This window comes from Rhopalosiphum padi, chromosome 2, assembly GCF_020882245.1.
Source record: "Rhopalosiphum padi isolate XX-2018 chromosome 2, ASM2088224v1, whole genome shotgun sequence".
In the NCBI taxonomy this organism is placed as follows: domain Eukaryota; kingdom Metazoa; phylum Arthropoda; class Insecta; order Hemiptera; family Aphididae; genus Rhopalosiphum; species Rhopalosiphum padi.
This window is the reverse complement of record NC_083598.1, coordinates 90,721,058-90,793,146: the sequence shown is the minus strand read 5'-3', so window position 1 is coordinate 90,793,146 and position 72,089 is coordinate 90,721,058. Positions and strand designations below refer to the sequence as shown.

General features: G+C 25.8%; 5 protein-coding genes across 7 annotated transcripts in view; 4 read left to right on the top strand and 1 right to left on the bottom strand.

The window, feature by feature from the left end:
- The window catches only part of LOC132921199 (glucose dehydrogenase [FAD, quinone]-like), a 10,854-nt gene extending 9,445 nt beyond the window's left edge, over positions 1-1,409 (top strand). The window contains exons 7-8 of the mRNA XM_060984072.1: positions 53-451; positions 849-1,409. Of these exons, the coding sequence (XP_060840055.1) occupies positions 53-451; positions 849-1,208 (759 nt within the window). The 3' untranslated portion in view covers positions 1,209-1,409. The remainder of the gene's footprint in view (positions 1-52; positions 452-848) is intronic.
- A 22,468-nt stretch (positions 1,410-23,877) lies between these two features.
- On the top strand, positions 23,878-51,942 carry LOC132921200 (glucose dehydrogenase [FAD, quinone]-like). Of its 3 annotated transcripts, none has more exons than XM_060984073.1 (5): positions 23,878-24,109; positions 44,515-44,813; positions 46,398-46,539; positions 50,213-50,341; positions 50,410-51,942. In XM_060984073.1, the coding sequence occupies exons 2-5, from the start codon at positions 44,583-44,585 to the stop codon at positions 51,768-51,770; spliced, it is 1,863 nt and encodes a 620-aa protein (XP_060840056.1). In that variant the 5' UTR covers positions 23,878-24,109; positions 44,515-44,582; the 3' UTR covers positions 51,771-51,942. The 3 variants fall into 3 exon arrangements, with proteins under 3 accessions (XP_060840056.1, XP_060840057.1, XP_060840058.1); XM_060984074.1 differs by lacking the exon at positions 23,878-24,109 and adding an exon at positions 39,468-39,640; XM_060984075.1 differs by lacking the exon at positions 23,878-24,109 and adding an exon at positions 39,468-39,644.
- Positions 47,866-61,266, bottom strand: LOC132921203 (flotillin-2). Its single transcript, XM_060984077.1, has 4 exons — positions 60,857-61,266; positions 50,093-50,187; positions 49,254-50,023; positions 47,866-49,186 (listed from the first exon to the last, which is right to left on the bottom strand). The coding sequence occupies exons 1-4, from the start codon at positions 60,903-60,905 to the stop codon at positions 48,826-48,828; spliced, it is 1,275 nt and encodes a 424-aa protein (XP_060840060.1). The 5' UTR covers positions 60,906-61,266; the 3' UTR covers positions 47,866-48,825.
- LOC132921202 (glucose dehydrogenase [FAD, quinone]-like) lies at positions 55,757-60,984 on the top strand. Its single transcript, XM_060984076.1, has 3 exons — positions 55,757-56,571; positions 58,672-58,987; positions 60,070-60,984. The coding sequence occupies exons 1-3, from the start codon at positions 55,804-55,806 to the stop codon at positions 60,756-60,758; spliced, it is 1,773 nt and encodes a 590-aa protein (XP_060840059.1). The 5' UTR covers positions 55,757-55,803; the 3' UTR covers positions 60,759-60,984.
- Positions 61,267-66,322: 5,056 nt separating the features above from the next.
- LOC132919140 (glucose dehydrogenase [FAD, quinone]-like) lies at positions 66,323-71,552 on the top strand. Its single transcript, XM_060980485.1, has 5 exons — positions 66,323-66,330; positions 67,844-68,522; positions 69,058-69,373; positions 70,988-71,386; positions 71,467-71,552. The coding sequence occupies exons 1-5, from the start codon at positions 66,323-66,325 to the stop codon at positions 71,550-71,552; spliced, it is 1,488 nt and encodes a 495-aa protein (XP_060836468.1).
- Positions 71,553-72,089: the final 537 nt, after the last annotated feature.

Below are 72,089 nucleotides of genomic sequence, written 5' to 3'. Positions count from 1 at the left end.
AGTATTTATTTACTTAAACAAACAAAAAATTAACACTGAATACAATGTTTAGCCAGTTCCTGTTACTATGGAATATTTAACTCGAGAAAATGGGCCGATGACTACGCTCGGTGGTGTTGAAGGACTCGGATTCATTCCTACTATTTATGCCAACAACACAGAATACCCAGACATTCAATTCCACATGGCGCCAGCTAGTATAGCTTCAGACGACGGCATTAAAGTACGGAAAATCCTGGGCGTTCAAGATTCCATATACGACAAAGTTTTTCGTCCAATAGCCAAAAACGATGCGTGGACCATTATGCCCCTTTTGCTCAGACCAAGATCTCGAGGAAGTATTAGACTCAGATCTAGAGACCCGATGGCTTATCCGTACATAGACGCCAATTACTTCGACGACCCTCTAGACATAGCAACTCTGGTGGAGGGCGTCAAGTTGGCAGTAAAAGTGAGTGTTAGACCGATGTCAAAAATAATATACAGTAAGCGTCGATTATCCACACTAATTGGCACTGAAGGGGTATGAATAATCAAATAATTTTTATAAATGAAGTTAAAAACTAATATACTGTGTGAATAACGTACCTATAATATTATGATATACATTAAAGTTATCCGTAGTAGATAATAGAATAATCTCGTTTTTCATAATAATACGTACACGATAAAACGAACTAAACGAATGATAAAACTGAATTAAATTAAAAATAAATTTGTACCAACATTTTGTAGTGCGGATAATTGACATGTGGATAATCGACGCTCTACTGTATTATGTATCATCGAATCGTTACAAGGTGACCGATAATATTAATTTCCGATTTGATGATTTATTTCACGCACAGATTGGCCAGGGGAAAGCTTTCAGACAGTACCGTTCACGACTCCATCGGGTGCCCATACCAGGATGTGCGCGGTTCGAGTTCGGCTCCGATCAATACTGGGAATGTTCCATCCGCCACTTCAGCATGACCATTTACCATCCAGTGGGCACTTGTAAGATGGGACCGCCCAGTGACCCGACCGCCGTGGTGGACCCAAGACTTCGAGTGTATGGCGTGCAAGGTTTACGGGTGGTCGACGCGTCGATAATGCCTACGATCGTCAGCGGTAATACGAACGCGCCGACAATAATGATCGCCGAAAAAGCATCTGACATGATCAAACAGGATTGGCTCTCCAATAACATACGTTACCACGGTTGAAGAGACGCAGCTGATAAGGACTGAGTGTTTTACTTCGACAACACCATGCCACTACGTATTATTTTACTTGTGCCATTTCACATTTTTTTTTTTTGCTATACTTACCATGTACAAAATATTGCTACAATATTAAACTGTACTAAAATTTTGTTACCATTTTTACTGTACATAAATATTAAAATGTTAAGTTTTTGTATTGGACTATTATGTTATTTAATACTCATCAACATTCTACATTTATGTTTTATAAAAAATTTGATAAAATACTACCTAAATGTGAACAGTATATCAACATTTTCATAAAATATTCTTAAACGATTAATAGGGACTGAAATAGATCATATCATAGAACTTAGTTATAGTGCGTATAATATAAACAAGTAAATATTGCGTTATTAAAAATAAAATTCATCAACAATAGATTATAAAACAATATAAATGATCCAAGTCATCACCATTACACGTCTGTATATATTAAAATTCTCTATTTGTATTTGTTTGTTCGATTTCCAAATATTTTTTAACTCCCCATTGCTAAAATATCCAGTTGTATTATATTGTATATAGAAAAAAATCTAAGTCCAAAGAACAAACAAAAAATATATATATACTCAATGTGTCCTTTTTTGTTTTGATGGTCATACAACAAAATAAATAATAGTGAATTCGATTTATTATTAAAACATTTAGCAATTATAAATCAAATATATCAATAATCAATCAATTAAGTATATCTTATATAACTTACTGTTATTTGTTTCTTGCACAATAATACTAATACCGAAATTGCGGCATTATTTCAATTTAAAATTAATTACGATTTAGTGAAAGTTATTTTTACGAATACATAAACATTAATTTGGTAAATTTTAAATAATATTTACAAGCTATTTATGTTTTATTATTTCATTAATTACTATAATTAATATTATATTAATTTTTATTAAAAAAAATAATAATAAAAAAGTAATAATATAGGTAATAATAATTATGACTGAATATTAATTAATTGTAAATTTTAATTTAATTTAAATTTTTTTTTAACATGATCTCCTATAAATATTATTGTAATATTAAATCTATATTCTATATTATAATATTATGTATGTCTTACCTATTACTGGATACTCTATATATTTATTTCTATTGTTTTACTCTCTATACAAATATATTAATTGTATTGATCAAAAATATTTCTCATTAAGTACAACACAATTTGCATATATTTTATGGTATTATTGTTCATGCTATTTACAAATGAATAATACAGATGTTGATACTTTTTATTATTTGTTTAATTTTTTTTTAAAAGACAGTTCAAAAAAAAGTTTTACTTCAATGTATTATTAAATTAATAATGATAAAATTATATAGTTTAATTCAATTTATACAAAAAAAAAAATATATAAACGAACAATAATAGTTAATTCGTTTCTAATTACCTTTTAAAGCTAATAAATTTATTAGTAGTTTTTACCAGTATTAAATTTTTTAAATATTACAACGTTATTGAATGTTATATTACTTGATGTATTTATTATAATGCAGTCAACGACAATAACTTGAATTCAGAGTTAATTTAAAAGTTTAGTTACTTGTTAATTTTTACATAAATACCACGATGAAAATAGGTGTAAACCGACAATTACTATCAATGCTAAACATTTTAAAATATGTATTATATTAATCATAAATCGAAGAAACTAATCAAAATACATTATGCTACTTTTAAGAAAAAAATAATTTATTAGTTTCATAGTATAAATATTTTCAAAATGAAAAATATACTATGCGTTAAAAACTAGCTTACAGTACCGAAAACATTTATACCTAAACATTTTATTGTTGTGAAATTAACAATTTGTCAATTATCAAACTAAATAAAAAAAATAATTAATATACATCCATCATGTCAACGTTATATTCACCTACTTATACATTAGTTTATATATCATAAGTCTTTAAAGAAATTTATACTTATATCTTACAGTGTAAGACTTACACGATATGAGCATCATGCTCGATGACATTTAACTAGTATGCAGTACGTTATGATAAATTGTTTGGACAGTCAAACAGACATGATGTACTTAAAATAGTTCTTTATTATTATTAAAAAAAAAAAAATAATATTAATTATTAAAACCTTTATGGATGAAAATATTATCAGAAATTAATAACAATATGAATAACTGTAAAGCAGTCAATTAAGGTTTATTATAAAAAATTATATTTGTATAATTATAATTTATGTAATATTTATGTATGCATTAATGCATTATATAAGTAAGTTACAACCATAACAATAATAATATATGGTGTAACTTTGTTGTACTGTACCGACCAATATAAATAAAATATATATACAATTATATACTAAAAACGGAATTTTGAGTAACCATTAAGTTGATTTGTTTTTGACAGTATATAATATATTATTATACCTATTGTCCCATTCCTAGCAAGTAGTAGGAATAACTTAAATACAAAATTATCAACCATGTGACAACAATTAAATGTATTTACATTGTAATAATTTTTTTTTTATTTATTATGTATTTATGTATGTACCTACTTATTGTGCCTATACCAAAAAAGAATAAATTACACTTACCTTAAGTTATACCCTTCACCTGTACTCAACTATCCAATTTAAGGACATGAAATAATGAAATAACAAACACATTATAATAAATCATAATTTTTTTCATTTATCATCACTTTGTATGTTCGATAATCATAAATATTTATCCCGGAATATAAAATTATAACTATTTATTATACTTATTAGTTATTATAGTACATAATAGATACATTATTATATCAAATTTTATAGATAGTACTTACTAATTTTTATTACTATGACTTAGTATTTTTTAGTTAGATTTTACTTCATGATAATATCAAACATTTTAAGTAGTACCTAACTCAATGATTTAAAAGCTGTAATTTGTAATTTGATTACCTACCAAAGTAAGTTCATAAAGTAAAAAGGCATAAATAAATATGCACATGTGCAAAATAATGCACTAAAAAGTTCTAAAATTTGTATTTATACACATTAAACTTCTAAAACTATACACCAGTAATTTATAATAATAATAATAAAAAAAAAATATAGAAGTTATGAGAAGTACCCATTAAATTTTAAAGATGTTATTTAATTTCTTAAGATTTTAATCGATAACATTGTATAATAGTAATTTTTAAGATTACTTATATTATAATTTATAGTCAATAATAACTTTGATGTGTTTAAAGTATGGTAAGTAAAAATACTTAATGCAAAGTAATTTTCAAATACAATGACGAGTAAATAAAATAACAAATTATTTCCTGTTTAAACACCATACATGCTGACACGAAATAGTAAAATACTAAATCGTTATGTAGATAAGCACAACAAAAAAATATTACTTACTATTTATATGGTAACAGTGCATCCTGAAATTTAAAAACTAAAAAAGTACTTGATAATTGTTATTTATACAAAATAATAATAAAAATACAGACTTAATATTGTTTGTTATAATGTTTAATTACCTACTAGTTCAATATTTGATAATTATAATATACCAAAACAATGTTTTCCGTACCTATTTAAAACTATTCTTCATTTAATAATAATTGCTTAAAATTAATTTCACTTGTAATCTGTAAAGATTCTAAAATCGAAACAATATGAGTGTAGTTTGTATAATATGATATAAGACTAATAGTTATACAACAAAAATATTTAATATGTTCAATTATAACTTTAATTTAAGGTTTAATCATTCAAAGAAATAGTTAATTATTTTACATATTTAACGTCTAATGAACATAAATCTTAATGTTTCATATCAGTATGTTTCTATTATACATATATATTAGTCTTAAAAATAAATATACAAATTATGTGACGAATGGCATATTCATTTTTATGAACATGTTTAGAATAAAAAAACTAGTTTGAAAAAAAAAATAAAAAAAATCCATTATTTTAAAAAGAACAATAATACGAATAAGGTAAAAAACTGTGAGTCAAATAATTATTGACCAAAAAATACACTGTCGACGAGTGACCATATCGTCTTCATTATGAAATCAGCCTTACCAAAAGAATTAGTCATTTTGAACGAAGGAGACTCAGACTCACCTAGTCACCTAATGGTTAACTTTCTTCGACCAGTTTAAACTACAGCTAGTCATCGGTTATTCCTTTGGCGACCATAGTGACAATGTGTGCGAGGACGACGAAGGAACGTGCATCTGCACTCGTAGACTAGTTAACATAGTATTCCTATAGGGTCAAGGTTGTAGAATAAGATATCTTTATAATCAGTTATGAACTAAATTTCAACTTAATAATTAGCAAAACGTTATAAAAATAAAATCATTTCTTTTTTTTTTACTTGATAATTTTGGGTGCATTGTTTATATTATGATATTTTTTTAAAATTATTTTTGTTTCAACTTTTTTCGAGTAGTGAAAAACAATGGAAGTTATGATATTGTATTTATACATCGATTGAAAATTAACACTTGTTTGAAGTAATATTTTTCTAAATATCTATGTATGTAAGAAAAAACTAACAAATATTAAGTCTCAGTAATCACGATGTTAACCACATATTATATAGAATATCAAGATTGTTTTTTTATTGTAACTTTATTATTGTTTTCAAATATACAACAACCATAATAATAATATACTATTTTGAGCATCTAACGATTAAGTGAACAAAGTTTTCAACTCTTCCGATTTAATTTATAGTGTAAAATTGTACATAATTTTATGTAACAGGACTAAGAATCATCAATTGTTTAGAAGGTGAGACATAATTTATTTATCATATAGTAACTAGTGTACAATACAATTGAGATGTACGACTTAATTTGAAGTTTCAAGTGGTGTACTTGATCAACAAACAAAACACAACTAGCAAAATCATAGACATTACACGAATAATTGCTCATTACATAAATTCAATATGTTGAGTTGTTATATTCTTCTTACTTGAACTATACTTAGTAAAAACATTAAAAAAATAGTAACTAACCACACATAAAACGCATATTCATTGTACGTATTTGTAATGTCAGATTAGTTTTAACAGCCATCGTTATCGATGTTAGATTTGACATGACACACTTAGGTGGGTTTTTGATGTGAATAATAAAAATTGTATCAAGGTGTATATTTCAAAACCGAGCTGTGTATTCGTGGCCCAGTTACAATTGGTGTACGGTATGCGCAGGACATAATACCTGTGTACTCTCCGTAAATTTCAGAAAACATCACTCTTCTTGTTGTAAAAATTCCCATTAAATTGTCTTATTTGCTAAAGTACAACGTGCCACACGGTACAGTAGACGTGAAGAGAAAAATATTATAAAATATTTTTCAGTCTATCTCCCGATAACGGTATACAATACGTTTACATCATAATCGCATTTGACGACGCAACTGTATTATATTATAATAATATCTGATTCCGGTTCAGTATTAACTATATTATACGATTATCAAATAATAATAATAATTATCTATTAGTCGGATAATTATATAAATTGATTATACAACCATCATGATCCGTTTTCAGAATTAACTGAACAATGTAATTTATGTATACGAGTTTGCGACGACTGTATTGGCGGCTAAAATCAAAAATGTGTATAACATAATACATAATACAGAACGTGACGACGCTTATTAGTGAATAGAATACTTTATCAAAAGATTACTACATAATATTCCGTCGGTAGATTGTCATGTCGTCGACTCACCTCATTCTTTGCGGATAATTGCTTTGGTTATCAAACAGCAACCGCAAAGTAAAAAGTTTAAACAACGATACGGGGAACAAGAAAATGTACACGCATTTTTAGAGGAAATGGCCAAGGTTATAGCATAATATGGTTACCTACAATCGTATAGGCTTACGATGCTTTGAACCCATTAAACGACATGTATTTAAATAATAATTTTTATTGGATTAAATTAGGTAAATATTTACATCGCATTATTTTTACACAACTTAATTAGAAGGATATATGTATAATATAGGCATATAAAACACTGTCCTTAAAAATAAATAAATAAATTATAATTATACGTTTATTCATTTTTCAACACATTATACACCACATTATATTTTAATTGATTTCCGGAAACTATTTTTGAGGTGTGCATTACACTTTAGAATAAAAATATATATTATACATAATTGTATACGTTTTGTTTCATCAAAAAGTAAAGATTTAAATTTTAAAACCCTCATACGTAAATATTCTATTTAATTGATCCGATTATGAATTCATTGTATTATTTATGATTGAAAGGAAACTTGTGACAATTATAATATCCATCATTATGAAATATAAGTAACTATTTATGATTTATAAGCAACATAGTGGGTATGTGTGGAAACGTGGACCTTTTGAAACAACATGATATCACTTAACTTACAATTTATTTTAACTTTAATACAATGTACAACATAGTACCTACCTAGTCGCATTACACCATTAATTGTCATAATCCATTAATAGGTGTACCACTTAATACTGTCTTCTTTACATGTGGCCATTGTTGACCGTAAAATATAAAAAATGTACAACCTGTACGAATTGTTTCATAAATTGCACAATCGCTATTTATATGCGTAGGCGACTACCATCAAAAATATGTATCTAGGACACGTTGGTGAATAGAATACATCATCAAAAGGTTTCTATATTTTATAGAGCTAGCGATTAAGTACACTGTCGCTATAATACTATTACACCAAATTATTTATTTCATTATTAAAATACTCATATAATATAACAATATATTTAAAATACAAAAAAAAAAAATGTTCAGTAGAAAAAGTTTAAATTTATTTTTGTACGCATAATGTACCTTAATTGTTGATTGCCTTTTAACAGTGAATTATTTATTATGTAAAATATGAATTTTTGTTTTGTATAGTTTTCATATTTAATAGAAATATAATATATGTGTGCGTATATCACGTCATTAACATTTAAAATTCAAAAAATAATACATTTTTAAAGAAAAATCTTAATACGCTAAATTTAGAAAACCTATAGGAAAAATATAGATAAGTACTATAAATACAACAAAATAATATAAAGAAGGAATGTGAAAATCTAGTATCAATAAATAGAAAAAATAAATTATTTTAAAATCATCATTTAAATACATATTTTCAAGCAATATTTACATAGGTTATAAGTACGAGTTATATCTAATAGATTATAATATTATTAGGTAATAAATACACTACTACTAAATCTGAACTTAATTTCAAATAAAACATGATAGCTGCGTGTACCTATAGGTCAACTTAACTGACCTCGAACAACATTAGAGTAACAATACTATAATGGAGGATATGTAGAATAATGGGTGTCTCATTGAAATTCAAAAGTGTGCATCAATTCAGAATGTCATTGAGAAGACGTATAGTCAACCAGACCGTGCCAATTGGATATGATATACGTATGTTGAATTTCTTTAGAATTGTATGTAAAATACTTGAAATGGATTGTTTTGATTTTTAGACCCTAAGGAAATGGACATTATTATAATATATAATAACAATAATAATAATATTCAATAAAAAAATACTTCAAATAAATCAATAGAAAAATAGAGATATAGTTATTGAAATAGTGAAACATAAGTTCCGTGAAATTTGAATAATATGGTTAATTAATAAAGTATAGTTCTATATAGTGAACATATAAATCAATATATTATATGGTTTCTTGTAAATAGTATACATAATTAATAATCGCGTGTAACTACTCGTACAGTCGTAGTATTATAATACGCGTGAAAGTGTCATTAAAAAATCGTTTATGACAATTATCTAATATAAATGTCAATAAAATAAAAAATAAATTTGTTATGTTTATTTTAATATAATAAAGAAATATGTTTTAAAAAAAATTTAAATAAAATGTTAAATTATTATTCTGTTACGGGGAAAGTCGTAAATTATAATGCATACAATTTCGGATTTAAATAGTCAAGGTAGGATACAAATTAAAATAAGTGAAATAACATTTGTTTTAACATAAATTAATATTAATAAACAAAATAATTAAATTATTATTATAATAAGCAATACCTACATAATTATACTTTTCTAGGTTAATTAATTACTATTATGATTATTTTGTAATAAATGAACAATTAACTTAAAACATTAAATTTAATATAACATACTATTTTTTTTTTGCAAAATAAATAATTATTTTTTTATTTATTCTCACAGACTATTACTATCTATGACACTTATTTCAATGTTGTCCTTAACTTTTTTTGTTATAATTCAAAAATGAATAATAACCGCACATATTTAAAATTTATAGTTATCTTATAGTTTATACACATTGCATAATTTTCTAAATATTTTGATTCTTTTTGAACTATAAATGTTTTAATTTTTAAACTGTTTTCTATTGTTAATTAAGATAAACAAGTAACCGGCAGGCTAAAATCCTTAAAAAAATGTAAAGAAGATCTTATATATTTTGTTCTAATTTTTGTATAAAAATTCATAATCTCAAGACGTTTGACATATTACTGCATAATAGGATTGATAAATTTATATAGGTTCTGGTAAAATTACATATTAGTACCTATTTATTTCAATTAGTATTTATAACAATTGGTAATAATATATTGTATACAATGCCTGCTGTTGTTCATTGTTGTTTTCATCTTAAAAGTGCATATTATAATAGATAGATTATGATCAGCAGTCTACTATTAGTTAAGTTAGTATGATAGTAAATTAACATACCTATTATTTTAATCGTATTTAAATGTAATAACATTATTGTCTGAGTTTTATTGGAATATGGAAGACTTGCTTTTTCGATATTTTAACTCTCAAACTATTTGTGGACATTTTTAAATGAGAATACCCGAAGTATATTATGTAGCAGCCCATAGATTATTTGTGTAAATGAATGAGTAATACAAGCGTTTGAGATATATTAAATATTATAATATTTAATTATACTGTAATAATATGGTTTTCTTGCTATCACTACTATAATATTGTATACTTTTTAATTTCGTATTACATACAGTGTATCATATTATGAATAATTTTAGTCATAGCATGTAAACATATTCAATGAGATCGTGAGCTTTTGTATACACTGTTTTTTTATTAGATTACTATATAATTTTGGGTATAAAAATACAAATAATTATATTAAGCTACAAGTTTTATTTAATAAAATATCCTAAAATTACCATATTAATATTACATTTTGGAACGTAAAAATAAAACATGTGTTTCAACGGGACTGAAAATAATAATAATATAATAAGTAAATATAAATTAAAATATATAAAAGGAAATTTAAAAAAAAAATAATCAAACGTACTTTGTAATATAGGCTGACAGACCATCTCCACTCAGAATCGTATTTTGGATAGAATGATATATCGTCGAATACAAATTTAACACATCCATTACAATGACCCACTTGATGCCTACAATAATATACAGCAGAGCGGTACCCACTTGCCCACCTTTTTAGTTGTTAATTATTAAAATAACAAGGTGAAACAATTACCTATTTAGCATTAGCGAATAGCGGTTGGACAATAAATATTATGAGTTCGTAGTACCTAAATATTAAAATACATAATATGATTTATGTACGTAATTGTATAATTCTGCAAAGACTAATCGTTATTGTCAAACAAACTTCAGTGTCAAATAGTAATGTCAAATGCATTATAGGTATAAGATAAATTTCAAAAGTTTAATCAACAGGTAATTATTGTTTTCTTTAATCTCTAGCCATGTTAGTAGGACGTAGGTAAAATTTTGCTCTCAGCTGGTAGGTACGATGATGATAGCTGATAAGACTTAGTTGCATTTAATTGTTTTCTTTATTAATTATGTTTATAAATTTCTGTCAATAATAGTCAACTCCACTTGTATGCATAATTAACTTGACATTATATATTCATAAACATTACTTAAATTCCATATTCTATATAATCGTATTTGTGAGTTATTAATATAAATATTAAATTAATTAATCGTAAAAAAAAATAAATATTATTTACGTTTTCATTATATTAAAACTTCTCGTCACTAATTAAGAACCCTGACAAAATAATTTAAAACTAAATATGTGTTTAATATTCAAGTTAGGAATTAAATGAGTTTAGCTTTTACTTAAGTTTAGATAATATGGTACCTTTATAAAATGTGGCTGTAGTATTAATACACTCATCTTATGCAATACAGAAAGCTCAATTTAATAAGTGTGACTAACGTCAATCAATGTTATATCTTTGTAACAGTTACAAGACGTCTCCCCCCACAAAATAATAAAAATAAACAATAACAATACCTATTACAATAATATAGCGTTTATCCACCACATCATCAATTATGATATAAATATTATAATATAAAGATAGATGGTAAGCGAATAATGCTCTAAAGGCAGTTTTATGGATATTCTGTTAGAGGATTTAAGATTTCGGTGATCGTGTTTAAGATTTTTACTGTGAGCTTTTGAAACTTAATGTATAACCGTGATTAAGTGAAGGCCGACATATATAAACATAGTATCTAGTCGAATAGAATCATAGAGGATTGAGCATATTATAACGAAATGAACAACCTATAAAATATATGCATGAAATTAACCTACTATAGTATTTTAATGCATACCTAATGTATTTATATGTGTTCTTTAAATTTTTTACGTCCAACCTTAAAAAAAAAAAACCACAAGTAAAAATATAAACAATTGTTATTATTTAATGACTAGTTGCAACCTCTTACAAAATATTAATAACCTCTTGAAAAAATATTTTTAAACGATAGATTAAAAGAGAAAACAATAAAATATACAAAAAAAATTTTTTGAAGGTTTTTATGTACACAATATTTTAGCGTTTCCATTCATTTTTAATTCACTTTTGTTATCTCAACTAATTTTAAACTTTAAAATTAAAACTCCATTGTAATTTGGAATAATTAACTTATCAAAAAATAGTGCACAAAATATATTCGTAAAAATCCAATCAGTGAAATAAAAAATTCTAGTAGCTTTCTTTTAAATTATAAATTAAATTTGTATGATATTACAATAAATAATTTATATTATTTTATTTGAAAATATATAACTTAACCTATTACTTCTATTAACTATCTGAATTGTAATGTTTTTAATATTCATTATGATATATAAAGTAGCAATATATGTAATATATAGCATTGGTCTTCAACATTTTTGGACCCGCGACCCATTATTATATTATAAGTATTATATTAAATTATATACAATTTTAAAGCTCACGATTTAATATATAGGTAATAGGTATATATATTTTTTATCTTTATTTATTCTTCAAAAAGAAAAATTTGGAAACTAAATAATTTCTTAAATATAATAGTATATATATATTTTTTTTTAAAACAAAAAATTGAAGCTTATGATTATTTTTTTCTTAATTACTACAAAAAAATCATAATTCATTTTTACGAAAATTATTGTTTTGTAAATAACCCTGTTTTGTTGATTTTTTCATTTACCAGGAAAAAAACTAAATTTATTTTTATTCTTGACTATCCGAGGAATCAATAAGATCAACTTTTTTATCAGAAAACAACACCAAAATTTAGAATTTATTTAAATCTACCGCTCTAAAATGTGGCGACAGACATGATTAAAAAAATCAACATCATTGTAAAATTAATATCACTCCACTCAAAATCTGAAAATTCGATGAAAAAATGAACATAAAGTATACATTTTTTAAAAACTCACTCTTTTCGTTTTACTTTCCTAAGTCTTATATAGGTATTAGATAAAGATATATTATTATTAATATGACTTGTTTTGTAATTAAATATTGTATTATATATATTTATTTATTCACTAGTACATATTAATCACAATCTTAATGGATGATTATGGTAAATTTCCGTATTAAAATAAAATAATATGGTATTTTAATAAAATATTCTTAAATATTCTTGAACTAAAATTATTTTAGTTCAAATTTTAAAATTATATCACAAATTAAATGTTAGTTTGTTAATATTTCGAAGGCACTTTATTTTATACATATAACTTTCTTTTTGTGAGGAATAATTAGATCTAAAATATTAATACTGCGGGACCTAATTTTAAATTGGCCTTCAAATTTTAGATGGATTTAATATTATACTTGACAATGTTACATGTGATCGTGTCACGTACACAATATTATTATTTATTTTATGATTATAGATATTATAATTTATAATTTATTGATCTAGGTTTTTAATTTAAACTTATTACTAATAAGTTATAAGTAATTCATTATTTTGCTAATATTATTATTAGTTTTAAACTTTTCGTACAATGAATCAAAATATTTGTTAAAATGACCTCCATATTATGGCAATGTGCATTTCAGGGGCGGATTTAGGTATGTGGTAGCCTCTAGGCGGAATGTATTATGGGGGCCCCTTATACAAAACAAGGAAATATATTTTTTACTTATTAAATAACATTTATTATCATACTTAGAAGTAGACAGTAGTAACAATTAACTACTTATTAAATCTATACTAATATTATAAAGAGGAAAGATTTGATTGTTTGTATTGAATAGGCTCCGAAACTACTGAAACGATTTAAATTAAATTTGATACATAGATAGTTTAGACACAGAGAAAGAACATAGGCTACTTTTTAATACTAAAAAAGGGCTGTAAGGGGTTGAAATAGGGGATGGTATATATTATAACAAAATTAATTCAAACAAATTAAATATAAAAAATAGTAATTAGACATATTTTTAGTATCCTAGCAACCGCAACAACGTTTGCCGTGTCAGCTATCATTAAATATAATGTAAAAAAAATCGCGGTTTTCACCTGAGGTGATTTTTGCCCGAGCAAAGCCGGGTGGGACAGCTAGTAATAAATAATTTAAAAAAAACAATCAAATCGAGTATAACTAGTATAAGTAATATCATCATAACTTAAATATCATACAATTGTTGGGGCCTCAAATTTGTGGGGGTCTCTGGGCTGCAGCCCACTCAGCCCACCCCTAAATCTGGCCCTGATGCATTTATTAGTTTCAAGTTGTTTCAGATGTATTAAAAAAAATAAAATAACATGGATACGCCGTATTAGGAAAACGTTTATGACAAAGTGTAATATAATATTATATTGGTTAGCGATTATACTATAAACTTAATTATTATAATCATTAGTTATGCGTAAACAAGCATTTGACTTGCTAAATAAATTTAATTATAAAAACTTAAAATTGAATCATAATTGTAAATTTATCATTTATTTATTTCAAAAATAACCTAACGTTTTTAGTTTGAAATATTCAATAATATTTTAGATTCTTAGTGATAAAATAAAAATATTATAAAACTTGCTTAGTTAGTAATTACCTTGGCAAATGTTAGTTATTTAATAGACTTTAAGCTGGATTAAAAATGAAAAGCGAACGTTATAAAAAATATATATTAATATATTAATTTAAGTGGAAGTTCAGACATTCCTATCGTTTTGAAAATATAATATTTCTCAGTATAACTTAAATTCGATACAACCAATGATAAATCATAAGAATAAAGCTTTAAGAAAGTTGGATTATATGTTACGCTTAAAGAGACTATATGAAACTAAGCACGTGGTAAATAATTTGTTAAATTTTTATGACGGAAATGTTATAGGAAAATACATTTTTGACTATAAAATAATTTATAAATTTTTGTGATTTTAACTAATTTTGTCAAAATTTGAATTTTAAATGTTTATATGTGGTGGGGGAGGAGGTTTTGACCCTTTTTCTCGAACCTTCAGGAACCCGGTGAGATTTGATGGGTGAGGTGCTTGGGGGGGTCACTGACACGGTTGCCGAGTCTCTACGCGATCGGACCACTGGAAGGGATTATTGGTCTTCGCTTCGGGAAGGGACTTGCAGACGGCGAATATCTGAAACTTCTCGTGAAGAAACAGGGTCTCTATCACACTGAGCTGCAGAGATATATTTAACAAAAAAACGAAGCGGGGTCGGACTTTAAGTATGTAGCGTAGGTAGACTTACCCTACGTTGCCGTGGCGTCTGCTGTTTTATCGGATAAGTAATTACAAAGATATGGGTACTTAGCTAGCTAAGTGCCTGCACGCGCGGGCACGCTGTGCGTCAGCCGCCGCCAGTGATGAGGCAACACGTGTAGGGAATACAAGGTTGTTTGGGAGCGCACGTGGCTGCGGAGATGTAATTGTGTTACTCACCTGGTTCCGGTGGCCAGCAAAACTTTATGGCTGAACTTCACTGAGAGCCCCACAGGGGACTGTGTTTATTAGGTCGACTTGAAATCGACACCGACCTGAACGCGAACTTTTTAGCGAGTTATTCGGTGAAAAAGCACAACTTCGCGGCTTGAATAATATCACCTAATCTAGCTAGAGTAACTCGAGTAAAAATGATAAATTATTATTATTTCACTAAAACAATATCGTTATATTGATTATTGGTGTATCTTAATACTTAGTTGTAATACCTGAACTAAACTTATCAATACAATTTAACACCAACAATATTTTTTTCAGAGACTGTAAATTTAAAATGTTTATATCTACAAAAAATTTACATTAATACGAACATTAACATGTGAATATTTAACATTACACATCAAATAAATTACAGAAGTAATTTTAAAATGTCGGATTATCTAGCCATTGATTCTAATGATTCAGATATCAACTTCATACACATAACCGATTTATTTTTATTGTTTACTTACTCTCGTAAAAATAGTAAGATTATCAAGAACATCATGTATTAAACATTTATTGATCACACTGATGATTTATTATACCCACTATTGTTGTATACATAATTTACTGCGATCATTAATTTCATTTACAATGATGATATATTATAAAACTAACATTTTAATATCACACCCTTTTAAGTCTATATAACTGAACTGTTAATTCGCACGATTTTATTTTTAATCAATTGTCTTTGTTTTAAATATACTATGAAGCTCAAGGTTTTAGGCATAAAAGTTATTTTTAATTTCTATAGGTATTCATCTAACCTGACTCACCGACTCATCACAATGTGAATGGAATATTTTCAAGGTGATAAATTAATATTGGATTTCAATATATTTCCAATAATAGTAATCTATTTCAAACAATAATCGACAAAACCATATTATTCTTACTTAAGTTGAATTTTCCCTTAAGCTGTAGGCTGTTTTGAAGGTTGGAGTTCAAAATTGTTAATAAAGATTGGCATGTGATGTGACAAATCTCTTAGATAAAGATAAATCAACATATGTAATCGCAATATAACAGCTTATTATAATATATAATAAAATAACAATAATTTCAATTAATGATGAAAACATGTTGTTCAATGCGAATAATTTAAAACGACATACTCGTTTAACCTGTACACTAAAAGGTAATTATAGTTTAAAAGAGCTATTAAAAAAATTAGAAAAAATATAATAATTGTATGTAAAAAGATTTTTGTAAACAATTATTACGTAATTAATTATATGAAGATTTTATAAATGTAATGTTCAGATACTACAAAACACCTATCGTTTGTACATTATTGTGTTATTGACGGATTGTGTAAAAATTTTAAATTCAAATACACATAAAAAAAAAGTTGTCACAGTGTATTTTTAACATTGACATTAATTGGTCTGGGGACAAAAAAAACTTAGTGTAACCAAAAATATGCAAGGCGTTTTGGTTTCCCTGGCAACCTATTAATTATTTCAAGCGAAATGAAAACTAACAGTGACATATTCCAAATAAACATTTAGACATTTCGATGGTGAACACTTGTAAACATAAAATTATTTTTCATAAACTATTAATCACAATTACTTGTTGATATAAATAAATAAGCCTAAAGATCAGGAATCAGGATATAATATGATCAGTAATATATTGTGTTATTATTTTTTATGTATCAAAGTTTTAAAAATTTTAAACCAGCGAATATTTTTTTATCAACATTATAGAATATTTTAAAAATGTCTCATGCCTATAAATAGCTCAAATACAATCAAAATATTTTAATAATATAAAAAAAATTTCAAGTATTTAAATTATAACGAAGTAAAGAAATCAATTTAGTCTAAAACTAGTTTAGCGTAGTAATTCTCGTTTTTCTTATTTTTTTTTATCGATTATTAAGATGGGTACTAGGAATTTTTTACTTTTGACCATCCCCTCCAAATTACCAACTAAATCCAATTTGCTACCTGAAATCGATCCATTTTTATTTCCCTAAAAGATTGTGTCATACACACAAACAAGTTAGGTTAGGTAACTAACCTAACGTACATCATTGCTAAATTAATATATTCATCGCGCCTATCAAAGCCTAAAATATAAACATTATATTGCATAATATGTTACTTTAAATAATAATTCACTACATAATACAAAAAGTAATTCTGAGGAAAGACGGTATGTCAATCTCTATATTCTAAACAAGCTGATACTGTACGTCGTAGACCATGATAAATAAAATAATGCTAATAAATACTTAATTTACCTCTTATTAAATTCTGTAAAATGTTATTTACACATATTACATTTTGTAAAATTGTATTGTTTTTACAATATTAATTATTCTATAGTAAGAACTATTTTATTTTTTTTAATCAATGATAACCATGTACAAACAAATTATCTTCGGGACACAACATATCCTAGGGTATAGGATTACTGATATAATATAACAAATTTCAGAATCAAGAGTTCGATAGACTTGACTGTGAATCGTGTATACACACACACATGCAAACATTATCTTTTATTAATATAAATACAAGTATGTTATGTTTAGTTTATTAAACATTTTATAAGTTATTCATTTCAAGTAATTATAATCTATGCATCTTTTTCATCAAGTAATAGCAGAATTCATTCAATCAAAAAATGGAATTAAGATTTTTTTTTATGCCACACAAAAACAAACAAACTTTAACGACAATAAATATGCACCCAGTTATTTATGTTATCAGTCCTAAGAGTGAAAATGGCAAAGTTTGTTTTTCGTTATAGTTGTTATAAGTATAGGAAATTACGAACAGGTATATACTTTTTTTACATAAAAAATTACTTACGCATGGATGATTTTTAATTGTCATTACTCATTTCTTATATTTGTCCTATAATGTACCTATTTGTTAAAATATTTTAAATTTGCGCGGAAAAACATGTTATGATTACAACCGCTAGATGTTATTGACTAAGAAAGTACAAATAATAAATAGTCATTGAAATTATTTTAGAAATAGAAATTAAATCTATGGAAATATAAAACTTGGTGCTAGTAATTATATACCCCTAATTAATATATTATGATATAATTTCGCGATACGATTAGAGACTATCATTATGCGGGTTATAGTTATATATACTTTTAGTTAAGTGAAAAATACATATAACAAACTGATATCTGTTATTTGGTATGATTTATAAACATGGTACTATTATCAGTTTTACTAAATATTAATTACGAGTCTTTCTACAACGCTAACTGTTCACTGAGCAACATTAACAACATTGTTATATTAAGTATTTAAAAACAAAATTAAAATCATGCTACCTAAAAGGGATTCTAAAAACAGAGAGAAAAAGTTAAAAAAAATTTGGAATTAAAGAAAATATGAAGTTTATTTGATGAATTTATTCTACCCAGAACAAATCGTGAGTATATAACAGTATTAGTAATGTTTAAATATATAGGTATTATTAAAATACTATAAATTTAAAAAAAACTTAAATATTATTAAGTTTATTGTTATTTCTCTCTATTATAATAAATTATTTATTAATATTATTATTATTATTATTAAATTGAAAAGTAAGTAACATACTTAATAAAAAATCTATATAATTTTAACCATAAACAAAATATATAATTAAAAAATAACACAAAAACATGAACATAATGATAATTAAAATGAAAAATGTAAATTATAATTATTAAAATGATAAATTGTTAAGTAAAAACCAATAGCTGCAATGTATTTTTAACAATACTAAGTACTATCAACCAGTAGTTTATTATTTTATTAATTATATTCAATTATAAAAAATAAGAGCGACAAAAATAATAAACTCAAATAAACATTTTTTTTTTTTTTAATTATTTATATATAAATATTATATTTTATAAAATATTGTTATTTTTTCTATAATATTATATACATCAAATAAACGATTATATCTTGCCATAATTATAGAAGAAAATAATAATAAAAAAATATAATAGATTAATAATATCAACGTTATTCCAATTTTTTTTAGATGTTTGTAGATCTAGAATAAAAATATTTTAAAGGGGATTTTAGTTAGATAAATATTTTAGATTAATGTGGATCAAAATAGATTGGTTATATTTAGATTTAATTTTTCGTATATTATATCTATTATAAAAGTCAATATTTTTTAAAAAGATTTTTTTTTTTAGACATTTTTACCTAAATGATTATATATGTTATAACTTATTAAATATATTAATTTATTTCTCAAATCTGAAAAATATTCTATCGCCGATATTGGTACCCTCATAATATCATAATAAAATATTTTAAACTGTAATAACTGTAATGAGTACTCAATATATACAGTTAAATACATAAATATATACAATTTATCATACAAATAAAAAGCAATTTACGCGCATAGGTATTATTTGTATTAAAGCCATTGACATCATGCGTATTATCTACAACCTTTAATTAGTGTTATATATAAGTCCCAATATAACTAATTAAGAATCATCAGTGTTTGGATAAAAACATTTGTCAGTTGTTTAGTACGTTCTCATTTAAAAACTAACATTAATTCCTATGTAACCGATTTATAATTAATTATTATATAGGTAACAAGCAATAAACACGAATAAAATCAAAATTATCATTTAATTTTACTGTGGAAATAATAATATTTCTATATTTTATATTATAGCTACTTTCTTTAGATATTTATCTACGTTTTTACCGTGTTGTACCAATTATCTACATACTATTATACATTTATACACGATATAAGTTATAATATAAAAGCATGCATAGGTATATTATACCTACAGGGCGTATCATCTATCGACTATCTGTCACATTAAGTTAGCTATAATATTAATACTGTAAACTTTACTAGGATTACAAGATCTGTAAAATTCTTCTTTTTTTTTTTTAGTATAAAAAAAATAATAAAGCCAGATCGCTAAGAATAATAATTATATAATCAAATATCTATACCTACCGCATCATTCAAAGAAGCATTCGGCATCAGATAAGAACAAAAATTATGAATTTCATCAAGATAGTCAAGCTCACAGTGAATATATAAGACAACGGATCAACGATTCAACACTACCATAGTTATTAATTATGTTCATATTATTAAAAAAAGAAAATTATTATAACGATTTACTATATACTCGAACGATTAGTTGTTCAACTATTGCAGGATAATAAAATTTATATTAAAAGCCTTAATAAAAAAAAATAAAGATCGTATAATTTGGTTTTTGACATTTTAATGTACGTGATATTGTTTTTTAGACCAGAATAAAACTAAAACACCATTCCCTTCGACTGTTAATCAGAAATAAATGCGTCCACTAATACCAGTGATAAATAGTAAATTAACTAAAAACTAGTAAGAATTTTATGTATTTTAATTATTATGTAGGTAATATATATAGGTAGCCATTTTAATTATTTTAAACGAACAGCTTAGGTCACTGAGCACCGATATTAATTATTTATTTTACTTTCATTATAATAATTAAACAATTTATTACAATAAAAAATAAAATAGTTTTAATTGCTATTTTTTGATATGTCAGTATTGTGTTAAATGTTAAACTTAATATTTATTTTTTCTAATTTAAGCACCATGTAACCATATATTGTTATATAGTATTTTATGGGCCGCGATTTTTATGTAATAAAAATAACACACTATGTAAATATTAATGTTGTTATTTTTTCCAAAAACAATATATTAAAAAACACGACATTTACTGAATACAATAACAAATGAATGAAAAAAAAATACTATTCGCTAGAATAATAGATTCAATACAAGGTACTATTGCGATATTAAAAATCGTTTATATATTTTTATTTTATTTATTACGACGTTTTCTATTACGATTTACGACAGATGAAACATATTTCCCACGGAATAATGATCATTGTCAATGATATATTGGCAGATACTGTGAATAGGTAAATATAAAAATACAAAATATTTAACAAAATACGTAATTATTGGTAAAATATTTGAGAAAATACATTTCAAAATGCAAAATTTTAATGAATTATTTTAATTTTATTTAAGGTGTTATATAACGTATTTATTTTTAATCTCAATTAAGAAATATGAATTCAACAAAATAATGTACTTTTATGCAAATCCACGTCCTGTAATAAATTATTATATAAAATTACGTTATTTTTCAAAATATTTATACAATACACATTATAATGCACGTGAATGTAAAACACGAGTGCAAATTTAAAACAATCGTTCCAAAGACTGACCATTATAGTTTGCACATATTTAATATATTTATATAATATAGGCTGTTTGTGAAATGTATGAATTCACTAGTATACGAGTACTCACTGTGATGGCCTAATGAAGATTTTTTTTGAAATTTTTTCTATTTTCCAAATCTGGGTTTTTTCATATTTTTTTTTTTTTATATTATCTTAAATGTAAAAATAAACACTCTAGTTGTATTTTTTTGCTAAATTCTACTACGTAGACGTACATCGAGACGTCACATCGGTTAGCTTGTTGCGCGTTTTTCATGCTCGAATCCCCGACGAAAAAAAAGTGGTGTGACACATCGATTTGCATGAGAATTTCGCAAGATTATCTGCAGTGGTAGTACCTAATTATTTATTATCTTTTAACATACATGATTAATTAACACATTGTTAAATAATCAAATTACTTTATTTACAATTTTTATTTATAAAAGTTGTAGGTATACTTATTAATAAGAACAAAATAAAATGTTTATCTTATTGAGTCAAAATAATTATGTTACTGAGATATCCAAAAAATTGGAATTATTTAAGTATTAAATACACAAGTCACAAATAGTTGGTTTTTTTTATCTCTAACTTATGATATTATGAATAAAAGTTACCATATTTTATTTATACACCTAAAACACGTAACATGGCAATAAATTATATCACTAAAAGCTCTGTTAACCATAATTGTGTTATTATTTCATCGTTTTAATTACTTTTCAATGTAAAATAATGTGTTAGCTAATCATATAATATGTTAAATTATAACAAAAAACTATCACCACTGTTAATCTTGCAGTGTTTTCATGCAAATCGATGTGTCACACCACTTTTTTTTAGTCGGTGATTCGAGCGTAAAAAACGCGAGAAAAACTCAAAAACGATGTGACGTATCGATACGTATGAGAATTTTGCAAAAAATACAATTAGAGTGTTTATTTTTACATTTAAAATAATATTCTAAAAATAATAAAATAAAATAATTTAATATATATATTATAAATTAATTAAATATTATTTCAAAAGTCATGTTAACAAATTAATTGATTGCATGATAAAAACTATTGAACATATTTGTAAGCCTAAAAATAACAATTGAAATGCTACTAACGAACAAAGGACTTAATAAAAATGAATAAATATTTTCATTAGATAAACAGTCTATTTTGTTTCTGGTAAGTCAACTATTTTATTTACGTTACTTTTGTAAAGAAGTTCTCTACTACGAGACTATAATATAAATATAATACGTATTATACCAGATAATTAATGAATCCTGCCAGCCCTAATTTTTGATTTCAATAATGAATTTAATTAAATTCTAATTTTTGGAATATTTAAGTATACTTAAAAATAGCGTTTTCAAATACTTATATTTTTTATCCTATTTTAAGAATGCTCTGGTGATATACACTTCTTTTTTTTAATGAGAATCACTCTTTTTTCCTATAAATTGTTAATAAGATGACTTTCATGAAAATGTTGATGTTTAGGTACCTAAATCAATTTTTAATTGAGTAATTGTTTAATTAATTAACTTTTTGTACTAAGGGCCAATTTATTTAGAAGATATTGGAAATATAATTATTTGATAATTATAGTGATTAACTTTAATCTATCAAAATTTTATAAATTTTAAAATTAGTCTAAGGATAATAAAATATATTACATCCAATTTTACATCTAAACATTAGATAGAAAATACACGCAATAACTTTTCAAAGTTGAAGAACGATCTATCATGTAAATTTTATTATAAATATTATGTATCACCATACATAAGTATATACACCCTATTTACATTTTATTATAATATATAATAATAATTAATAAATTAACATATAGGAATGTACCTTATTATTTGGGTTGATATATTTACCGTGAGCTACGCGAGAAAAGTCCATGTCAAAAAATCATTGGCCATCATCTAGAATAGAGCTATAATAATATAATAACATCATATACAAATTAATAACGTGTCATAATCCGATTACTAAAATGTATCCATAAGGAATAACTGCGTTGTGGTGGAAGACAACTCAATGTCACAAGGCACGTCGCACATTGTGCGTAACATTCGCGAGTAGTACGCATCGAAGACCCGTACCTTATATCAAAAACAGTATACTTTTTGGGTTCGCACATTAGCTACAAGAAATTTTAATTTGTTCTGAATATGAAGTCTTAATTTTAATATTTATTGTTTAAAATAGAGTATAATATCGTGAGTTTGTGTTTGTGTATACCTATTACCTACGCATGTGTCCAAGTTTTACGAGTGTGCAGTGTTCCAATACTGGTGAATACAATTTTATACTTAAGGCTATTTACAATTTATCACACTAATTAATGATATCATATATTTAAAACTCATTCTTGATTATTTTAAAGCATTAGACTTATATGATATGTGTACATATATTATGAGCATTAAATCGGTATTAACTTGTACAATTGTACAATTAAAAACATTTATAATAATGATAGTATCTAATTTCAATTTGTTGAATTTATTATTAGAAGAGATATATATTTTAGATACAAGATGATTCTTAAAAACGTAAGCATATGTTTTCTCAAAAAGTATTGACGTTTTTAGAAATTTTAAGTCATTACAAAATTTTATTTTTACTTTTTCTATTTTTATCATTATCACTTAATATCGCTTTTAAATGTTTATTGTTTTAAATGATGGCATACATTTTTAATTTTATAATACACTAAAACAAAATATTTTTTCTAAAAAATTCGGTCTAATGCAAAAATGTAAGTTATTACAAGATAGTTAACTAGATATAACTTATAATAGTATTTAAAAATATGGGTAAGCGAAGAAGTGAACCAATATTTTGCGAAGTAGTACCTCTGTGGCTTATATCATACCTCTTCTTTTTGAAATACTTTAAATATTATAATTTTAACCAACTATTAACTACTCGTTCAAAATTCAAGTTTTGCATATCGAAAATCTTCAATGCATATTTCGCTTTGGAATATGAAATTCAAAATATAATATGCTGTCATTATTAAATATAATACTATATAATAAATACATTTTTTTGCCGTAGCTTTGTAACTTCAAATTATATTTAAAAAAAAATATTTCCATAAGCTTGAATGCTTTTTGGAAAATGAGTAACATTTTAATGAACAACAACATTGTAGCTTAGTATAATATTCTATATTGATCAATTCTATTATTTTAATATTTAATTTTATAAACTTAATAATGTTTGATACAACAAACTTATATATATATATATTTATATAAGTACTATTATTATTATTATTACTATTTATTGACAGAAAGAGGTTTTATTTTTTAAATAAAAGATATTTCGATTATTATTGAAATTTGAATAGAAAGTAAATATTTAAAATATTGTTCGAATACATTTCTATATTATATATTTATATTGAACAACTAATAAATTGTTATGGTACCTACTAAAACTATGTATTACAATATTGTATTGTACCTACATTAAATTTATGAATTTAAAATTTTTCTGATTCTGATTTAGGATTCACACAATTTTTCTTAATACATTGATTTTTACCATCAAACAAGCATATTACAATGTCTATAATGACATTAAAAATTAATAGATACGCGTCATAGTAAAAACTTTAAATAATTTAAATTGAAATAATAATTTCATCAAAAAAACATATAAACGTCATGCCAGATTTTTTTAAATGCATAACAATATTATTACGACACTCTTTACCGATCTTGACCTAGATGACAACGAGCCCATTTTTACACTCCAATTAATGTTTCCAGGATTAGGTTATATGCAAATAATTAAAAAAATACGTACACAAACCAATACTAGTTATCAGATAAACAATCAGTTAATACTTTCCAGTAAATACATAATTAAAATATAGGTACTTGCACTTGCATTAGTATTGAATTTTCTTTTTACTGTACAATGCAAATTTAAAGGTGATTTTTGAACTGTGTAACAGTAACGCACTTTTATGATGAAAAAAAAAGTACCTATATATAATAGTACTCTTTAGTTAATTTTAACAACTAATTTTTCAATTACTATATATATTAATAATTTTTTAATCATAACTTTTGTAAAAAGCATATAAACTACATTATAGATATCAATATAACAAATTGAAATACGATGTTTAACAATAATTGTCAATATGTTGAACAATATTTTAATACGAAATAAAGAAGGGCATAACTCTATTTTTAAATGTGGATATTATAATAGGTTTCTCGAGTTGTTTTTTTTAACAATTCGTTAACATTTCTTATTTGAACCGATAAAAAATCATCACTATTATCATTGTAGATAATAGCGCATTTACTAAAATTCATAGAACAAAAACTCGTTTTAATAGTTCTATAGAAAAAACATGTATAAAATTAAAAAAATAAATTATAATTATATTATGTAATGTAATCATATGTATTCTATGATATTTTGTGAACACTTAATTAATTATTCAGTGCCTATACATGTTTAAAACATAACATTACAATTATGCTAAAAATGCAAATTAGCACATATACAGAAGCGATTCAAGCCTAAATATAATTATTATTTGTATTATTTATCATTATTATTCCATGAAAAAAAATCTTATAAACTTACTTAACATATCGATTGCACGATATTGTTCAATAAATACATCCGTTTGCCTGTTTAAGTAACTACATATTAAATCATATTGTTATCTGATGTTGGAACTAGGCAGTAGTACATTGTATATTTCTAAACTTTAGTTTTACTATGATTTATGTTGACTATATCAATTACTTTAAAATCTAAAATTATCTTACATAAAACTTGTTTAACCTTTTTAATATTAAAAAAAAAATATATTTTTAAGAAAATACGGTTGTAAAACTTTGACTAAGAATGTAAATTATTTTTATTAATAATATTTTATTTACATTTCCACACACAAAATTGTATGACATTATCCAGTAGAACTTAAAATTTCAACCAATCTCATATTACCTACATTTTAATTGTATGATAACATTTTTAATAAATCAATATTGTTTTTTTTATTTTTTTTATTCAAACCAACTATTAATAAATATATTGACTTAAAGATAAAATTTATCCATTTCAAAATTATATCTTCAGAATAAAATGATGTAAAACCTCAACATTATTATAGGACACAATAGTAAATGTAATATAATATAAAATTTTGATTGACTATGTTTTATCTTCATCAATTTCATCAGAGAATTAAAATTTAATTATTTTTTTAATTACGTGCAATTTTTTTCAAAGTAAAATAGTTTTGTTGTCAAAAACATGTTTAAATATTTCGATAATTTATGTACAATTGTACCTTTTTTTCTTAAAAAAGATATTATCTATAATCGACAAATGTCCTTGCTGGAGTTCAATGTACATAGGTAATTTAAATTTTCTTTGACAAGTTGATTGCCCTACCAATTTCACTGATCTAGCTGAAAACGCCTTGAACATCATGTATTCATTCAATAGTTTTTGAACTCTGGTTAGGTGTCATATATTTGAAACTAACGTTTTTATAAAAATTTATGATATGGGAAATGGCTACAACTCGTTTGCGTACATTTACCTTTTTTACAACTCGTTTGCGCACACATATTTTGGCTGCCTGTGACAAAAATCACTATTGTCAGAACTCGTTTGCGCACACATTTTTCTTCTCATTTTAACAGGCTTAGGACTGCCTGTTTCAAATTTAAATTACTTGTTATTAATTTGTTTGGTTTTATATACAAATCGTTTTCTGCACTATGTTTAACAGTACTTCTGATTATTTTTCTCGTCATTGTTCGATTATTATACTTTTCATGATTATGGGAGTTGGTTACTTTTATTATTTTATTTAATTTATTAACAATAACACTCGCAGGGCATTTTTTATTAGTACATCTAAAATTAAAATTTCCATTCATTAAAACACGATACTCACTAAATTTATAATTGTCAATATTAAAACATCGTTTTCCTCGACGAGTTTCAAAAATATTAGAAATTTCTACGTCCATATTAAATAGTTTACGTCGTCCAACACACTAGCCACAACTGTACTGAAACTGAACCATACCTAATAAAACTATCCTAAAAGTAGTTTAGAAAATCCAAAATGATATGATCTACACAATCACAATGATATAGTCTACACTTATAAGATAATATTGCTATAAAATATTTGATAATTTGTACTGCAGTACATGTGTGTGAATATGTTGTAATTGTGCGCAAACGAGTGATCTATTTTCAGGTAAATGGCTGATTTCGTCGTGCTCAAACGAGTCATCGATTTTCAGGTAAAAAATTTTGAATGTGCGCAAACGAGTTGCAGCGATAGGAAATTACCCAGATATAATTAAATAATTAATCTCGAAAAACTTATAGTGTCATAATTATATGGATACTCAAAACGAAATTGGAAATTATTAATTAAATATAAGGTAAGGTCAATAATTGAAAGTTTGACGTGTACCATATGTATGATACACAAGGCAGTCAACTTGCTAGATTTTTGTACATCCAGAATTCACGACCATATTTTATCATTAATTGGTCTATCATTGATAGATACTACATAATAATGTGTTGTGAATTGTAATATTTAAACTTAGCGATAATTAACTAGTGTGAAAGTGTGATATAGGTATTTAGATAAATTTTATAATACAGAATTTTTGATTACCTTGAGCAATTACTAATCATAACAGTAAGTAATTGAAATTATATTATATTATAGGTTTACATTGTAAAAACGACGTTTAAACTATAAACTTGATTTTTATCTTTTTCGAATCCGTAAAGATAAATACATAGAACATTGTATCACTTGCAATAATAGTAATTATACATTTTTATAAAATATACGTATACTTATACCTACAGGTAAATTATTCAACATTTTTTCTATGTCATTATTTATAATTATTATACACATCATTGCTGTCATCATAATTTATTATAAAGCCATAATAATATTATAATATAATTACCTATCTATAACAATTTTTATTTTGATATTGAATAACTATAACATACGCATTCGATTAAAAATAATAGCTAAATATTGCAATATATTTGAATATTATTAACTTCCTTAAACAAAACTAGTTAGGTATCGACTAAACAATAATATTATGTAAGCTGATAAATCAATGAAAACATATTAATAAACTATGGAAATGAATCGATGAGACATAAAAATAATACATTTCAGTAAAAGCCTAAGTTTTTTTTATTTATGATAATTCTCAGCAGCAGCGTGGTATTTCCGACCTTGTCTAAGTATTAAATTTGTCTTAGTAAATAAGCATAATCTAATTTTTATCTATTTCATAACGATTGTTATTCCTATATTTATTAGACATTACATTTGCTCATGTAGTAAAGAACGTAAGACCGGGTTCAAATTGTATTGTGTACTATACGATGAGTTTACTGTGAGGGTTAAGGTACAAGTAAAATTAATTAAATGTGAGTACGTCGTATACTCGTATTGGCTATAAAAATTAAATTACAAAATATAATTTAATATACGTGATAAATAGTAAATACTATAATAATTTAAGACTTGTAAAGATTGTACCTTAGTGTCAAATAAAAATTAATTTATGAAGCTACAAAGCACGGTAACCAATAATTAATAACTGTTGTACGGATACTAGGTAACTCAGAAAAATAAATGAAATGAAAGAACAAAATTAACAAACAAGACTCTGCAGTTACATAACAGAAACTCTCCACTACTTGAACAAATCTCCCATTGTAACATAAAAATATTACTGTAAATAAATGATAAAATACGTATTTGGTATAACTGAAATGCAAAACTAAAAGAAATATCAATGAAGAATCGATATAGATGTCAAAACTAAAATAAATAGTAATAATTATGGACTTCGCATATAGATCAAACTAGAAACAACCATTAGTTTTTGATGGCTTTGAAATGTTCACCGATATGTCAGTTCACCTATAATACAGCAGTTATTCTCTTAGTACGAGTAATAGATACATAATGTCATAACAATTAATTATAGCAGAATTAAATGAGTAATAATCGTATTATACTTATAGTTTTTGATGGATTTATACATTTCACTTAGGAGTTATAGGTGCCTAATTTTGGTTTACCGTTTTGTCCAAATCATCAACAAATTCTAGATTCAATTAAATTTATTGAGCAAAGTAATCTAATAAACTAAATGTAATACAATTTTAAATACCTACGTAAAGGGCCAAATACCTACAATGCAAACCATTTTACCAAAACAATTAATATGAAAATAGTAGATATATAACTATAATAGACATAACAGCTATGGTTATAACATATAATTATATATTAATTAAAACTCTAATCAGAACTTGGAAGTATTAATTACAAAAACTGTGTAATTAATAGCTATATTATATTAATATTATATAGGCATGTACGTGTTTGTATACGTGTAAATTTATTTTACAAGTACGTACCTTAAATTGGTCTATTTGTATTAATGGTAAGGTCTATAAACATCTGATTTAGCACCTATGGAAATATTGTAAACATAGTTCATCGTATATGATTCAAATTTTCTAATCACTCGTTGAGTATGGGTATCTACCGATAAAATATATATTTAAAATATAAATTGGTAAAATATCTACGACTATCTCCAATCTTGAGAGTTGAGACTTTGACAGTTATGTAGCTGGATACCAGTTGAACTTATAATTTTCTATATTATACTCATCACACCGATAACAGCTATAAATCATAAAAAATATCCATTAATATTACGAAAAATGAATCGTTCTGGTTATTTTATATGTCACCGACAACTAGCAATTAGCACAACCCCTCTGTGGCTCAGTTTTTCATCTATTAGTTTGATTTGACATTAAAGTATATAATTTATAGGTATTATACAGGAGGTTGGTACTTAGTTTTTTATTGTTTTTTTACTTTGTTTATATTGTACAAACTGCATATGTTACCACACTAAAACCATTGCCATCATTACAGATATTATCTATTTTAAATGTTGAAAACAATTTTTGTCCCTATAAAACCATACAAGCCCACACACGAACTTTGAGAATAATGGATTTTAACAATATGAATTATTTTATATATAACTATATAGTTTTATTTGAATATACAATTTTTTTTGGATGCACATTTTGGCAACACAAGAAAACTTTTAAACTTTTTATATTTTGCCAGGCTAACACTGAGTGGGTTATACGTTTTTCACAATTGATACATTTAAAAGTAAGTTTACATTAGTTTACATTCATTGGTTATATGTAATACGCACACTAGCACGTTGAGCATGTTGTGCGCGTCAACACAGAATAATACTTTATGGTTTTATTTGTGATAGACCAAATTTACACATTAATTTAATTTTTTATTATTATTATTAAAAAGAATACATAGTTTTAAATCAGTATACTATATATAGGTACAATACAATAATTACAAATTATGTTAAATTTTAGATGTAAAATAAGTGTGCAGCAACACCACTTAACATTTTAAAACTCATTATTTAAGTTCTGTTTATAGTAGGTAGCCGGTAGGTAGTATATTTAAAACTAAATAAGCACCTTAATAACGTAGCTATTAACATAAATCTAAATAACCCATTTTCAGTATAAGCCAATGTCTTTGAACAAAATATTTTTCTTAAATACAATATATTTATCATTGTTTTGTAAAAACATTTACTACAATAATTATCAATATTTTTTAAAGTTTTATTTCGTTTGACCTAGTGTGTTCAGAACTCGTTATTGATCAGACCCTATAGTTGCTTCAATACTTAATGTAATTTTAAAGTCAATAATAATAAGTCAAAGTAATTTTAGTACTTGTCTGATATAACTTAATAACTTATAGTTCTAACTTTTTATGACTGAACTGTTCGTTGTATAATTCTTAACTTGGACATACATAAGTTTTAAAATCCTAAATACTTTCGAGCCGACAACATACCACGCTCGTATCCTTCGCTTTTCTAATTGTGTAATGGTGTAATCTGCTTTTACGCTATTCGCGTACCTAGTTAAAATATCATTATGACACACTTATCGAATGCCTAAGTAGGCTACAGGTTATATGTGAAGAAAAATTATGTGACAATGGGCTATATGCGTTTATACGCCCTTGCATCACGAATCACGATCGCATTTGAGAGTAAACACACGTCTTACTCATACAAAACAAAAATCGTGACTAAAAATTACATATTATTATATAAAATTTAAAATACAAATGTTTCAAATTTAACATTTATACATATCAACTAGATTTCCAGCGTTTATAGTCATTTGTGCAATGAGTAGATTAATTTACTGGTAAACTTCGATTTTACTATTGAACTTACATTGTTCATACATATACCATTATAGTGTCTGCGTATATAGGCAAACGATATATTATTTGTTAACGCATCATTTATAATATGGTTCTCTACTCGATAATCAAGTATAGGTAAATATAAATTATTTGATTGTTCTGTCTACAATATTTTAAATTTACTAAAGCAAAAAATAAAAAAAAAAAGATAATCTTGTTCTTTTGAATAATAGATTTCTAGTGTACTTATAATTGAGTAAAGGTCACTGACCACTGTTAAATCTAAGTGCGAATTTGAATTCAATAACAAATAATTATTAGGTGTATACAAAAAATATTTCTGAGCGGGAACGATATGTTAATTTTTATTCTGATGATATTTTATAACTTACTCTTCCATTATTAACGTTCTATTTTAAACTAGTTTTTATCAATAACAGTTAATATATAGTATAATAATTATGTAACAATATTATTATAACGTTATTATATAATATATTAATATTATTAACTTATAAATTATAAGTGAATAGGATCACAATGTGGATAGCATAAAATGTAATAGTCTAATTATCTTGAAAATGTAATCGTATAGGTACGTATATGAAATAATAATATAGGTGCGTGATGACAAAAATGTTAATAAATAAATTTAAATTCCTTACTATTTATGTTTTTAAATTACAATAAAATAACCAAAACCGGTAAAGTAAGTATCACTATTCGTAAAATTAGAATTTTAAACGTTTATAAAAAAAACCGTAACTAAATATTTTAAATATTTTTTTAATTGTAGTTAAAAAAAGTAGATTACCTAACCTAATGCAACCTAAGAATTAAAGAACGATGAATTATATTTTCAGACCTATTGACTAACAAAAAAAAGTTGTGTTATAAATAAATCAAAAAATACTAAAAAAATTTCGAACATTTAAAATGTCTTTAAGTATCATAAAATGAGCCAAAATATTTTAAAAATCATAACATATCTAAAAATTAGTTTTAGGTATTTTTTTTTTTTTGTTTTATATTTTGATCTTTCAAAAGTACCAATAATGCAATAATTGAATAAGATGAAATTTACTGCCAGACACTAGTTTCAGTCATTTAAATATAATTAGGCTAGTTATTTATTTAAATTATTTTAGATTATAATTTCACTGAAGAATATTTTGATGTATTTTTATTTCTATAAAAACACTTTTTTTTGATACCAAAAACATAAGAAATATATATCGAAAAATTTTTATGAAACTGATGATTTTTATTCACAAAATATATCCAATAAAATATATAATCAGATCTTAGTGGTTTTTAATTATTGAATAGTGTTTGGGGCTTGTAAAAATATATTGGGTAATGAGTATGTTAAGGTCATTGTGTAGTTGAGGTTACTTATGAACCATGGGGCAAATATTCGGTTATTGTTCTAAATGATGCTGATCAGAATAACTGCAAGGTTACTATTTTACTGATAACTAAACTATATCCCGGATTTTGATTCCGTAGGTGGTCAATAGCAGGATGAAAGATAATCATGAATATTTATTTCGAATTATCGCAACCATTATATTTTACAATGAGTCAATCATATTATTCATGGTTAGACATAGGAAAGTAAACACATAAAAAACGACAGAGGAATCAATAAAAATAATAATATATTTTACATTAGAACGATACCTTAAAGAAATTTATATTTTTATCGATATATTTTAAGTTTTTTAATCTTTTGATTATCATATAACTTTTAAATTTTATTGCTGGCTACTGGGTAATTTTTCTTTTTATTATATTATCATTCGTGACAAATAATTTTTACATCAAATATGGTTATCATAAATCAATTTTATAGACTGTATAGGTATATATTTTAAATAAAGGAGAAAAAGTGATTAAATGAATGAAGTAGTGAACCAACGTTTTTCAAGGAACCTCGTCTTAATATAATTGTACTTAGTAAAACCATAATTTTTTTCTAACATTTAGTTAACAACATTTTTATGACTTTAAATTATGTAAAAAAATATTTTCAAATACTCACAACTATCCGATGATTTCCTCTTGGCTCTCACGTCATTCGTATTTTATCGAATGTTGTAATCAAAATATTTCCAGACCATAATATTATATAGATACTACAATTCACTTCCATCGATTGACATTGTTCAAGGTTATTAGATATTGTATTAAATTAAATTGCATATAATAAAACAATTATAATAATTCAACATTCTAACACATCCATATTCTATATTTTTTATGTAAAACGACATTTTTTTTCTACGAAATAATTCGATTAAATATTTAATTTCTTTAGTGCAATACGTGATTTCAATCCATAGCAAAATTATTTGTTTGTTATTTATACTGCGGCCTATTTCGAATACACTTGGATATCCTCTGTAGTTCACTGCATGAAAACCAAGTAGATATACTCTGGCATCTTTGCGGGGAAGCATATTTGGTAGTAAGTTTTGTAGAATTTTGGCAAAAGATAAATATATTGTTTTCTCCGTATATCAGACACGTTTTGGAATATGATTACCATAAAATTTTATCGGCTAGATTTCCAGGTTCATATATCTTAATGATTTTTGAAGGTATACAAAGGTATATAATATTACCAATATGAGACATCGGTATAAAATAAAAAATATAAAGAAATTATTGTAAACGGTGTAACAACCTTTTACTTTTTCGGGTTCCAAATCTTGATAGGATCAAAAAGAAATTGCCAGCAATTCGTTGAGAATCAGTTTTTAAATATTCTCTAGGAAGTTCAATCGATATAGATAGACACTTCAAAGTAGGTAACAAAAACATCTTCTCCAACAATAGATTAAAATTATTTATTCGTGAATACATATTTTAGTGGTTTTTAAGTGTATATAAATCCAATACCTATTTAATTCAAACAAAGTGAACAATAAATTATTATAGGTAGGTACTATTGTCAAAAATAAAAATAATTATTTTGTTTTTATATATTTTAAAAACACCGATATAACCGAGTAATAAGTACCAATCATCTGTAATCAAAAAAATAAATTAATCATTATTAATAATGATGCAATGATTTTTTTATGAAAACATTATGTATAAATTGTAATTTAAAAATTTAACGTAACTATAGTACATACTTTATAAAACATTTCTAGGTTAACAATTCGTGCTCTTGTATATTGTATTTTTTGCTGATGAATATTATTTATTTTCATTGTTAACAAAATATTTTTTTTACATTTTATATCCATTTCTGTCCAGTTACTGCTATACAATGAGAATATTACAGAATCTATCTAAAAAAAAAAAAAAAAAATGTATAAAGTATAGAATAGTTATTTAATGTTCAATACGAATTACCAATTATTGTAATTCGTATAGAATACTTATAAATTTTATTTTAGCTTTTGTATGAAAAACGTATTACTTTATGTACCTATTATTAAATAATTTGTAATTTTTTTATTTCATTAAATAAATTATATAAATTTGAAATTACTTTATTGTGCAAGACATCAATTAGATAACACATCAGAAACATTAGTGTAATACTGATAATTAATGATAATAAACATTTTATCAATGCATATCCAACAGATATCATAAACTGTGTATCAAAATCAAGCACAATCTGGAAAAAATTTTAAATAATTATGTATACATTTAACTTTAACTATTACCTATAAATACAAAATGTATAACATAATGTATTAAGCATAGGTAAATTAATGTCATATACAAATAAGGTATGTATAATAACGCTGTGCTAAAATAGTTTTTTTTATCTGTTGTTATCAAGTGTAAGTATCCCATAATTTTCATACCACTAAAATAAACCAAAGTATTATAATTGTACTGGATACTATCCACAATTCTAGTAACATCGGTTTTTGAAATATTGCTAAAAATTCTCCATATTTCCTATGAATATAAAATTATTGAATTAAAAGATTAAAATAATAAATTATATATTTAATTACATTTCACATTTATTTTAATAATAAAAAAACAAAAATAACACTTACTTCATAACTTTTTGATGGTTTTTTATAGTTGTTATTAAATCATCATAAACAGCTAAATGATGTTCATTTGTATGTAATTTATAATTCATGCTATCATTACAATCTACAAGAAAACAACATTGATATTCTTTAAACTGTGTAAGGTATAAAATAATTTAATTACTGCAAAAATTGTTTATAATGTCATTCAATGTATTAATCAAAATAAATAATAATAACCGATTGTCATTATAACCAAAATAATAAAATAACATTTAAAAATCGATTATAAATTTATTTTAACATAATATTGTATTAAAATGAATATGTTATATTTTAATCATTAAAAATGATGACTTCAATACTTACATTAAAAAAATTGTATTATTATTTTAAAATTAAACATACATTGCATTTAAAAAAAAAATTGTTTTTTAGTTTGTGCTTTGTTTGTATAAAAATAATTTAGTTATTCATATATATTTTTCGAATATAACTAAAAATAACCGTCATAACATCCGACTGATCATTATACAAACGTCATAATAACCGATACAAATTAATAATTATTAAATGCAATAAAAAAGTTTTTCCGGAATCTTCAATTATTAAGGTCAATACACCAGGTTTGTCATTAATCATTATCAGTGGCGTACAAATAGGGGGGGGATAACTCTCCCCCCTAAGTTCAGGTCTAAGTACGCCACTGGACTCATTATATTATTATGATCGGTATCATTACAAATGGTTTCTACTGTATGATACAAACTTGTATAAAAAATAAAATACTGAATTGAGATACAAATTTAACTCCCCAGTATAACTGTAAAAAAGTTGAAAATTTACACTTACTATTAATTGGAAAATGCGGCGTTGTATGTCCGATCAATTCATACGCGTTGCAAATAATTTGTAACTGACAAGATATTGCTAAGCACAGCGTTATCAAAATGGTATCAAAAATAAAGATGGAAAGTAGTAGAATTACCAAACAAGATAATTCGATGATGTAAAATACATTAAAATATGTGTTATATATTTCTTCTGAGAAAATCGCATACAGATTAAAAATGTTCAGATGATACTTTCTGAATGAACCATCATCATTTTTTATCATTACAAATTTGTTATTAAATGCCTTTGGATACGTTGCCATACAGATCAGATATAAAATAATTAATACTGTAAATATGTACGTCACCCATATGATACGATTTCGCCACAAATTTAAAATACGTCTGAACTGGCAGTCGTATTTCGTGAAGTTGAATTGCGTGATCGATAAGCAATTCCATATATCTTTCGAGTAGCGGGCAACAACATACAGTTTGTAGTTACCGAAAAGTATGTTTATCATAACCGTTAAATTGAACAGGGCCTCGACTGTGTTGTTCGTCCAAAAATAATAGACACTTGAGCAACTTATTGCTGATATGAGACATTGGTATAACATCAAAAGTATAAAAATACTGTTGTAAATGGTATAACGGTCCTTTATTTTTTCTCGATCCAAATTTTGATAGAACCAAAGGGAAATTGCTAGCAACTTGTTGGCAATTAGTTTATTATCATCGCTATTCTCCATAATTTTTTATGGTTATTAAGTACCTTTATCTCTTGTCTGTCTACAAAAATACCAACATTGCATAAACTAAATATTTATTAATTACATAAAATAATAGGTATAATAATTAACAAAAATACCTTTTCAGAAAATTAGGTTATAATATTATAATGTTATATTGTTTTAACATAAACACAATTTTCAAAAATCGATTTATATTTTTTACTGCTTTTTTAATGAACATTACATTACAATAAGTAAATTAAGTATTTAATATTTTATTTTAATCATACAAAAAACGCCTCATAAAAATAATGAAATTTGGTTAAGAAATTGAATTGTTCACCTTTATACAATTGCGACCATAAACATTTGAGACTGACTAATAAAACGTGAATGCGTAATGTATGTGCATTGGTACCTTTTAAAAAAGAAATTCAATAAAAATACGATTTATAATTTATACGGAATGCTCTATAATAATAGCTCTTAAATAATTATTATCTTTTTTCCTTTCATTATTTATTTAAAGGCACCTATGTAAATCGAATGTACAAGTAGCAAATAAGCAGTTTTTCAAAATAGAGAAATTCATTTTTTTTAACGATAAAAACTACAATGTAAATGTTTAAAGATTTTTTAACATTAGTTTATAAATAATTTAGTTATCAGCAGTTGAAAATAATTTTTTTAATTTATAATTTATATTCAGTACTTATACTTACTTACCTAGTGCAGTATTTTTTTTTGGAATTTCGAGCGTGTCTATGCGCAATTATTGAATTTATGCAGATATAAAACACAAATAATAATTTATATAAAATTAACAATATTACAAGGCACGTGATATAGAGAAATACATAAAATATTTAGGTATATACACAGTATAATATAGATTTTTACATATAAATGCGTAATAAGCTATACAGAACAGAAATGATTATATGTCTAATATTACCAATAGGAAATAATATAAATTATAGAAATAAACAAAACATTTAAAATTAATAAGATCAAAGTATTTTAAAATTCAAATAATACTATCATAGTAATAGTATCATGATATTCAATTTGTTCGAACGCGGATCTATTTTCCCATTATTGAAACTCGTTAATTTCCCCCAGATCATGCAACGGGTGGCGAATCTTCTCCGGCCGGTTTTACCCCCTCTCTCTTCGAAGTTCGCCACCGTACCGTCTGCCGTGAGTGCTAATTTTTATATATGCTGTGCCGCCAGCCTTTACATATATATGACACTTTTTTCCTGGCGTTCGAGCCCGACGCATCGTTGCGTCCGCTCGCCGCCTCGCACCGTGTTGTGTGGCAAAACCGCGTGTGCGGTAAATGCGTTTGTATGCATATTTTAAGCCGTTGTGCCATTTTGCGAACTTATACGCGTTCCTTACCAGCGGTTGACCGCAACGTGCGGTATACCTTTTCGCTGACCGTGTGCTTTGCGTATCGTCGCCGCAGTAGTGTTTTTGTGCGTCTTGCTCCGATCGCGTGTGCCGTCGAGTGACCATTTTCGAATTGGTCCTCGTCCCAATATTTCGGACATTGTCGATCCGAGTCGCCAGTCGTTTTTCTGCACGTCATTGCCCCGTTTGGCCGTGCGTGTGTGCGTACACAATAATATTATATTTATATTCACGTCGCCGCTGTCCGTGGGCGTCGCGTACACACAGAACCTTATATATATATATATATATATATATATCATAGTTATATCTAATCGTTTTGTCGTTCTTATTATAAGAGCAATATACGCATAATATACACGTATACACGTATAATACGTGTGGATACACAATCTTTATATATATAAATACATTCGCGCCGCCGTTGGTGTGCGTCGTGTATCGGTGCGGTGCCCGAACTACAAGGCGAAGATTGAGCAGTGTCGGTATCGTAATATTGTATTATTGTATTATTTGTATTTATATTGTTCTAATTTATATAATTATTATACCTGTAACATTAATTCTATTATTAGTATCTTATGGGCGCCCACCTTTATTAGGATACTTAAGTCCGATTGTGTCAATTATATTATTTTCTATTTCTTTAATATACATTTTTGGTGGTGTTATATGCATATTGAAGTGCTATTATAATAAATATATACCGGGTAACCCATTCCCGTTTCCAACATCTCGCGAGTCGTGTCCGATAACCGCGAATTTCCAAAAGTAGGATCGGACACGGCGCCAACACAAGTGTAGTTATTATTATTATTATTTTAATTTTCTGAAAGAATGAATATTTTTTTATTTAAATTGTATCTATTTGTAGTGGTAAATTTGTTTATTATTATTTATTTTTATACAATCATAGATCGATGCAAATTTGGTATAATAAACGTATATTATATTTACAGTAAACAGTACTTAAGTCTTAAACTGTTTAATATTGGTGAAAACTTGATTTAGAGAAGCCAGCCGCTGACAACGCTCGTAAAAATTTAGATAAAAATCACAAAGGACTTAGGTATACTTTTTTCTTTTTTACCTCTTAGAGGAATTGTTAGAAGTTGGTTGAGTGATTTAGAGACACATTTTGTAAAATTTGATTTCTAACATAAAATGGTGTATTTGTGATTAGTTGTACGATTTTGTTTTAGGTTATTTGAATTTTGATTAAGCGAGATATAACTCGAGATTTGGATAAGTTAGGAAATTGTCTACATGTAAACACAGGTAAAATTTTATTTGATACTTGTGCAATGTATATTGTACATGGCTTGGAAGTTTTTTACAAGATATTTTAGAGTGCCTGAAACGGATATTAAAATGTTGTTCAGTGTTAAACATAGAAATAAGTCATGTTTGAGTATCCTAGTAGGTACCTATGATATTATATTATATGATGATTTATATTAATTATTTTTACCTTCCACTTTTTATATCACAGTTCATGATGCTTGTGTGTTTTAATGGACATAACTTTGTCGCTGCTAGCATATTAAGCTACACATTGTTGTACCTACCTATTTAGTGTTGTGTCGGTAGAAGTTTAAGTAGACTAATTTTCTATAAAAAATATTAAATAGGAGTGAAGCAGCTAATTTTAATTTGCTCGATCTTGGTTTAGAAAATAGACGTGATATCATAAAATCGAAAAAAATCGGGAAACCTATTTGTTTTTCGTTGTAGTACATTTATGACTTTTAGTATTGAGAGATAAATTTTTTTAGGGGTTGATTTCATTACTTCATTTGATCATAGGTGAAGTCGTAAAGTTCATCACGAATCACATCTGGAAAATATTTTTCGGAATAGCTGATAAGAACGAAATTGCTAATTGCTTATTCGTTAAAGAAATGTTTACATTGTTTTCCATGTACAATGTTTAGTCCGTTTACATTTTTTGAGATGTTTTATTTTTACTAAGAACGTTAAGATTAGCGTTTAGGCCGTTCAGGAGACCTGTGTAGTAACAATCTATGATGATGCATACTTATAGCATACCTACCTAATGTTTATTACAAGTAGGTAGGTATACAAACTTGTTGTCCACAACGTCTATCTTTAGCAATTTCTGTTGCAGCAAAATATTTTACGATTTATATCTATTTTATTAATATATTTTTGTAAAATTGCCCTAACGGGTTAATTAATAAAAAAAAAAAATATAATATATATAATTATATTATATATTGTAGTGTGGTTTCCAATGTGGTTTCCAAATGAGTAATGACCAACACTACCTATAATCTCAGGACAATTTACTTTATGATATAGTATTAAAAATTAGCAATTTGCAAATATAGATGGGGGGAGAGTTCGGCAATTGGCAAGAGGTAGGTTGCGAAATATTATTACAATATTTAATAAATAATATGCTCTTTAACACTTTGAAATTAATTATAAACTTAAATCTCCGAAAATCTTGTGAAATCTGCATACCTCCTACCATCTAATACAGAATAAATGCAGAACGTCTGAAAATGTGTATTCATTTTGATCCATTTGCTCAATGCATCGTTGTTGGGTCGTCTGACAGATACCTATTCTGATTCAACTTCTTGATTCTGAGAACTTAACAATAGCTAATTTTCCTTTTTATAATACAGTAACACCTCGATAAGACGGAACTTCGGTAAAACGGAAACCCTGGTAATACGGACAATTTATTTGGTACTTTTTTCAAATTTCATTTTTTTGAACCCCGTCAAATGGAAACCCTGTTAACACGGAAAAATAGCATGGTCCCAAGCGATTCTGTCCTATCGAGGATTTACTGTATATACCAATGACTATATACACTATAGGTTATACTGAATTTGGCACCAAGGTCGTTTGTCGTAAGTTTATATTTATTATAAAAAATATAATATAATACAACACAAACGCGTTATAAACATTACTAAACAACACAATAAATTAACCATTTAAATAATAATTTCTATGGATTAGTTTTAATTTACATAAATAATTCATAAACATAACCTAGGAAACCATTTACATTTAATTCATTAAATAATTCAAAGATGTGAGTTTTAATTACTTTTAAATGTTATTAATATTGTATAATAGATATTATAAAAACAAATAAATTCTAATTACATAGTACCTAATTAGGGAAATAATATTATGTATCTTAGTATCTAATAATATATCAGAAAAATATAATTGATGATTTTTTTATGACCTCCAGATAATTTCAAAAATTTAAAACGTATGTAGCCATATAGGTATCATTATAATATACGTGTACACTAGTATAGGTAAATGTATAATATTATAAAAAGTTGCTACTTATGTTCTTAATAATCTATTTTAATTATTTTAATATTCATAATATCTTATTTACTATAATTTATGAATTATAAGTTAAAAATCTTTACTTACTGTTTTTATGTTACAATAAGTGCGAGTTCAATGATTTTTCAAATCCTTGAATTTAGGTAGGTAATTTTAAATTAAAAAATAAGTGTAATTCAAATTATATTCATTACCATTCTAAATATCAAATTTTTATTGATATTTATCAAATCATAAACATAATTTATTTAATTTTACATAATTTATCTAATTTTGTTATATATTTTAAAAGGATTTAGATTGTCCAAAAGAATTCTTCAATTTTCAATAAAGGTTATTTTTCCAAACACTTAACCTATGGAAATGTAACAAATAAGTCATCAAATGATGAATTACCTACTTAATATCTACTTAAGTACAATAAATGCATAATATTTATTTACAATCTATGCAAATGCTGCAATAGAATTATTAAGGAAAACCAGGCGCGTAGCCAGGGGGGGTGTTATAGATGTAGTTATAACCTGCCCCTCAGTCGTGGTATACTTATGTCTTATCTGTACAATAATGGTATCAACAGATAAAAAACAAAAATCCTAAAATTGCTACGGAAGCTTTCATTAATTGCAATTACGAAAATATATTTCTTACTGTTCATCGACTATTAAAAATATTGATTACTTTGCCAGTAACAACTGCAAGCAGTAAAAGGATGTTTTACCTCATAATGCCGCTTGAAAACATAACTGAGAAACGCAACTGATGAAAATCGCTTGAACGGCTTAGCAGTTATGAATATTCATCGAGATTTAGTCGTAACCACAGATGAAAATAATAGATACATTAGCTTTAAAAAGTCGACGCATTAATAAGAAGATGTCATATGCTTTTATTGATATTATAATTATTAATTTTAAAGTGAATTATATATAATAGCTATAGCTATGTAAAATATTATAACATCTTTAAAATGTTCATAACTCACTTTAAAATGATAGTATTAATAAAACCATATGACATTACCTAGCTAGATAATATTCTTAGCTTTAAATTTGATATTAGTTAAATCTACTCTAATATTTAAGCTAACATCACACAATGTGTTCTTCTGAATACATATTTGCTATAATGTATGTTAGTAAGACAGAGACAACACATGCGGGTGTAACGTCCTCTTAAGATAATTTAAAAATAAAATTTGTTTTTTTATCAATAATAATAATAATTAAATTTTTTCTCATAAACCATTATTTATTCACTTGTAATGTGTTCGTCAATAAAGTATACGTAAAGTTATTAATTTTATGTGTATAATTTTGTCAATTACTTTTGAATAACACCTCCCCTTCCTTTGAAATTCCTAGCTACGCGCCTGAGGAAAACAATTTTGTATTAATAAATATTAAAAAAAGATGACTATGAAAATGGAAAGAAACAAATGTTGTTTTGTAATAAATTCTAATAATATAAAATAATTTTTTTCGGAAAACATTAAAACTTTTTGAGATAGTGAACTAGATACTTAAAGAAATAAAGAACCACCCTGTGTGAGTAACATAATGGCATAGTGTCAATATGACGTCATTATAATATTTATAATACTCACAGGGAACAAAATATTCCAATGCATTACGAATTTGTGCATAATTTGGGTCAATATTGTATTATTGGTTTTATAGATTTGAGTCAAGTTTGACGACCTTATTTTAGCCATACCTACCTATCATTATTTTTACTTTTACCGCCTGTATTTAAAACGTATTTAATATGATGTTATAATTACATGGTGGGAAATTAAAAATTATTAATCATAGGTATAAAACAAGCGACGTGTAAAGCTAGCTCTTATAAATTATAGTTCTTACCCATACAAATTAACTACAAATAAAATATACTTCTCTGATTTATTCAATCACAATAATATATGGTTTTGAAAATAACAGTTCAAAATGCGTATTAAAAAAAATGAAAACCCAATAATCACCATTAGACTCGTGTGTAATGTTGTAGGTGTGTACGGATTAAGGATATTACTGACTTGTGGTTTCTGCGAATGACCCTCTGCGAACAGATACCTAATGTGGAAGCCGGCCATCGTCTTTCTGCTGTTCGCAGCACATGTCAGTCAACTGGATAGTACGGTCACAGAATATCCTCCACTTTTCGAAGACTTATATAATTACTTACTGGAAGGCATAGATTATGTTAAACGTCAGACGCGGGACGAACGATACGAGTTGAAGGAATATGATTTCATCATAGTTGGCGCTGGTTCTGCTGGAGCAGTAGTGGCCAATCGACTGTCGGAAGTAAGCGAACATATTATTATTGTCACATGAATTATGAATATGTTATGGACTATAATATTAATCATTTCTTACATTTTATTTACCTATAGGCTGATAGGCTGCGTTGTGTAGTATCTGGACAATAGTATTTAAATTTAAATATATTTTTAGTTTTGAATTAGGGCACTAACCTACATTTTCTTAAATACCTAACTACCTACTTATATTTATGTATTATTTTAAATATTTTTTTTTTTTAGAAAAGTTTAATTAGAAAAATATTATTACCCACTACAATAATAATTATATTTAGTGTAAGTAGGTGGCGATCATGACAAAAAAAAATCAACATGACGGATGATAACTTTTAAAATATTATGTTTCTGAAGTGCAATAAACAATTGTTTAATAAATAAACATAAATTACCATATTTAGTATAATACATTAATATATTATTTTTATTAATATTGCTATTGAACGTTATAATTACAAACCTATGAAATAGGTACTAAAAGTATAGTAGATTCTCGTTATGTTGAATCTCAAGGGGAACGTGAAAAAGTTCAAGATATCGAAAACATCGAGATATAGAGTTTTATTAAATTCTTAAAAAGTTAGTAAATAATTTGAATACTTAAAATGCATAATTTTAATACTTAAATACTATATGCATATTATCAATAAATTACAATAATGAATAAATTATTATTTTTTTTTTAAATTTGTCTTTTAAGTTTATTTAATATTAGGTACTTTAGTGTTTGTAAGAATATAAGAATTAATTGTAAGGACATTTAATTTACGCTTATTTTTCATTTCACTATATTGTACACGAATGACTACAAGTATTGACTACAAACCCGTGAAATCACAACCACATGAATGCACTACTGAATTATTTGTTCTTATAGTACCTAATAAAAATATAATTTGTGTAGGTATTCGAGATTACGAAAAACGATTTATTTTATTTTTCGAGTTATCGAGAGCAAAATGCTATTAAGTGTAATGGTAGTTTCAAAGGGATTTCAAAGTAGTTCGAGATAGGTAACGAAAAATTCGAGATAGCGACGTTCGACATAATGAGTATCTACTGTACTTGAGTTTGATTAGTACCTACCTACCTATTTTTAAATATTTGAAAAAAAAATATTCTTTACATTACGATACCTAAGTATAATAAATTACCTTATACTTTAGAACACTTTTAGAGATATTTTGTTGAACTTTATTTGTATGTTTGTTTTATTGGTAAAAAGCTCATATTAAATAAATACAAAATAAATAAAGTAGGTAAACTAAAAATAACATTTATGGTAAAATATATGAGTGCTGAAACGTCATCGACTGACATTCAAGCATAGCCCAAATAATTATTTTATCAATAAATGTTGACATTAGTACATAACCTAACCACAGTTGTTGCAATACTTAGGCTAGGTTACAATGAGCGACGAGAAGGTACTTATTGAATAACTTAACATAATTATAATAATTAATAAGCAACTATTATTGACGACTGAAGAGACGGTTCGGTTTTGTGTCCCAACAAATAACAATGCGAATCAACAGATGATACAATAGCACGCCTACGCTTGTTTCAGGTGTACGCATGGAATGTATTGTTGATAGAAGCCGGCGAAGAAGAACACTACGTGATGGACATCCCTCTGCTAGCCAACATGCTACAGTTCACCGATGCTAATTGGAAGTACAAAACAATGCCTTCTGATAACTATTGTATAGGTAATACACTAGATTTATGTACAAATAAAGAGTATAATATTTTATTTAGTAAGTTCCTAGGGGTACATATTACGAATTTATCAAATTATTAGCTTATATAATATGTATACAACTATACAAGTATAGGCGTATTAATTATTCATCGACAACAATATTACATATCCATTTAATAAATATTATCATAAAATATTTAAGTAGGTACCTATTAATTTTATTAAAAATCTATAAATTGCTTCAAACCTAATAGTTATTAAATCATGAACTGTAATACAGTGAAATCTGACTTAACGGACAAAATGACCAGGTCCCAGCAAAAAGATAGGCATTTCAATGTATTTCGATCTGTCTATAACGGACTCTTTATATTACGGACACGGACATTAATATTTTACCACGATGATTTCATAACGGACAAAAATCCTAGTTCAAATCTAAATGTAATATCATATTATGTATGTACAAACTACGAAACAGCTTCATTACAGAGCGCAATCAAGTACATGTGAAAACATAGATTACGACCGATTGCATTATCGCCAATTTCGATAACGTTAATTGCAAGTACCTACCTATTGAATTTATGAAGTTGAGATACAATTAAATAGAAATAAATCTTATATATCCAGAAATAAATTGTAATAAAATGACGTATAAGATGTAAAAGAAAACCATAAGTAAGTCTAATGTTTTTATTCAGTTTCTATATCGGTTCACAGTCAGTTTACATATTTTTCTTAGCAATGGCACTTACCGTACCGCGCAAATCTTTCTAGTTAAACCAAAAGGTGAACATATCTACTGATAAATATTTATTAGTAATTAAATTTATATATTAATATTAATATGATATACGTACAACATTTTAATTTTCCCTTAAACAGATGTTTTTAATTTTACTTATAAAACACTGAAACATGTCTAAAACAGACATCTGTCTATAAGCTATAACTGACAATTATTTTGGTCCCGTGACTGTCTGTTGTATACAGGTTTCACTGTAATACGATCCATAAATGATAGGTGACAGATGACTCTTAAAAACACTTGATAAACTGTTGTATTTATTTTTCGAAAAATGTTGTTAAATTTTCCTAAACAAAACACCAAAACACATAATGTTCATAAACAGATGCAATTTGTTCAACAATTATAAAAGTGTTTTTATGTAGAAATTAAGATTTACTGAAATACTAAATTCTTAATTAACTATTTACTTAACATACACATGTAAATGTTTGTTTTTTCTGTTCCAAACAAATAATATAAAATAATTTTTAACTTTTGTATGATAATAAAAAAGGATCAAGAAGTATTATTTCAGATAAATAAATATTAGTAGGTATTTAATAAAATCAATTAAAATGTATACAAATGATTTTTTTTTTAACTTGTAGATGTTTTACAACTAATTTTAAAATTGATTGTTTTTTTAACTACAATTTTAATAACAATATATTCTAATTGTAAATTAAAATAAATACAATTTATGAAAATAATTATCGAAAAAATATGTACTATTACAATGAAATATTTTTTAAATTTCATATCATTCTTTTAGGATAAAGTTGTTAATATTTTTATTACCATAGTATAAATTTGGAAAAACTTTATAAAAAATATGTTTTATTTAACTTGATAATACGTTTAAAATAATACTAAGCCAGTGCTGTGTTAATATAATGGGTAGGGTGAAATTGTTTCAAAATGATACAATTTGATAGTAAATTACTTTAATTATACTTTAATGTAAAAAAAAAAATATATTAATATTATAAATAATAAATAAATAAAATAAAAATAAATTGGTAACAATTCACAGCCCCGTGCAACACATTTTAATCAACACGGCACTTAGCTGAGCAAAAAAGCACAATAGTTAGAATTATTCAATAGGATTGTCTATCAATAATGTCTAACTTCAATGTTAATACAAATATACATACACATATTAAAAATATATAATAAACACATTTATAGATAATTTAATTACATTCGTTGAAAGTTGGAAAAGTAAAAAGTTAATTGAGTGCTAGAGAATAATAATAAATATTGTAAACTGTTGAATTTACCCAATCAGGCAAAATTAAATATAATGGGTAACATACAATGACTAAATAATGTTCTATAATGATTACCCATAAAATGGCAAAATAAATAACGAATATTTAAAACCAATAATGGCATTAGAAGCTTGACAAGCTTATATAAGTTTTTGATCATGTTACAATACACTTAAAAAATAAAGAATTTAATAGAAATTGTAAAGAACAATTCTATGTAAGAATTCTATTTAACACCAGGAATTTTGGATAAGACTTTAGTTAAATCCACACCAGTTAGAGCTTGAACAGCTGGAGGTAATTGCCCAACTAATCTGTTAACTTCTGCCGTTACATTACTATTTCCACTTAATAAAACAATTTCCTCAGTTTTAGACAATGGCGCGACTATTTCAGCAGCAATTTTTGGTAATGCATCCATAATTAAAGACATAACAGCTGCTTCTTCATATTGTTTAAATACTTGTGCCTTTAACATCATTCCTTGGGCCTCAGCTCTACCAACAGCTTCTATTGCAGAAGCTTCAGCAAGCCCAATTTTCTTAATTCGTTCACCTTCAGCTGTTGCAACTTCAACAGTTTGAGTTCTAAAACAATTTATAAACATTATGCATTGTATTTATTTTTTTTTTAATTAACAAATAATTTTTTTACCTCTTTCCCTCAGCAATTGCTTGAACACGATAACTTTCAGCTTCAGCAGGCAACCTAACAGTAGAATTCAGTTCTCTTTCTCTACGCTCAACTTCCTGTACTTCAATTTCAATTTGTTTCTTTCGTTCAACTACTTCAATTTGAATTTCTTCATTTCTGATTTTTTGCCTTATTTTGGCTGCTTGTAATTCATACGCTAACTGTGCCTCAGCTTTTGCAGTATTAACTTCCATATCATAATTAGCTTTTTGAAGCTTAAACATTCTTGAGTTATCTTCAATTTTGGTATCTGTTCCATATTTTACATCCATTGCCAACTTTTCACATTCGGCCTCTCTAATACCTGCATCGCGGTTAGCAAGTGCAACTCCAATATCTGCATCTCTCTTTACAGCAGCAGTTTGTGATTTTCCAAGTGAAGTTAAATATTGAACTTCATCAAAAACATCTTTAATTGTAAACGATAATATCTCAATCCCCATACGACCAACGTCGGGTGCAGCAACTTCTCTTACAAGAGATGCAAATTGATCTCTATCTTTATACACTTCTTCGACTGTTAAAGTACCCAATATAGCTCTTAAATGACCTTCTAGAGTTTGAAGTACAGTTTGCTTAATTTCATTAGTAGTTCGTCCAAGGAATTGTTCAGAAGCTGTTTGTAGAAGTTCGTCAGCTTTCATTATTTTACACTGAGCTACTCCTGTTACAGTTAAAGGAACTCCATGAACGGTTTCAACAGTGTCACACATGGGATTTAAAGTCATAACCTAAACAATAAAAATATATAACATTTAAATAATGACAATGTATACTGTTATATCTATTATTATAATTACCTCAAGAGATAGATATTGAACATCTGTAATAAGCCACCAAGCCCATGCCCAACCACCAACAACTGTTGTTCTCCTGGTTGATCCACAACACCCACCTAAAAATAAAATTCAATGTTTTAGGTCATTCCAACAGGCAGTGCAATTATCCAAGAGGTAAGGTAATGGGAGGTTCAAGCGTACTTAACTATATGATATATACCAGGGGCCACAAAAAAGATTATGATGGATGGGCCAATGCAGGAAATGTTGGTAAGTAAAATTAAAAATTCTACAAACAATATTTTATAAATAAAACGTATTTTATAAAAATGTTTTAGGCTGGAATGCAGACGAAGTTCTAAAATATTTTCTTAAATCAGAGGATGCAAATAATATCACTCTTCGAGATTATGGTTTCCATAAAGAAGGTGGATTTCTTTCTATATCAGAATCGCCATACAAGAGTATGTTAGCCAAGTCATTTGTTCAATCCGGGTATGAGCTTGGATATCCTGTAAGAGATTTAAATGGAAAAAGTCAAATAGGTTTTAATTTTCACCAATTGACTATGAAAAATGGATTAAGACATAGTACCAATGTAGCGTTTCTTCATCCGATACGCAAACGAAAAAATTTATTTATAAAAAAAAAAAGTCACGTGACAAGGATATTGTTTGATACAACTGGCCGTAGAGCAATTGGAATAGAATATTATAGAGGAAACAAGAAATATAGAGTTTTTGCACGTAAAGAAGTTATTATTTCAGCTGGGGCAATTAATTCTCCACAATTACTCATGTTATCGGGGATCGGACCAAAAGATCATTTAATATCAAAAGGTATTAATGTTTTAAGCGATCTACAAGTAGGCCGTAATCTTATGGATCATGTAGCATTGGGTGGCTTAACATTTATTGTAAATGATACAAGTTCAATAAAAACGCAAAGGGTTTTGGAAAATCCAAATAACATACACGATTTTCTAAAATATCACAAGGGGCCTATATCAATACCAGGAGGAACCGAAGCATTGGCTTTCTTTGATTTGAATCGTCCTAATCATGTTGATGGTCATCCCAATCTCGAATTATTATTTATAAATGGTGCGGTGAGTTCAGATGAAACGCTTAAAAAATCATTTGGCATTAAGGATGATGTATATAATCGTGTTTTTAAAAATACAGAACAAAAAAATACATTTATGATATTTCCAATGATTATGAGACCAAAAAGCAAAGGATGGATAGAATTAAAAGACCGTAACCCATTTCGGTACCCAGCAATTTACCCAAATTATTTTGATGACGAAAGAGATCTGGATGTAATAGTGGCAGGTGTAAGAATAAGTGAAAAATTAATACAAATGGATGCCTTGAGACGTAGTGATGCAAAATTATTGAAAGAACCCATACCAGGTTGTGAACATTTTCGATTTGACTCAGACGATTATTGGAAGTGTGCAGCCAGACACCTGACATTTACCATATATCATTTGGCTGGAACATGTAAAATGGGACCAATAGGAGATCCTACAGCTGTGGTTGATCCAAGGTTAAGAGTTCATGGGTTCAAAGGACTAAGAGTTATTGATGCCTCAATTATGCCTGAAATTGTATCTGCGCATACTAATGCACCAACTATCATGATTGGTGAAAAAGGATCAGATCTAATTAAAGAAGATTGGGGTATTATCGTTTAAGTTAGATATTTAAAAATTAAATATAGGTAAGCCATTGTCTGTGATAAAAAGTAAAATAAAATAATTATATTAAGAATAATTTATTTTATAATGTGTTTAATTTATAATTTAATTGTAAATGATTTAAGTGACACTTTGTATTATATAATAATACATTCATATTTTATAGGTACATGTTTTTATTTTTACTATAAAATTATCATGGTACATTTTTATTTTAGGCAATTTAAAAAGCCTGATCAAGTTAAAAAAGTAAACCTTCTTTACGGATTAAAAAATTAAAACCAGTAGCGTAACTATGAACTACTTTTTACGTGATGAGGGGGGAGGGTAAAAAATTAAATATTTCAATTTGAAATCATTAAAATGTAAAAGTCTATAATTTAACATTACCTAGGTAACTTAATATAAAATAACAAAAATTGTAACGTTATGCTACTATGTATTCAATATTTTTTATTTATGAGGTACCTGGTACTATTTAATCACTATATATACTTATTATATTTAATTTAAAACAGATATTTCTGCATTAAATAATGTATAGTGTATACTGTAAATAACCGTTAAAAACTGGCTGGTATACTTTAATCCTACTAAAAAATGTCGATGGTCTTTGATCTATGATACGATAGAATCATAATATCGATTATCGATTATCATAGATTTATGAGATTAACAGGACGCCACAATTGTATGTGCTGTCTCCGTTTTACAAAAGCACAATATGCATAACTTTCGTTCAGTAAAACTAATTTTGTAGATTTAGCTTAAATATTAGAATAGAGTCAAAAAATTTATTATCAAACTTTAAGGTAAGAACATTACCTAATCTATAATCCGTTTTTTATGGTATTTCAATTTTTAAGCGAGTTTTTTTTTTTTTTTTTTTTATTTTTAGAACCATTAGCAATAACTATTTTAAGCGAGTTATGAGTATATAAAATATTAATATTTAAAAATCCTTACGATTAAAAGGCATGATATTTCCAAAATAGAAATGGACTACAATAATTAATTATATCAGAATAGGAGATAGAAAGAGTGAATTTCACTTATTCAAATGGCACTATAAGAATAATGCATGTAACTACAGAAAATCAGAACTAACTATAAATCTCTCGGCGAAAACGTACGCCAAGTGATAGTTTGAACAAAATATTGTAGGAATCCATTGAATACTAAAGAGGCAATAGTGGTTAAACAACTTGATTTATACTAATACAATTAAAATTAAGGTTTTATTTGAAATTATTTTATTATTATTTATCTTTTTATGATTTATTATAATTTGAGATTACCTATAATGTATTACTGTATTAGTATAATACGTTTGTTTCCCCCCCACTCCTAAAAAAAACCAAAAACAAGTCATAAAATACGAAATGTTTTAAGTCAGATATTACGAAAAAATTAATAAAGAGCTGAATATTAATAATAAAATAAGTAATTATTGAGTTGCATCCATTTATTGTAAGGTAGGTCCTTATCCAGAAAACTTTTAAATAGTTAAAATATAATTTAAACATTTATACTCTAATTTATGGTAATTCAATTTAAAAGATTGGATCGTGACCAACTGGTAATGCAAATGAATGGTAATACATTAGGTATACCTATACACATGTTAACTTAACTAAATAAAAATAAATGTATTAGCAATTAATTTAAAGTTGACACTAAAATGTTGGCGACTTATGCTTCAGTCTAGTTAAAAATATTTTTTAATGTAAAGTAGTTACCAATGTTAATTATCGATAGTTTTAAATTTAATAGGACATACGTATATTGCATATTAATATGGTATATGATTTCTAATAATATAGATACGATAATCACTATAAAGAATCAAGTTTGATTATCATTGGTAACACCTACTACAATCAACTTGTAATAGAAACTTAAATGTTCTCGTTTCAACTTTTTTTAAGGAACGGTTTAATTACACGCAAATTAGAATAGAGAATTATAATTGAGAAATAAAACACAACAATTTAAAATCAATAGGTACCTAAACCGGCTATACCTAATAATAAAGGACGCCGTGGGACTTATTTTGTTTCGATATATAAGATCATTAAATCTCGTATCAAATGTATACTTCTTTAAACACGCTAAACCCTATAATTATTTAATTATAATAAGACTATAAATAAACTTATATAATGAAAATAATATGTGATTTTTATGGTTTTAGTTTTAGACCACATCTTTAATTTTTTATACAACTTTATATACAAAATACTTTTATTCATATTAATTTTTAAATAAATAAATAGGTATACAGAATATGTACCTAAAAATTAACACATTGCTATTTTAAAGTACTATATTTTTAAATGTGTACCTATATATTTTGATACTTATAAAGTTATAACACATTTATGAATCATAGATATAATTATTTTGAATATTGTCATAGTTTTAAAGAGCATCTCATAATCCGAAGCACTGATAATAAATATAAATATTGTGAAATTTACAATAGTATTTTAGAAATTAAACAAGTGGTCAATAAGCAGCGCGTAACATTATCTACATTTAAAATTGATTTTGCTTGGTAATTCAGTTCATATTTTTTATTAATTGTTTATAGTTGATAAAATAATTGTCGGGAAACATTAAATCGTAAAATATTGACAATAAGAAATTATTTAATTTTATTTAATTATGCATATATTATATACAATTCTAATGTTAAATATAAAACCATCTATAATGACTTCAGATATTATATCTTGTTTTAAACTAAAAAAGCTTATTCATATTAAATAAAATTATTAAATTTTATAGAATAAATATTTTCGGCAAATATCATAAGAATGTTGTAACTTTTAAAAGTATTATCGTCACGTTCTGCAATTCTGCATATTTTGTTTATATTAATAGCCGTTTTAAAAAAATAATGAAATTTTATAATTCCTAAATTATAATACAAATATAATTTACAATTAATTTAATATGCAAATAAAAATAAAATTTTGGTTTTAAGCTGAAGATAAATGTTTATTAGTTTTACAGTGTGAATTTTTTTTTTATCACATTTTAGGACAGATAATACGTTGATTAAATAATATCTTAAATAATAAAGGTAGAAATTTTGATTTAATAAGGACTTTAAGAAAGATATAAATTAGAAATTGGCAGTACTCATAAAATGGGATAAAAATCTAAGGGAAAACGGAAATACATAAAAAAAAAAAACAGTTTCCTAAATTTGTATCCGATATGTATTTTTATAATTATTCATAAACTGATGATTATTTTAAGCAAAAACAAAAAAAAAAAATAAGAAGAAGAAAATTTTTTTGAAAACTGTTGGTTAGTACTTAGTAACTGGTAAAAAGTTTATAACATCAATCCATCAATCATATATAAAAATAAACAATTTAAATATATAATTCCTGTCAATTGGATGGGTTGGGTTATTTTTTAAAGGTGAAAGGAGTTGTGAAAAAGTGAAATGGTTTGTACTATTTTCTCTAATCTTATAATTATTCAAATTCAGTCAAATCATATTTAATTTATGTAGTATTAAAACACATAATAATTAATAAATAATAATAAATGTATTCTTATTTGACAATATTTTAATCAATATTATAAGATATTACAAGTAATTTTGAAAAAAAATATATATTATTTTTAAGAATTAAATATACAAAAGACTTAAGTAGATGTTGAAATTTAATACAGGTAATCAAATAATTAAGCAACTTTATAATTTATTTTAGAAAATAAATAAGTTTAAATATCCAAAAATTATTGGTTTGAATTTGGTTCCTTATGTGTTTATACAAAAAAAAAAAATATGCCTAATGCCAAACAACCTATATTAAAAGTTCATTAACCTAGCGCATGATTGTCAATCTTAAACCAGTAAATTATATGGAATGATATAAAATATTACTTGATCACGTTTAATAGGAGTAACAGTATATTTGCAAACATTGAATGAAAAGTATAAATAGAGGGGAGATTGACCTAAAATAACAGTATTGTTTGAAGGATTTGACACTGACATTCGTTGTTCATGGCCAAGTACACTGACTCTAGGTTCATAATGAAAATTATTCTCATAATATATCTATTTTTTATTTCTTCTACATCTTCAATAATTGTCGAATTATTTCAGTCAATTTATGGACAGTATCTACAACAAGGAATACCCTTTAGGGAAAATACTTATTTAGGTAATAAACCAATATTACGTGAGTATGATTTTATTGTCATTGGAGCAGGTCCTGGAGGCAGTGTCGTAGCAAACCGTTTATCAGAACAGTCAAATTGGTCAGTACTATTATTAGAAGCAGGTCAAGATGAATCTGTATACACAGATATACCAGGAGCAATGAGATTATTACAAGACACAGACTATAATTGGGGTTATACTGCTGAACCTGCAAAAAATGGTTGTTTTGGTTCTAAAGATAATCGTTGTCCGTGGCCAAAAGGAAAAGGCATGGGAGGATCATCAATAATAAATGCCATGTTTTATACAAGAGGAAAAAAAGAAGATTATGATACAATTGCAGCACTAGGAAATGATGGTTGGGCTTATAATGATGTATTGCCTTATTTTTTGAAATCTGAAAACAATTCTATACCAGAATATCAAAACTCACCGTTCCATTCACAAAAAGGAAATCTACATGTTGAACGAGTTAGATATCATTCACCACTTGCTGACAAATTTATAGAAGCTGGCGGAGAATTAGGATTAAAAAAAAATATCGATTACACAGTTGATCCGGAGTATGGAGTATCTCATTTACAAGCCACAACTCTAAATGGACACAGAGTAAGTATATTTATTAACTATGAATAAAAATAAACTATATAATTCTGCTAACCTTATCAGCGAGTAGTCATATAAAATATCTTTTAAACTTATATAAGTTCTAAATCAATAACTATTCAAGAACGAGTAGAGGTGTATTATTTTTAAAGAACTATCTCTCACCATTCATACATTTATTGGTAAGAATTCTTACCATTAAACTTATTTATTAATTGAAATATGATCCCAACAATATTTCATGTAATATCTAAAAATTAAAATATATAAATATTTTATTCTTATAATTTACAAAATATTCCAAGATATTTAAAAAAAAAAAACTAAATATTCGATAGAACCCGAAATATTTTCAATTCAAAATAAAAACTAGTAATAAATTTCATATATATATATATATTTAGCTATGATACATAGAAACTTAATAATCTGGACCCTAATTTATTTATATAAATTAATTTAAAAACTTAATTCTAATTTTTTAACAAAGATTTGTTCTCAGATAAAATTATTTATTCTGCATATATATTTATCATAGAGTTTTACATATAATTATTATTTTAATCAGTATTAGATTATTTGTCATATATTCATGTTTATTATTCATTTTAAGTATTTATTTAGATACTAATTTTAATCAATAAACATTAATCTGTATATTAGTCTTAACAATATCAATAAAACTAATAAAAGCAATGTCATCACCTACATGCATCCAGGTTGAGTAAATGAATAAAAAAAAATAGAATTCATGTTAAGATTTAATGATTAAAAATACTAAATAAATTAATAACAAATTATTCACCAATCTATTATAATTCATAATTGTTTTGTACCAAGGCCGACTATAATTAAATATTAATCTATCTGGCAATAATATAAAATGTATTAATAATGTCATAAAGTGAATTATTAATATATTGTGATCTAAAATCAGAATTATGTTGATTTCTAAAAATAAACTATACATTTTTTAACCAGCGTAAGTTAAAGTAATAATAACAATTTAAAAAAATATATAAAATATTGGTCATTCAAACTAGTGGTTCTCAAACTTTTTTTTTTCATGTGCCACTCATGTTTATAAGGGACAAGTAATGATTAAAAATTAAACAGTTAAAAATATCAAAAAATAATATGGCAGTAAAAAATTAATTATATTATATAGATTTTTAAATTATTTACTTCCTGTATTGGCATAATTTCCGTTTCCAGATAACAATTGATAATAATTAGAGTTAGATGATCTTTTGAATTTTTTTCCTTTGATTCTATACAATGCTATCTTAGCTAAAAATTTGTTTCATGCTCCCTTGATTCAAATTATTCTAATTTTTTATATTTAACATTATACTAATAATAAATAAAAAAAACAAATTACTTTTCCTTACTATACTCTGTCTAGCAAGAGAACACACCAAAGATCGACCAAAATAAGTTTTTCTGCACATTCCCCAATGATACCCAGCCATAAACAAACCAGTTTTGATAGCATGGCGACATGGAGGGTTACGCAAAATTGACATATTCTCTCGCTGGACAGATTATATATTGTGATCTTTAGCATACCCATTAACAGACTATACCAGCGAGATATCAGGATTTTTTCCAGTAGACTGTTCATACAAATAATAATTAGAGGTATTCCTGATTGTAGTTGCAGAGAAAAATATTAAATAATATTAATTTTGAAGACATTATTAACTCAGTTAATAATAAAAGTTTGTATTAAATGCAAAATATGAATAATTTTGTTTGATAATTATTAATTAGAGGGCAACATTCTAAAGAACTTCAAATCAAGCATGCATTTATAAACTAAAATAATCACTAAATATGTCCAAAATGAAAAAAATATGAAGCATACCATCAAGTAACTTTTCATGTACCACAGTTTGAGAAACTTTTATTAAACAATTAGACAAATTCCTGTTTAATTGAACAATTTATAATGTTAACATAATAGATACTAGGTACCTATTTCTAAAACTTATACATTTTAAACCTATAAAACCACATAACTAAGTACAATTTTAATTCATAAAAAATATAAGCTTTAAAGTATTTTTTTTTTTAGTTAAATAATTAATTTTTGTTATATAGGTAAGTGCATCTAAAGCCTATATTCGCCCAGTTAAAAATCGTCAAAATCTTCATGTGGCTATATTCAGTCAAGTAACAAGAATACTTATTGATCCAAAGACTAAAAAAACAATTGGAGTAGAATTTATTAAAAAAGGAAAACATAGAACAGTATACGCTAAAAAAGAAGTTATTTTATCTGCCGGTGCCATTAACTCTCCACAATTATTAATGTTATCAGGAGTTGGACCAAAAAATCACTTAAATAATCTTGGTATACCAGTAATCCAAGATTTACCAGTAGGACAAAATTTACAAGAACACTACGGCACAGTCGGTATATTTACATTATTATTTTTATTACATGCTACCTAGTTTAATTTTTAAATTGTTTTATTTATTTCTCTTTGTAAAAATTAAACAATTATTCTTATTGTATTAATGACGCATGTATGAGCTATATGCACATGATCAATCTTAAGAGAGAGTTAAAAATTGAAAAACTTGAATTTTTTTTAAAATTAATTTAATGATTGAACATAAAACATTTTTAATTTAATTAACTTAACAGTTGATTGAACAACTGTTCAATTCGAGTTAAAAAATACTATTTTTTTTTTTTTGATACCTTGAATAGATTTATTAATATTTTAGTTTTTATGACGAGGAATAAATTATAGTAGGCATAATATTTATTGCTATAAATTGAAATAGCTAAAACACCATTACTATATATATTATATATTTATAATAAAATCCAGTTATTTAAATATTTAAGTGACAATCATTAACTATTTATAAATATTTAATATATTTAGCTGATAAATTCTAATTTTCCTAAAAATGCATAACTTCATCAATTCATTCCAATAAAAATTTTTTTTATGATAACCATCTTTAATTGAACTATTGAAATACATATATATTTTTTTTATGAAATATATGAAAAATTACAATATTAGTTAATTATCCATCACAGTAGGATTATATAATATATAAAAGATATCAAAAGTATTTATGAAGTATAAATTTAAATTTATCTATTGTTACTTATATAAATAATAAATAGGTGTAAATGCCAGTTTTAATTTAATATTTGGTACTTAAAATTTTCATAAATTACAATAGAAGCTTTTAATTGTGATTGAAAAATTCAAACCTTATATTTCATGTAGGTTTTAAATTTGTATGTTAATATCCAACAAGCATTAAGTATCTAAAGAATAAAACTTTGAGTGATTTAATGTTTTGCAAAAAGTCAGAAATTAATTATTTTTAGTGATTATATAATGAACATATTAAAATAGTAAAATACCAATACGTTAAAACAATTTTGAAATTAATCTAGTTTTTTTTAAAGCTCGAGGAATGGATTAATTACATTTTAATTGAAAATGTTATATTGTTTATTGTTTTTAGCATTGGAATTTTTAGTAAACCAAACAGGTCCATCACTCAACAAGCAAACTTTATCAAATATTTACTTATTTGAAGAATGGTTTAAATATGGCAGAGGACCACTTACAGCACCAAATGGAGTAGATGGTTTAGGTTATATAAGATCACCATCCGGTAAAGATGTTGAGTTAATATTTGCTCCTTTATCAGAAAAACCAAATACATTCCTCATCGCTACCTTGTTATTGCAACCAGATGGCCGTGGAAGTGTAACTTTAAAAAATAACAACTCATTGCACCCACCTATTATGTCTTATGGTTATTATGACAGTAATACTGATTTAGAAGATAATGTATATGCACTTAAATATGCAGTAAAATTGGTAGAAGAAACACAAGCATTTAAAGATGTTTCAGCAAAACTGAACCCAGTACCATACCCAAAATGTAGCCACATAGAATTTAGATCAGATGATTATTGGGTATGTCTATCGAAACACTTGACAAACACTTATCATCACCAATGCGGTACATGCAGAATGGGCGATGTTGTCAATAATGAATTACAAGTAATTGGTATTCAAGGATTAAGAGTAGTAGACAGTTCAGTACTTCCACATATTCCTAGTGCACATACTTACGCCCCAACTTTAATGGTTGGGGAAAAAGCGTCAGACATGATTCGCAGTTATTGGTCAAACAGACAATGACAAATTCAATAAACTATTTATTTATTTATTTAATTATACTACTAAAATTATACTTAATATCAATGTAGATATAAGTACATACAAATGTCATCACTTACCAGAAACAATTAGAGCTTTGTTAGGTCCAACAGTGTGTATTTGTCCCATTTTTGTAAATTATTAATAAATGTTTTTATGTTTCTTTACATACAACCATAAATACAACAATTTTATGTATAAAATAGAATTACGAGTTTTTATTTTATCTGGCAGTCAACGTTTGATCTTTAATTACTACTCGCTATCATTATTTCACACAAAAACCATTGATTGTTGTTCGTAATAATGACTAAACTGAATGTAAATAATATGTAATAGGCAATAATCACGATTGGTTTAAAAAATTAATAAAACATTATGCACAATTGTCAATTGTGCGTTGAAAAGTAAAAAAATAAAAAATAATGTAATATGTATTATTGAATAGTTACTGACATTTTAAATAAGTACCATTATGGGTAGTAAGTAGATAACAATATTACATTGGTATGTTATTAATATGTTTATTCAAAACATTGTAGCCGACGCCGAACTATTCAGTGGTACTGCATATGAAATATAATAATACCACGGATTAAATGAAACATTTTTAAAATCTGAATTCGTGGTACCACTGTATATGCTGATAAGGGATATGTAGAAGATAAGACTATTTGGCAACACCACTGTCCACTACACCAGTGTAATATACAGCCGCGGACCGCGGTGCAGTATTATTGCCTTATTGGCGTTATTATTGCAGATTTGCAGCACGGCCACATATATCACATATATGTAGATAAATTATAAGGAATTCATTCTTTTTTATTATCCATATTACTGTTTGTGTATTGACAAATGAATTTCCGACAAAAATATTGTATTGTTTTCTAATCAGCATATAAAATTGCCTATATTTTGCATTGCATTGCTTTCTTACCTTTCTACTTTTCCAGTAGGTAGATTACAACAACTGCGATGTAAAAGTGTATATTTCACTTATATGTACATATTACAATAAACGGACTACGGGATAACCTTTGACAGTTTGACTGTACTCTATACTGTATATACCTAGATATCTGCATGATATATACAATATGACATCTAAATGTATAATATATTTTTTAGAGATGTAAGCTCGGTAAATCTTTACCACGTAAATTTACAAATTTTTTTACCGAAAAAATTATCATGTAACACCTCAAATTAAACGTCTTAGCGAGGTAAATATTCATAACATATCAATATAGTTGAATAATATAAACTTAAAACATAATAAAAGTTCATTAAATTCAATATGCCCACAACTGCTGTCTACTGATGGTATATTAGTTGTATTACCATAATATATTATATATATCTACAACTATATGTTTTTAATACATTTTATTTTATTATTAAATTATAATTGTAATTATTTATGTAGGTATAACTAGAGAAAAAGACAAATAAGACTAAAAACTATAATTTATTTTGATTTTTGGTGCTAATGTTATAGGTAGGTACCTCTAATAAATCTGATTTGCAATTTATTTTATAGGTACATTTTTAATATTTATGTATATATATAAAATAACTTAAAATATAATTATAAAAGTCAATAATACACTACGAGGTACTTGTATAAAATCATTCATAAAATTTATAGTACCATAAACATCCATTCAGTAAATAATAAAAATAAGCGTAGTTACAATAATTATAAGTTCATAAAAGAGACAGTAAAGAGTTCCTGGGGTTGTCCCTATGGTGACATACAAAAATTATCATGATTGACCAATTTTATAAATACAGTAAAATCCCGTTACAGTGAACTCCAGGAGTATTGGTGTTCGTTGTAACGGGAATTTACTGAATTTTAATTAACTTCAAATTTAAATTTTCAAGAATTTTGACCCAGCCATCCAAAATGTCTCATGCCTATAAATAGCTCAAAAAGAATCACAAAATTGATAAATTAAAATTTATTAAATAATTTATCAGCACACAACTGTGCAAAACTACATAAAACAGTTAAGACACAATAATACGTGTAAAAAAAAATACTTTAAAATAATCAGTATCACCCAAAACACATTTTATACTTACAGACCAACGTTTCAAAACACCAGAAAAAAGATGCCTTTTTGCATCAAAATCACAGCCCTAGTTATTAGCAAGGTTCGGAACTTAAAATATTTGAATAATCATCATATATGTAATAAAATTAAAATATAACAGAATGATATCAAAATAGGTTTTATAGTACCTACGGAAAATTAAAATATAATATTTTATTTTGTTTGTTTTCGCCTATTTTGTTTATTTTTATTATTATTTTTTTTTTTGCTATATTGATGCATATTAAATAATTTTTAACAACTTATGGATAATATGATTGTTCAAAATGTTTTAATTAACATGTTTAACGATTAATTACAAACATTTATTTAGAGCATAGTAATAACTAATAATATTTGTGTAGCTATTTGTCACAAAATATTGCATATTAATTATTAACGTTATTTATAAATACTTAGCCAAAGCAATTTGAAACAATAAAAAAAAATGTAGCTATCCGAGTTGGTTTATTGGAAGTATTCAAGTATACTCCCATAACATACGTTGACGTGGAATGTTCATTTTGGGCATACAAGTATGTCTATTCTAGCCGATAGTAATATAGGAAAGGTTTATTATTATTTGAAAACGTTCTAAGACATCTAATAGTTCAATACAATCACAAAGATAGGAATTGTATTTTAACATCAACAATTAAATCGATATATAAATATTTTTTTTCAGAAAATTCAAAAACTAATTTTTAAGAAGTTTGATTTATAAATTTTAATTTTAATATTAAAATGTTCAATAATAATAATTAATAACAATAATTTGTTTTTCATATCTAATAAGTCTTTTTTATTAATTATTATTTAAATGCTTTTATTCATTTTTAGTGCATATTTTTATTTTTTTTAGGTCATATATTATATAAGCACATATTTTAGTGTTTTTTAATGCTATAACTCAGCGGTTTCCGACCTTTTTAGTTGTGTAGACCACCAATTTTGTAAAAAAATGTCGAGACCCACTAATGACTAATAGCACATATGCACGTATGTACATATTATATATATTATTAAATACGTTAGTTTTTAGAAATAGAAGAATTTAAAAAACAATTGTTTACTAAGAAAAAAACTGTATTCAACTTAATTACAAGTTAAAGGTTAAACTGCAATTTAATATGATTTTTAACATTGCCTGTCCCCCACGAGAGAGTCAATTTCAGGATTAAAACTGGATAATCTTAACCTTAGATCACTTTATAGGTTAGGTTAGGTACTGCTATAACTTCTAAGTCCCGAACCCTAGTAAGTTATTAGTTTATATTATTGTCAATTATAAATTTATAACTCAACTTGACAGTCTTATATAATATGCATTATGTTTCGTATATTTTCGTTTTTACGTTTCGAATTTATTTCGAATTTTATATTTTAACAACAATAAAATTAAAACAAATAAAAAGTATAAAAGTTATCATTTTAATCAAAAAAGGAATAAGTTTATAATCGTATTTGTTTGAAAAAGTTGGTGTCCCATGCTGTATAGTATACCTGACGCGGATCCAGAATATATTTAGGGGGGCACGACTATGTGCATTATTAAAAATTTTTAACGATATTTAATCAGCTTCAATGTGGCAGAGTCTACGGGGGAGGCTATCGACATTTGCCCCCACCCCTCCCAAGGATCCGTGCCTGCCGCCTGGTATACACTATATCATAAATTAAAATATATACAATAATATTATGATACATTGATACTATTACTATAGGTTAAATATATATCGGCAGGATATATCTAATCTATGTTAATAAAGTAGTAACGAGTTTATGTATACTGTATAGTTATTTTACTTCTTTCTTACCTGTATATAATATATATATATATACATATGTATATATTTTACATTATAATAAATACTTAAATTTGGTATTCGAACTATTTGAAGTATTATAATATTAACTAGATACTATAAAATATAATATATAGTAATATTTATACGTATACTTATGTACGTTTCACGTGCGTATAATATAATAAGTCTTATAAAAAAGTAGTATTAAAATATTATATTTTATATAACAAATATAATACTATAGTTAGAGATCAACTTCTTTTTTAAAATGAAAATCTATAGTATACATTCTGTATATTTACTCTAAAAATCATGAATTAATTTTAAGTATTGGTCTAAAACTATCTTCATTATCTTCCCGACAAAAAAAAATGTTTAAGTGTTTAGAAAGTATAACAAAGATTATGAAAGTGAGTTGTTGTATTTTCAAAAGTATACATATTAATGATTATGAAAGTAAAAATGGAGTTTTTTCTGTTACCACCTAGACTTTCAAAAAACCTGATTGTTAGATATCTCAAGTTATAATTTTATAATTTTAATAAAAATGGATATATTAAATTAAGTTATTAAACAGACAGACAACAATACACTTCAATATTATTATACTTGTACTATTAATTATATATTCAACTTGTACATCTGCTGAGTAAGTTGAATATATTCTTTTGATAATACTTAAATAAAATATAATTTATTTAATTTTAATTTTCAATTGTTATCATTTTTATTTTATAAGAAAATCAATGAGTAGGTATATATTATTTAAATAAAATAAAAAATACAACATGGATTTGCTCTAAAATTTAGTCTAAACTTTATTTTTTGTTAAAATTTGGTACACCTACTGTGTCTTTTGTGCAGTAAAATATTACCACATAAAGCCGTTTTTACTGAATCATAATATTGAAAAGTAAATTAATTTTTTGTAATAAAATAAATTATTACTCTCTGATTGCATACACCCGATATATTATTAATTAAGGCTGATAGTGCGATATTAAAAGATAATCTATAGACTAAGACCATGCGCAATACGAAAATATCGAATCATCACTATTTCCGAAACTGCCACAAATCGTTCTATGAATATTATATTTTATTTACCACCAATAATAATAATAAGCGTAATTATGTTCATACAAGACATACAACGATTGAATGATATCTGTCGGCAACTATTATAAATACAATTTTAGTTACTGAAAATCCATATCTATCTATAGTGTATATTATATAATCAATGATTGTACCTATCAACATAAAAATATTGTTTTTTTTATTAGTTCACCTGTAGTTAAATAATAATTTATGTCATTTATCCTTATTCCCTATATTACATAATATATTGATACTTAGTGACGTTGACGTAGATTTCATTTGGTGGGGGAAAATATAAATTAATTATGACAATCTGGTTTGAATATAGATTTCAAAATAATTTAATTTTAATACTCTAAAAAGAAACAAACAGGAAAAATAGCTTACAATTTGTAGATAGGTACCTAAAGACAATAATTCTTGCTTTTAAATTTTTATTCTAAGCAGATAAAAAATACAATTAATGAGAAACTTATTTTTGTTGTTACTATCTCAGTATAATAAAATAAAAATATTTAATATTTACTTTCTCAATATGACGTTGTAAATATCCAATATGATAAGATTATTTTGTATATCTACTTAAAAGTTAAAAGAATAATAATAAATAATAATATGATAAAAATCCACAAGTAAATAACATAAAATACTAAACATTTGAAATTTTAGCTTTTTAGATTCTCTTTTTTCGCTTTATTTAATTATTTTACAATGACGATTGTGTGTGTGTGATTATTGTTATCGTTCATCGCAATTTGGAGCAATAAAAATGCTTAGATTTTTAACTTCAATATTTTATTCTGGTCGGTAAGTGTATGTTAGGTACGTATTGATACTTTTTTTTAGCGAAGGGGAGTGGGTTAAAAGTAAAAATTCCCCAGCACTTTTCAACGAACTAATTGGAAAACACAAAAAAAAAATAAGGAAAAATCGGAAATTTTTACGTAAAACCAGTTTTTGACAAAAAAGATTTTCTTTATGTATTATGGTTCAAAAACATATAACTTGCAGATACGGGTTGTTCCCATTTCGGCCGATACCCGGTTTTTCAACCAAAAAACAAGTTTATAACGGTTTTTAAAAAAAAAGTTCAATTTACCGACAACGATGATAATATTAGTTACGCCAGCTTCTTGTCTTCTTGGCATAGCAATTTATACAACTATATATAAGGTAACGCATCTATACTGAAGTACTATCTAATTATCTTATCATTTTACGCCTAGGACGTATTACACGATTATTGACATCAATCAATATATTTTATATAGGATAGGTATCTATATATTCTACAGAATATAAATAATAAAATAACTGAAAGGGCCACTGGCTGTTATGGTTAAAATAAAAATTATGATTTTAGTTTGTAGTAACAATTCACTGCGTTAACTTAGGATATATAGACAAGAGACATACAGTAAAACATAGTATGTATAATATACAACATGCATAAATATTTTTTATTTTATTTTTACACCATTACAATGGTTCAAAATTAAATAGGAAAAAAATCAGGACTTACGTCATGTAATGAATTTTTATATATCATTATATACAAAAAATAGATCAAAAATTCGAAGAAAATGAATATAAGTGCAATAAGTACATACATTTTTCATGTTACGAAGACGATATAATCGCTGTGTTGTCTCTGTCTTACTAATATACATATACATATCATAACAAATTTACGTTCAACAGAACACAAAATATAACCACTTTGATTAATTTATTCGAATAGCCTACTTAACTTACAGGTTTTTGTACATATATAAAATATAAAGATAACTTCATATAATAGTAGTAATACTAACCTACATTTCTCGATTGCCCCCAGAAGAAACAGGGGTAACTTGTATATATATTTAAAAACATAAAATAAAAAAGTATATATAGTAGGGAAAAGAAGTAAACAAATAGTATTGTTTGAGGCTCTGACAAGAAGTTCCGACATCAGTATTAATCATAGCTATCGCTACTTAAATGGTCACGTCATCATGAAAAATATTTTTATAATATTCACAACTTTAATTTTTTTTTCATCTTTAACTGTTAGTCAACTGTTTCACTCAAACTATGGAGAGTATCAGCAACAAGAAATTCCTTTCAGAGAAAACAGTTTTATAGGTAATAAACCGATATTACGTGAGTATGATTTTGTTGTCATTGGAGCCGGTCCAGGAGGTTGTGTCGTTGCAAACCGTCTATCTGAAGAGAAAAATTGGAGAGTACTGTTATTAGAAGCAGGGCAAGATGAATCTATATACACAGATATACCAGCGGCGCTACAATTTTTAGAAAATACAGATTATAATTGGGGTTATATTGCTGAGCCGGCAAAACATGGTTGTTTTGGTTTTAAAGATAATCGTTGTCCGTGGCCAAAAGGAAAAGGCATGGGAGGATCATCAATAATAAATGCCATGTTTTATACAAGAGGAAAAAAAGAAGATTATGATACAATTGCAGCACTAGGAAATGATGGTTGGGCTTATAATGATGTATTGCCTTATTTTTTGAAATCTGAAAACAATTCTATACCAGAATATCAAAACTCACCGTTCCATTCACACAAAGGAAATCTTCACGTTGAGCGAGTTAGATATCATTCACCACGTGCCGATAAATTTATAGAAGCTGGCGGAGAATTAGGATTAAAAAAAAATATTGACTTTACAGTTGATCCGGAGCATGGAGTATCTCGCTTACAACTCACAACACTGCTTGGACATAGAGTAAGTATATTTGTTATTTATGAATAAAATTAATTTAAATATAATAAGGGCACTAGTAGTCGGGGTGTATAAAAAAATTGGTTAATTTAATGGTTAAACATTTTAATGGACCAATCCTAGAACAACTAAATCACGTTTAAGGGAAAATTATTTTATTATTTATTCATTAAATGTTTTGTAATTTTTCATATAATCCACCGAATAAATATAGTACTATTATTCATTAATTTAATTGAAACTATTATGTGTCTTTTTGGTTTGATGAAATTGTTTTAGTTTGGTAGTAGGTACTCGTAGTAAATTACTTTTATACTAAAACCCCGAAACCATTTTATATTTAAACATAATTAACAACATTTAATAATGAAATTTTGTTTTAATTTTTCATTAATATTATTGTATACCATAATTATTATTTCAAATTTTGACTATCATTTATCAATAAAAGGAAATACCAATATTTTTAAGTTGGTGAATAACTGTGTTTATTTGTATAATTGATTTTTACCAGCTAAATAAATATTTTATTGTATAGGTAAGTGCGTCTAAAGCCTTTATTCGCCCAGCCAAAAATCGTCAAAATCTTCATGTAGCAATATACAGCCGAGTAACAAGAATACTCATTGATCCAAAAACTAAAAAAGCAATAGGGGTAGAGTTTATTAAAAAGGGAAAAATTAGAACAGTATATTCAAAAAAAGAAGTAATTTTATCTGCTGGACCTATCAATTCACCACAATTATTAATGCTATCAGGAATTGGACCAAAAGAGCACCTGAAGCATCACGGTATACCAGTAATCCAAGACTTACCAGTTGGAAAAACTTTACTCGACCACTATGGCACATTGGGTATGTTAACTTCAAATTTAAACTAATAATAATTCTAAATCTTTTGTGTTTAATATATCTACACTTTTTTTTTATTAAATAAACCTATTTAAAAATTTAATGGGATTCGATCCCAGCTATATATATATATATATTATTGTTATATGTATACTTGTATATGTACATGTCAATTAAATCGATCATCATAATTAGCAGATAAAATTAATAGGAAAATACTCGTATTATTAAAATTTTCATAAAACTTTTAATTTAAAATTAGTATCAATATTTTGAGTTTTAATTCTTTGCCATTCGATAATTGTTTTCAAAATGTTAATATATTAATGAACTTAAAAATCTGTTAGTAAGTGAGTACCACTTTGCTTTATATTAGGTGTCGAGTGGATAACTGTAATCGATTTATTAAATTTGAATTCAATGATATACTCGTATCATTATTCATTACTTACGAAAAACGATCCTAAATAGAACAGTCATCTGTCAGCCCATATTAATAAAATAAAACTATATTTCATGTTATTTTATTATTTTGTATTGTTATTAAAGTCGTATATCTAATATTACTATATTAGTATAAATATAAGTTGATTTAATTTTAGCAGTTCATTTTTAAAACATGTAATTTCATCCAAATTTTAATTTCAAAGATATCTAAAGAAAATAATTGGGATTGTACGAGTATAAATCATAGATTTTTTAGTTTTAGTATGAAATACATATTTATAAGATGTATCATATTAAATTCAAATATCTGATCTATAAAATTGTGACTTTGGCAAATTTTGTAGAAATTTTAAATTCAAATACGTATAAAAAAAATTTGTGCTAATGTATTTTAAATATCATTATACAAAATAGGTAAGCCAATTTATATGGAATTTCATATTAAATTTTAAAGAACTTTGACCCAATGAAAATTTTTTATAGTTATTTATATTAAAAAATAAAGGAAATTCTCAAGGTTTATTGTTTATTGTCTATAAATAACTCAAAAAGATTCAAGGGACTATAAAAATTATACTAAGTTTATGAAATTCAAACATAAATATTTTATCGAAAAGTCACATTTATTTTATATAACCGCATTAAGTTCATAGTTTAAAAGATTTATTTGGCAATAAAGGTATTGACACATTTAGACAATAAAATACAAAATAAATGATAACTGCCCCCCCGGAGAAAATTTTGTGTGTGCATGACTGATTTTATATTTTAATGCATATTGTAAGACGAAATAAAAAATTATATACAGGGGGTGATTAAAAAACTGAGTGACCTATACAAGAACACAGTTATATATTATATAGATTATAGACACATATTTTTATTATATAGTTGTATTGCACCAGGTGGCAGGTACTACCCTATTTCTATATTTTGATAACTTAAGCTGAATATTTTTAACTATTTAGTTTATTGTTGTAAAGAATTTAGTATACAGTGACCCGAACATAATATACATTTAAACCACTTCAGTCCAGACTCCTGAGATTACTAAAATTGTACATTTTTTAAAATAACATGGTCACTTAACTATTATTATTTTAAACTTAAAAATGTATTGAAAATATAATATAATATAAATATAAATATATTTTTCAATATTATAAATAGCTATCAAATTTGAAGTTAATCAAACTGAACCAGCGCTGACACAAGAAACCATTGCAGACAAGCATTTATTTGAAGAATGGTTCAAATATGGCCGAGGACCATTAACAGCACCAGCAGGAGTGGATGGCTTAGGTTATGTAAGGGCACCATCCGGCAAAGGAATTGAATTGATATTTGGTGCTTTATCAGATGAACCAAATATGTTTTTCATTGCTACCGTGCTGTTACAACCAGACGCCCGTGGAAGTGTAACTTTGAAAAGCAAAAACCCATTGGATCCGCCCATTATGTCCTATGGTTACTATGAACACAATACTACTGATTTAGAAGACAATGTTTTTGCACTTAAATATGCAGTGAAATTAGTAGAAGAAACACAGGCATTTAAAGATATCGCAGGTAAACTAAGCCCAAAACCGTACCCGAAATGTGTAAATCTACCATTTAGATCGGACGAATATTGGGCTTGTCTATCACAGCACCAGACAAATACCTGGCATCATCAATGCGGTACATGCAGGATGGGAGACGTTGTAAACAGCAAGTTACAAGTAATCGGAATTGAAGGTTTAAGAGTAGTGGATTCTTCAATACTTCCGCATATTCCGCACGCACATACTTATGCCCCAACTTTAATGGTTGGCGAAAAAGGGGCAGATATGATTCGAAGCTTTTGGTCAAAATAATTTTTTTGGATAAAATATTTATTTTCACTCCAAAAAAATAATTATTTATTATGTTTAATGTAATTTTATCCTTTATTTATTCTTGTATATATTGTATTGTATGAGCAATTGCACATTTGTACCTATTTAACTATCATTTTTTTTTTTAAATAATTAATATAGGTACATTAAAATTATATTATTATAATTTAATTATCAAACTATATGTATATTTGATAACTGACAAGTGACAATAGTTCTGTATGAAAAAATAAATAAATTTAATAATATGTAAATAATTATTTTTTTAATTCTGTTTTTTACACCAACATCGTTTTAAACAAAAGGGGAAAAGTAAGTTACCACTCTACTTGACAGTGGAAGTCGGGTGTACCTCTAAACAAAAAACGATCCTGAACGGAGATAGTCTGTCAATT

Excerpts from the sequence above, each read along its gene's own strand:
- LOC132919140 (XM_060980485.1), top strand. Across the intron at positions 68,523-69,057 it reads CAACACTGCTTGGACATAGA|GTAAGTGCGTCTAAAGCCTT; the intron begins GTAAGTATATTT and ends TTTATTGTATAG. Across the intron at positions 69,374-70,987 it reads CGACCACTATGGCACATTGG|CTATCAAATTTGAAGTTAAT; the intron begins GTATGTTAACTT and ends TATTATAAATAG.
- LOC132921203 (XM_060984077.1), bottom strand. The coding sequence starts at position 60,905 with ATGGGACAAATACACACTGTTGGACCTAACAAAGCTCTAATTGTTTCT. Across the intron at positions 50,188-60,856 it reads CAAAGCTCTAATTGTTTCTG|GTGGGTGTTGTGGATCAACC; the intron begins GTAAGTGATGAC and ends TTTTATTTTTAG. Across the intron at positions 50,024-50,092 it reads TTCAATATCTATCTCTTGAG|GTTATGACTTTAAATCCCAT; the intron begins GTAATTATAATA and ends TTTATTGTTTAG.
- LOC132921202 (XM_060984076.1), top strand. The coding sequence starts at position 55,804 with ATGGCCAAGTACACTGACTCTAGGTTCATAATGAAAATTATTCTCATA. Across the intron at positions 56,572-58,671 it reads CAACTCTAAATGGACACAGA|GTAAGTGCATCTAAAGCCTA; the intron begins GTAAGTATATTT and ends TTTGTTATATAG. Across the intron at positions 58,988-60,069 it reads AGAACACTACGGCACAGTCG|CATTGGAATTTTTAGTAAAC; the intron begins GTATATTTACAT and ends TATTGTTTTTAG.
- LOC132921200 (XM_060984073.1), top strand. The coding sequence starts at position 44,583 with ATGTGGAAGCCGGCCATCGTCTTTCTGCTGTTCGCAGCACATGTCAGT. Across the intron at positions 46,540-50,212 it reads TTCTGATAACTATTGTATAG|GTCATTCCAACAGGCAGTGC; the intron begins GTAATACACTAG and ends TCAATGTTTTAG. Across the intron at positions 50,342-50,409 it reads GGCCAATGCAGGAAATGTTG|GCTGGAATGCAGACGAAGTT; the intron begins GTAAGTAAAATT and ends AAAATGTTTTAG.